At 49.9% G+C, this 71,591-nt stretch overlaps 2 protein-coding genes across 2 annotated transcripts in view; one reads left to right on the forward strand and one right to left on the reverse strand.

Annotated features, from left to right (window-relative positions):
- Nucleotides 1-13,687: 13,687 nt before the first annotated feature.
- Irx4 (iroquois homeobox 4) lies at nucleotides 13,688-22,031 on the forward strand. The gene is made up of 6 exons (XM_051182716.1): nucleotides 13,688-13,797; nucleotides 17,923-18,055; nucleotides 18,524-18,775; nucleotides 19,532-19,644; nucleotides 20,387-20,712; nucleotides 21,113-22,031. The coding sequence occupies exons 2-6, from the start codon at nucleotides 18,011-18,013 to the stop codon at nucleotides 21,922-21,924; spliced, it is 1,548 nt and encodes a 515-aa protein (XP_051038673.1). The 5' UTR covers nucleotides 13,688-13,797; nucleotides 17,923-18,010; the 3' UTR covers nucleotides 21,925-22,031.
- A 44,585-nt stretch (nucleotides 22,032-66,616) lies between these two features.
- The window catches only part of Ndufs6 (NADH:ubiquinone oxidoreductase subunit S6), an 8,038-nt gene continuing 3,063 nt past the window's right edge, over nucleotides 66,617-71,591 (reverse strand). Inside the window, exons 3-4 of the mRNA XM_051182717.1 lie at nucleotides 67,034-67,156; nucleotides 66,617-66,802 (exon numbers count right to left, since the gene is read on the reverse strand). Coding sequence (XP_051038674.1) covers nucleotides 66,737-66,802; nucleotides 67,034-67,156 — 189 coding nt within the window. The 3' untranslated portion in view covers nucleotides 66,617-66,736. The remainder of the gene's footprint in view (nucleotides 66,803-67,033; nucleotides 67,157-71,591) is intronic.

Raw genomic sequence — 71,591 nt, forward strand, 5'->3', positions numbered from 1 at the left:
ATAGTGACAGACAGACAGACAGACAGGCAGGCAGGCAGGCAGACAGACAGACAGACAGACAGACAGACAGACAGACAGACAGACAGTGTGCCTTCTAATGAGCACTGTCCTCCACCTTTGGAAACACCTGGAACTCAGTGAAGGATTGACCTTCCTCTGCTGAACACCTCTCGGCCAGCCAGCCTCTCTCTCCTTCAACAGACCATACAGATTTTCTTCTTCCAGAGATCCCTGGGAGGTTGCCCAGAGAAGCACAGACTAACAAAGGCTGGGAACAGGAACAATGAAGGGGTCACCAGAAGACTTGAAGTCTAGAGTCACAGGTAGCTCAGAGTTGGTCAACCACAGCTGCAGGGACCCAACCTGATCTTATTCTGGCCTATAGGGCAAAGTCACTCCAGCACTCAGCAGCCCCTCTGTAGTGTTGGGGTTATACTTCAGGTTCATGTCTGCTGGGATGTTTGGGGTTGTACTTCGGGTAGCCATGGCCTTGGGCAACACTCATCTTGAGCAAGGGCTGGGCCTAGTGAATTACTCAGAACAAACAGAATGCAGAAAGATGATCAGTGTTTCTCTGGAGTCGCAGCAGAATGCTGGAAGCTTGTGCCAGGGTGCCCTAAACAGAGTTCTTCGGATTTTTAGTTCTTTAGTTCCTCCAGGCCCTGCCTTTGTGGACTGCATCCCCTTTGTGCTCTCTGTGCCTCAGACCACTTCTGCCACATACATCACCTCCCCAGCACAGCCCAGCAAGCCTCACGTCCGTGGATATAAACTATGCCACCTTCCCATGTGCTTCAAAAGTATGCCCACGGCATTGCACTGATTTGTTCCATTTTAAAGAAAACTGTGCCAGACTTGTGAAGCAGTCGTAAGAATAAAAATCTACTGGCTTTACTCCGATGGTGGCAATAGAATTCACTTTGAGAAAAAGAAATCATGTTTTCTCAGTCGGTGCCTTGAAATGATCTCCATTCCATTAGCACAGTGTCTCTTTCCATTGATTAGAAAGGTATCCAAGACAAGTCCAGAGAATCTTGTTCTCAAAAGTAGATGCTATCAGGATCCCAAGGGCCATGTCAGAAGAACACAGTAAACAGGCTACTACTCACCCAAGGTGCTGCTGAAGCCTCTGCAAGGAAAAGAATAGATTGCTCAAAAATTCAGACCACACAGACCATGTTAAAACCAAAGGAGGAACAGAGTCTCGGAAACCTCTGACCACGGAACACAGGTCCCCAAAACTACTGTAGCTAGCAAAACAGATGTTAGAAGAGAACACCAGAATCCTTTGAGCCCTACATTCCATTCTCCAGTTGTAGTTAATCTGAGAACCCTACTCGCCCTCATGTCTGCTTTCAGCAGCTTGGCCTTTCTTCTAGAAAACCATGCATTGCAGTGACAATTCCAGGAGCCCCACCGTACAGGGAAGAGGTCATCGCTCATCGCTTGCCGAACTCTGCTCTGTCTTCTCTTTTGTGAGTTGTGCAGCCCAGCCACTCAGGAGAAGACACTCGACCAAAAAGATACAATCCTGGCCTATCCCCTGAATCTCCAGGCTGCCTGGAATGTTAGCCTTTTGTCCACAGGAGGCTCGCTATGAGGGAGAGCATCTGAACAAAGCAGAGGCAATGGGGAGCACTTAGATGAATACAGTCTTTCTCTGTGCACATAGCATTCTGAGACAGCCTGGTGCTCACCAACCACACTCTGCCACTCAATGCCACGGAGATGTGGGAACCTGCAGTTTGGGACTGAGAAATGAGAGTTCAACCAAAGCCATAATCCAGAGACGGGAGCAGACTGTGAAGCTGACCAAAATAACACGCATCAGAAGATGAGACTCCTGGAGGCAGTGAGGCCAGGAAGATGTGCATTGATTTCCTGTTGGGCACAGGCTTCAGGGATCCGCAGCCAATAAAGAGATCTTGCTCCACTATGTGACAATAATCCAAGCTGTCCGGGACTCAGAATATTGAACCAAGCTGCCATGACTTACAGGTGAGCTTAGAGCCATCATCAAATTGAACACAGTCTTTTATTTCTGGGCTTCCTGCGGAAACTGCCTCCCCCGCTCTACCTGCTGTTTTCAGGGTTCAGCTGTGTGTGATTGCTTCTGCCTCCTCTCTGGGCTTCTGTCTTGTCCCAGCTACAAAATGAGAATTAGGGCAATACCAATAGGTCTGCAAACCAAATACCCTGTGCTTCTCAGCAAGTGGCCCACAGAAATCTCTTTGGCTCACCCAGTGCTCCGTTGGTACAACAACTCTCTCAAAACAGTAGCAAAGAGAAAACACCAAATGTTTCCAAACGCCGTGGGGGTGTCACTCCAAATTACGAAGATCTAGGACCTCAAATAAAAGTCACTCCTCTGCCAACTGAATCGGGTTTGAAGGGCTTCCATCTTAACAAAATGGCAACCCCATTTGCCTACAAAAGCAGAGTGAGCTTGAATGAGCAAGAGAAAGAAAGTCTTTCTCTCTCTCCCTTCTTCCCTCCCTCCCTCCCTCTGCTGTCATTACCTGGGCATCCCCCCCCCCAAAGGACAGCAGTGACAGTGAGTGTGTTGGCAAAGGGTATGGAGATAAACCTCTCAGGAGATAGTTTCAGGGAACAGCGCCTGCTTTACTGTACACGAACAGCCATTTACATAGTGCGAGCCTATCGGCTGTGATTGGTTAGCACATTACCTCGGATTGAACAGTGAGCACCCATACCACCAGGGTCTCCACGTGCTTACATGAAAGGTGACATGGAGGGTGCAGGCCAGCTACCAGCTACTCGCAGTGCTTCAGAATTCAGTGTCCTGGCTTCTGAAGCATGGCATGCCATTCTTACTTAGAAGCCATGTGCCAAATAGGCTGGCCACCAGGTCATGCCTGCATTTTCTCCTACATCTCTCAAGGACCCTAGAGCAAATGCTATGGTGAGAAATGTGAAGTAGGTGTAAGGAATAGCCTGAGGCCGGGTGGGGTGTCCACAGAGAACAGACCAGGGACACCTAGTAAATGGATATTTTCATGTAGCACAGCCAGAAGATGCAGCCCTTGTCCAGCCAGCCTCTGAGCCAGTGTCCCCAGTGTAAGGATTCAGGCATCATGCTGGCAGAATGCACTCAGGCAATACCTTGGTCATCCCAGGGTTCAGTGGTTACCTAATCTGCATGCAGGTGCAAAGGACCCCTTTTTAAAAAAGATCTCTGCCCACTTATGCTCTCTTTCCCTCTCTCTTTCCCACTATTCCCCTGGGACAGACAGGATTTCTCCTGTCTCCCTCTTCTCTTCTGTCCTCTCTCAGTCTCTGTGTCTCTGTGTCTCTTTTCTCTCCCCTCCCCATCCCCTTCCCTTTTTCATAAAACTTCTCACTTATGCTCTCTGTCTGCTTGGCATGTTTGTCCCCTGCCTCAGTCACCTTTGCCTGCCATGAAATCCGCCAAGTTTCCCCACGGGCACTATCATAACATCCTGGACCCCAAAACCTCTCAGAAACTGAGGAAACCAGCAACCCATTGTACAACTTCAGCTAGTCCACCAAGGGGAGTCACTAGTTACCGCATCTCTCACAGCTTCGTTGGATGTTAGATGCTCCCAAATGCTAAACAGCTTCTTTACCTTAAAGCAAGAGCGGACAGTGTGGCTAAGTTGAGAGGGATCTCGACTCAGTGGGAACAGCCAGCCCAGACATAAGCATTTACTTCTGTTTGCCTCCATCTGTCAGCAGGCCTGTGCGGTGTCCTGTGCAGAGGTGGGAAGTCCCTCACTAGCCAGAGCTTATCAAATCTTCAACACGTAACTTGTCAACCTGGTCAAACTCATTTGTTGGCACTAGAGCAGGACACTGATGAAAACATTGTGTCGGCACTTTGGGTAGTCAATGTCTGATGTTTGCTGAGGGAGCCACTGGCCATGCCAATCTGCCACATTGATGTCTCCTGGAATGTGGCCCCACACTCAAAAGTCAGCTAACCAGGTGGTGTCTAGGGGGGTGTGTCCCAGAAACTCACATTTGGAAGCATGTGTTCACACCATACACAGTAACAAGTGGATACTGTGTAGCAATGCTATGGAAAGTCAGGCCCAAAGGACCGAGATTAAGTGACATATCTCATCGCACTCAGTCACCTTAGCAAGGTCTCTACTCTTTCTCCAAAGCAGTGTGACCATCAACACCTTTCCATATGTGTTTCGCATACAGGGAATTCAGAGCATGGAAGAGGTGGCGTTGGAAAACCAGGGGGAGCCTCGCCTGATGCTCTCAGACCCACCAGCCCTTCATCTGCTAGCCCTGGGAGAAGGCTCACACCTGTCCAGGTACACCCACCCAGGGATGCTGTCCCTGACCAGCTGCACTAGCTACAGATAATGTTCCTGGCCAGGTATGCTTGCCCTGCATACCGCTTCTGCACATGTGCACAGCCCTGAATGCTGCCTCTGCACATGTGCACCACCCTGCACACTGCTTCTTCACCTATATACCCACTCTGCATGCTACCCCTGCCCAGGCACGCCAGCTGCAATGCTGCTTCCTTATTCCCTTACGCAGTACCCTGCCTCTGTCACCATGCAAGGCCCTGGATCTGCTGTACAGCAGGTGCCACATGTGAGGCTGCAGAGAACAGCATGTCACTCCTCTTGTATATGAGAGCAGGCACAGGGGTCAGAGTTCATCCACAGAAGCAGCTAGGCCTGCTCAGCAGATGGACTTCAGCCCTTACAAGTTGGATGTGAAATTCCATTCCCACATGTTCGTGTATTCGAACACCTCATCCCCAGCTGACGGCAGTGTTGTGGGGGGGAGGGGCTAGGCACAGATGGTAGAAAAAGAAAGACCACGAGGGGCAGGTCTTAAGAGGTATGCTGAGTTCCTAGCTCTGTATTTCCAGTTCATTGCTGAGATCTAGAAAGCATACTGCCAAAGACAGCCATTTTGGCTGTCCAGCTATTGTGGTGGACCATCTCCTCTAAGCCAAAGTGAACGTCACCTCCCTTGAGTTGTTTCTGGTGGGAATTTATGACATTAAGAGACATGTCATTGGTATGCTAGAGAAGCAGCAAAATGTGCAGTGGAGTAGAGGCAATTGTGCACAACACTAATGACCCGAGTTTGGTACCAGATCCCACAAAGTGGAAGCATTGATTCTTGAAAGCTATTTTTCTTATCTCCATGTGTGTAATGGTGTGCCCACATCTGCACAACTCACACACATACACACAAAATAAACAAGTAGATTCAATATTAATACATCACCCAAAAGGCAAGTCAGGATGTACAGTGAACTACTTTCTGTGAAGTCAGAGCCATCACTTCCTCCCAATATCTCAATGGTGAGCTTCACTTCAAAGCCACACATAGCTTCAAGCAGCTAAACAATGCAGTCCATACCTTTCTCCTTTTAAAGAAGAAAGTGGAGGCGCATGGCCATGAACACAGTGTCTGGCTTACTAGAGCTCCTCTGGATCTCTCTAATGTCATCGCTTCCTTCTGGGATCATTAATCTCCCCCATACTCCATACAGCACATCTGTTATTAAATCAGTATGCCATGTGGACAACTGAGAGGTGACAGAATTTACATGTTCCTACATGTACACCATTCACTTTATATGTTACAGCAAATTTCATTGTGAAATATTTATATTTGCAGAATATAAACAGGAATGCCAGATCTATGTGATTAAAAAAAAATGTCTTTAATGATGATCACAGGGTCAGCCATGAACAAAAAGATTCTAAGTCCTGCCTTGCACCAAGTTCCCAAAGCCTATACTTCATAGAGCAAAGGCCTGCATGTGCAAACAAAAATTATAAAAATTTAAAAAGTAACAGAGAGCAGATAACTGGAGGAGGTTATGGATTTGACCACATCAAAATAGTCTTTCCTGGGAAAGAGCACATTAACTGGTAATGCAAAACCAATTTGTCTTTCCTGATCTGAAAACATGCATACAAGCAACACAATGCAGACTGATCAACTTATAGGTAAGAATTTGTATGTATATAGACATATACATACGTACACATATACATATGTAAAGCATATAATCACAATTAATGAAAAAAGAGACCATGAATTTGCAAGCAAGCAAGGAGGAGTGTATGGAAGGATTTGAAGAGAAGAAATAGAAGGAAGAAATTATATAATTATATTCTTAAGAATAAAAGAAAAAATATTTTAAGAAAAAAAAAAACAAGGACTTGGAATGTAGCTTAGTCATAGAGAACTTGCCTAGCATGTTCAAAAGCCTGGGCTTCATCCCTAGAACCACAAAATAATACATAGAATGCCTCTGTCCAGTTGCTTCCTCTGTGGTGAAATCATAATACACAGTCACATAAACCACAACTGTACTGTAATGTATAATCAATTATACAATTCACAACTCTATTGTAGTATAATTCCATGATCTATAACCACATTTATCTGACTTGTATCAGCTGGACAAAGCAGGCTGAGCTACTGTAACTCACTACCCCTGTATCACAGAGGTGGGTGGAGGCTCAGTTCTGTGTCACCATATCAGTGAGACAGACTACAGTGTTTCCACTGTTTGCAACATTACTTGCCACAGAAATCGGAAAGGGCAGGGGTGAATTGCTCAGTGGCTCTTAAAGGCTTCTGCATGGAAGGGTCAGACATCGTGCACTTTCATTCCTCCAGCCAAGGGCATTCTGAGACAGTGAGGAACAAGGGCCTCACACAGCCTGCAGTGTGCCACAGTTCCCTGGCAGAACAACCATGGGACAGGACTAGCCAAGAAAATCATGACAGGGAAAGCCCAGGGTTGCCCAGCAGGGATGACAGTGCCAGAATCAACCCTGCTCCTATGCCTTTCCTCCTCTGCTGCCTTTGTCCTCAGCAGCAGCACATGGGATCTCTACCTCTTGGTTCTCTCCATTACTCCCTGTGAGCCACAAGTCTGGCTAAGCCTGGTCTGCTACAGTGGGGAAGACTGGGAAGCCTGCTTTGCATTCTCCTGGTCACATTTGAGCACTCCTCCACAAGGCGGTTAGGTGCTGTTTCCTCTCTCTGGGTTCTGGCAGACCACAGAATCCACCTTCTCTTCCCGTGTTCACAGTCTTCACGTCAGGAGGTGAGATGCAGGCACTCGGTGTACAACCAGTGGGTATGTAAAATCTTTTCTTTTTGTTTGTTTATTTTTGTGTTTCTCTCTGGCTTTGGAGGCTGTCCTGGAACTAGCTGTTGTAGACTGGGCTGGCATCGAACTCGCAGAGTTCTGCCTCCCTAGTGCTGGAACTAAAGGCATGCACCACCACCACCACCCGGCATGTGGGTAGGTAAATTCTTATGTCCCTTTGTAACTCAACCTACTGTTTGGATGGGGCCTCTGCGTCTGCTTCCATCAGTTACTGGATGAAGATCTTATGATGACAATTAGGATAGTCACCAATCTGATTACAGGGGAAGGCTGGGGGGCAGGGGCTTGGTCCTGCCTCAACTGGATATGCCAAGCTTTGTTGACTCCCCATGGGGGGGAGGCCTTACCCTTTCTGAGGAGTAGATGGGAGTGGGTTAAGGGGAGGGGCCGGAGGGGGAAGAGGGGAGAGAGGAGGAACTGTGGTTGGTATGTAAAATGGATGAAATAAAATATAAAAAAAAAAAATTCTTAGGTCGTATCCAGAATTACCATGTGTCCTTGTCTAAGCCACTGCTAAATGGGTCCTTTGCTCCCCTTTCCTAGAGAGCATTAGCTGTGCTCCTTTCTGTACCTATGCCACCAGATGTCTACCATACCCCCTGTGCCAGGAGCTGTGCAGCAGAGACCCCAGAAAAATCAGAAAACAACAAAGGCAGATATTGAGGAGCATCCATTCTAGCCTAGCAGGGGGAGAACAGCAAATTAAAACGGACTACTCAGAATGAATGCCAGTGCTGAGTCTTGCTTCCTATGGTGCTCTCAGAAGGCAGGGGACAACTTCATGAAGTTAGAGACCAAGAATACAATGGGATCTGCCCTAGGGGACACTGGAGGAGAGATGGGGAGTTCTAGAGGGAGAAACTCACCCTCCTGAAAGCTGTAATGAGGCAACTAGAGGCAGGGGCATTCAATCTGAAGAAATAAAGTGAGCCTAAGGGGTGGCAGTTCTAGGGCCCCTCCATTGTGAGTTGGCTTGTGTTTCTAATGTCCAACATATCCAAGTGTGACCTTATTTGGAAGCAGGATGGTGGCGGACCCAATCATGATGATGTCATGCTGGGGCAGGATGGGCTCCAACCAATGTGACTACAACCCTTAAAAAGCAGGAGTTCAGAGAGTGCGCCACAGAAAGAAAGGGCAGAAAGGCCTGCAAAGTGTACCAGGGATTCCAAAGTCCACCAGCAACTGAGAGAGAAGAGACCTGAGCCAGCTGCTCCTCCAAGAACCCTGGTGCCAACCCCTTGAGCTCATGCCTATAGCATTCAAAAGTTCAAGACACAGAGGTTCTACTGTCCGAGGCACAGCCTTTCTGCTTGTGTTTCAGCAAAGACACATGCTGCCTCATGGCCAAAGAACCTGGAGTCCAGAGCCCAGGCCAGTTCCGACCTGGTGTCAGCCACAATTTCCTCTGAGGAGACTGAATCATGGACAATGAGTGTATGTCCTCATCCTTTCCAAACAGAAAATGAAAAGGTTGCTAAATGCACAAGTAATTTTAACTGATTCATACATTGATCTGACTACTTTTAAAGTAAAACAGTATTTCTGCCGTGCTTTGAAGTTGAGCGCCACAGCTCCGTCGCCCTCCTCGGGTTATTTTATAGCCATTAAGAATGTGTGCCTTTTATCTGAGGCCTTCGATTAATTGAATTTCAAAAAAAGTACTATTAAACGTGTGTGTGTGTGTGTGTGTGTGTGTGTTCCTTGGGGACAGTCCTGTGTGATCTACTGCCACAGTCATTATTGGTGGCCATCATTACACTGGTCACTGCCTCTAAGCTAATCTAATGTTGTTTTTTTGGTTTTTGGTTTTTTTTTGGGGGGGGGTGTTTTTTGTTTGTTTATTTTGGGGTTTTTGTTTTGTTTTGTTTTTTGAGACATGGTTTATCTGTATTGCTTTAGAGCCTGTCCTGGCACTCATTCTGTAGACCAGGCTGGTCTCAAACTCACAGAGATCTGCCTGCCTCTGCCTCCCAAGTGCTGGGGTTAAAGGTGTGTGCCACCAGTACCCTACTCTAGTATTTTAAATGGCGATTTGGGATGTTCCCTGCACTGGCCTGAAGAGCACTTAAATTTTCATGGCTGCCTTTGGGTCACTTACACACTTCCCTAAATGACCACTTAAAGGAGACAGGCCAATAACAACAGGATAGCCCATTGTAAACTCAGACCAATCCATAAACGTTCCCTAACTTTATAGGTGTTTTCTGGACATTGCTGACTTGACCTCAGCTGATGGGAAGCCCTGGTGAGGAAATACAAGAGACCAGGTTCAAGTGGCAAACTAAAATGAGGCGTCTGCTGAGAGATCAGGCCGCAAGGGGAGGCCAACCTCGCATGTCCATCCACTCCTCTCATTTCCACACCGGCCTGTGAAAAATCTGTTACGGATGGTTCTTCCTGCCAGCCTGGTCCCACAGCCATGTCAGCCCCAAATGAACACACAGACACTATACTAATTATAAAGCTGTTGGCCATTGACTAGGATTTCTTATTGGCAAGCTGTGTCTTAATTATTAACCCACAACTACTAATCTATATATTTCTACATGGTCTTATCTTACCGGAGAATGTCTGACTTGCATCCTCTCTTCCCAGGGTCATGTGCTCTCTGCCTACACTTCCCACAATCCTCCTTGTCTCTTAGTCCCTCCTATCATTCTGCTTCATTGGCTGAACCATACTTTATTCTTTAACCAATAAGAGAAACATATTTACAGAATGACATCTCTCATCAAACATCACTGGGTGTGTCTTGACATCTTTCACTTACTAAAGTGTTTTCTGCCTGCAATCACATATATGGGGAGCAGCCATGCAACTTTTTATTTTTACCATTGGGTGCTTACTGCCTTAGTCACTGTCCTAATACTGTGAAAAGGCACCTTGACCATGGCAACTCATATAAAAGAGAGCATTTAATTAATAGTTTCAGAGGTTTAGTCCATTATTATCATGGTAGGAAGTGTGAGAGCACACAGGCAGACATGGTGCCTGGGAAGTAGCTGATCTTCAAGAAGCAAGAAAGGAGAGGGACCCTGGGCTCAGCGTGGGCTTCTGGAACTTCAAAGCCCACCCCCAGCGACACATTTCCACCAACAAGGCCACACCTCCTTATCCTTTCACTGATACTAACTCACTGGCACAAGATATGTTTGTACCTTTCTCCTCCCCTACCAAAGCTTTTCCATTTATGCTAGATCGAAGGTGTATGTGGTATTCACAAGTCCCTATATGTGCTGGCATCTTCCTCAAAGATTCAGGGTCAGCCTCATGTGGCTGACTTTTCCAGCTTGGGTCTTCATAAGCTGAGGCTCCACTTGGAAAACAATCTCAAGCATCTGCAAGGATGGGTGATGTCTGAGTTTATGGCCTTTTATCGTTAAATTTGCACTGGAAAATGTGCTGATGCATTTTGGTTCTGATGATCCAGAACAGAAGACAAGAAACCTAGATTTCTCCTCTCTGAGCCTTTTCCTGTGCTACAAGGACGGAGCAAAGGAAGAAATGAGATTCTGAGCTAGGAGTTGCCTTCACTAATGTCCCAGATGCAGTCACTCTCAGCACTGACCACGCTCTACAAATCCTGGCCAAGGCCACTGCTACCGTGTCTCCCCAGATGCTACCCTACTCTTCTACTACCAAGCATGCCTCTCGGCCCAAACCAAAGCTATTCCTCAGGGTCCCCAGAGAGGGCTGGGCAGAAAGACAAGACCCTGGACCCCATAGGGATGGTGGACATTGGGTAGCTTTGAGGCCAGGCCTTTGTAAGCTCCTGCTGGAGGTTTTATCCCCAGATGCCTGTGCGTGTTGTAGCAAAGTCCAGGTGAGGAGGAGGCAGCCACGTGGCCAAGCCCCAAGGGTGCAGAGACTTTCATTCCAGATCACACTCTGGCAGCTGCAGCAGGAGGAAAGACAAAAGACGGATTGAAAGAGGATCTAAGGGGCACAGCAGTACGGGCAGCATCAGCCTTGTCAGCTGCCAGAGCCGCCCACCTGCTGGCCCCCAGGACTATTCCCTAAAAGCTGAACCTTGAGCTGTAGACCCTCTTTCCAGATTGACCACCCACTCTGAAGCCAGAAAAGGGACTTTCCCTACAGGCTCCCTGGCCAAAACCTGGGGTATTTCCATCATTTCCACAGGATGCCAGTCCAGGAGGGCTCCGGAGCTTAGCAAGAGGGTTCAGAGAAGCTGCCCTGCCCAGAAAATGAAGGGCTGATATCTGTAAACCACTTCATCCCAGTAATCAGGGCAAGGTCAGGCCTGGCAGCATTCAGCCAAGTGAACTCTAAATTAGGAGATGGCACCTGCTCTTTCCTCCCATGAAAAGGCACCAGAGTCACAAGTAAACTCCTGTGGTGGCGTGTGTATCCCACGTGATCTGGGTCATGAAGATAAAAACAGCCCTGTGGAGTGCTAGTGGCCATGACTTGTGTGTCTTGGTGTTTCTAGACTGTTGCTGGTCCTTTGGGAAGCCTTGGTGAGTATGAAACAAGGCAAGTCAGCTATGGTTGTACACTCGGGATCACAAGCACCTTGCTAGTATTAGCTTTAAGTAGAGCCCAGAGTCACATGAGGAGTGCTGATGGGCCTGTCTCTGCCTACCCAGCAAAATACGAGGAGCTTCCTACACAGCCTAAGAGGAGCCCCAGAACAAGGTGGAAACCAGAAATGCCTACTCCTTCCCTAGGGGGCAGACATATCCTTCCTCTGCATTTCAGTTGGAATTAGAGAAGCTCTCCCACCTTCTGAAGAAATGCTTCCATGTGTCCCTATAGAAAGAACACCTTTTCCCCTATTTGCCTCCCAGACTTGGAGCCAAAGAGAAGGGACAAGACCCAGACCCAGAATCCAAGTCCCCGCCTCTAGCTCATTGGGCTGCACTGGTGGCCTAGCTCCCTTCAGGTTTCCAAACCAGGCAGTGATTAAAGCAATGTCACCCACAGCAGCACCTCTAGCTCCAGCTCAGTGTGGCTGGGCACTGTTGGCCTCCTCTCTCCCAGTAGAGAAGATAGATGAGTGAGATTTGCAACCACAGACCAGCTCTATGCTGCCTGGGAAGCAAGCAGTTTGGAAATTACCCCTCTAGCAGCTGCAAGGAGCTCTGAAGGGAAAAGGAGCAAAGGGGGGTAAAATCCAAGATGACTTTCGCAGAGATTATCTAAATCAGCAAATCTCAACTGTCACTGCACTGCTGCGGATGATGAAGAGAAATAAGTTGGCTCTTTGAAGTGAAAACTATGCAGAAGAAGGGGTATCCTGGAGAAGCCCTAGGGCTGTACAGGCCACAGCCCCTTCCTGCTCTAACCTGGGCAGGTGGAGCTCACCATCTGGCTTCTCTCCTGCACTGAGACCTCTTGCAGGGCAGCAAGGCCACAAAAGAGTATTCTAGGAGGCAAGGGGCAAAAGGTTCTGCTGCTGAGGGTAGGTGAGGGGGGTCTAGGATGGACCTACCTCTCCTGTCATAGGCTCCAGCTTCAGGCTGAAGAAACCAAAGGACGTCTGTCCTCTTGTTGGTTCCCAGGGTAGAAGCCCAGCTAACTGGCTCTGGACAGTCCTGAGCAAGATCCCTCCCAGAGAGGTCACAGATTTACTGAGCCCCTAAGCAGTCTCTCAACTTGAACTATATGTTTCTCTTGCTCAAGTCTGTGAGGAAGGCCCAGCCCGCTGCCCAAAAAGTCAAGAGTCGGGTTTGTTGGGACTACTGTGAACACCAAGGAGGTACCAGAACCCTACATTAATGCGGATGGCGTGAGAGGAAGGTACAGGAAAAGAAGGACTAGGAGCCTGAGAGCCTGTTCTATTCCCAAGGATACTATTGTGAAGGGCAGGGTAAATATGGTCTGGTGGGGGGTGGGGAATCTGTCCTAAAAGGAGAGGAGCTATCTCCTAGCCAGACAGTGGAAGTGGAGAAGGGGAACCATTTAGATACAAGCCCACAAGCCCAGGGAAGCTAGATCCACACAGCAAGCCAAGCTTTTGGTCAAATCAGGGCCCAGTGTCGCCTGCTGTCCTGGTAGGGTTGGGGTGTCTTCTCAGGGTCCAAGAGCCTTCGCCCCACCATCCTGAGGAGGTCAAGCCTGAACCCTCACCTTCAGGAACCCCTCATCCCAGCCCCTACACCCGCGCACCCGGTGCGCAGCCAGGGTGGAGGGGAAAGTTGGCAAGCGCTGGGCGCCCGCGGGGGGAAAGCGTTAATGGGCGGCCGGGTGGGAGCAGCTCGCTCGCTCGCCCACGTCACGCCGGTGCGGGCTCGGCTGACGACCGCGGCGCCTGGGGACGCCGGCGCGCTCCGCTCTCCAGGTGCTCCGCCTGGAAATGTCTCCATTAGTTGTCGCTTGCTCCCCGCTGGAGCGCGCGCGCTCAGCGGCCGCGCAGAGCCCTAGCGGGCGGCCAGGAGTGGCCCGGCGCCACCTCAGGTAGACAAGGTCCCCGAGCCCGCCCCCGCCCCAGGGTCCCCAGACCCCTCCCCCCCTTTCGAGGAGGCGGAGGAGGCAGAGGCTCCGCGCGGCCGCCGAGGGGCGCGGGCGGCGGCGGCGGCGGCGGCGGCAGCTGCGGCGACTCCCCGGTGCGTCCCGGGCTGCGCGCTGCTCCCGGAGGCCCTGGCGCCCGAGAGGCACAGGCCGACTCTTGCCCAGCGCAGGTAAGAAACGAGCTCTGCCGCGCAAACTTTGCGAGGATCGCTCTTGCGCCGGAGGGGACAAAGTTTGCTTCTAGCGGATAGGGTCTTCAGAAGCCGCTGCATTTGCTGCAAGTTTTGGGAAGCGGGATAGAAAAAAACCGGCATCCGAGTGCGGAATGCAGAGGTCCCCGCGGACCGTGGTGGCTTGCGTGAGATAATACAGCTTGTACTCTCGGATGCCCTGAGTGCGTTCTTTTTTCCTTCCTTGGGCAGCTCTGAATGGACGGTCGGTGGGGATGCAGTAGAAAAGCTGAGGAAAAGAGGGCCAGAAAGGACGACATTGGGGGAGCAGACGGGGAATTTCAACGCATGTCCCAGCAGCTCACCCCACAGGCTGGGTAAAGGGAACAGGGGTTGATTGTGAAGAATGAACTGAGGCAAAGAAGGGGGGGGTACCCGCACCACCTAGCATCTCTGGCACCTGAGTGTCTCTCTGAGTCTACACCAGCTCCATGTTCAAAGTGGACCCAGGCATCCCAAGTTCCAGCCTAGCCTCAGATGGGGGGGGATTCTTTCCTGGTGTCAGGCTTCTGTCTTGGCCTTGGGTTGTAGTCAACTTCTGTCGGAGCTAGAATGAGCTCCCATCGAGCTCATGGTATGACTAAGAAGTGGCCTAAGAATTACTCTGGAGAGCCAGGATTCAGTTGGTTACAAGAATCTCAAAAAGCCAGGCCTGACTCCTCAGAAGCTCTCGCCAGTCCTATGGCTATCATCAACCTCAGAAAATAAGGGTGGCCCCTGGGCTCCTAATTCTTGGGGCTAACTGCTCCCTGTTCCACCCCTTTGAGATCTGATCAGGCCTTGAGTCACTGATCTTTTGAAGCCCTCTCCAAAGGTGATCAGCTGCTGGCCCTGCAAGGAGCCAAGTGGCTCTGGCCATCCTGCTGAATGGTGTATTTATATCTAGGGGCCCTCTGAATTTCAGGGCACAGCAAGGACTGTCTATCTATGCAAGCTCTATTTAGCTGATGGTGCCTGAGATTCTGGGACTACTGTTTGCTCTTGGTGAGCTCTGTGCCTCTTCTGGAGGTTTCTTCTTTGAGGAAAGCAAAGGAAGCAAGGATGCCCTATAGAATATCTCATTTGGGTAGGGGAGCTTCAGCCAGGTAGCAGATTGTCAGCATGCCTGGTGTGAGTGCTGGCCAGAGACAGGACTGGACAGTAGGGCCTGGGTAAGGACAGATCAGGCCAGTAAGGTCCTGACTGGCCCTTGCATGGAGCAGGCAGGGTAGGGAGCATGAGTCTGCATCCTCAGGGATGGTGGAGTTAAATGTGCCTGATTTCTAGACCCAGGGAAATGGTGACTAGAAAGAATAACAGCCCCTGGGGCCTGGAAGCTCATACTGGAAGGCAAATCATAATGTTGCATTGAGGACCCAAAGAAAGCCCTTGAAACCCCTTCCCCCGAGACCAGAGACCCTGGGGGACTCTGGCTGAGTACCCTACCTGAGTACAGAGTCTACTGAGTACATAAATGGAAGTCCTGGGGGCAACATTCCAACCCCAGTCCTGCCAGGTGTCTGGGAAAGAAAACCAGGGGGTGCTCATTGCGGTATGGGTACACTGCTTGCTGCTGCTAGCTGAAGCCCCAGAGTGTCACATAGAGGCAGCAGCCTGGTTTTCATTCTCCTTCCCAACCGGAGGGCTGGTGCTTCCTATAGTCCCCAAGGCCTGGGCTTCAGGAATGAGGTGACAAAAAGACTGGTCACCGAGGAACACTAGTCTATGCTAGATTCCTGCCCCTGAGCCTCCACCATCCTGCACAGAGCCCCTCCCTTGCCAGCACCTCATCATCGAAAGAGTTGTTTGTAAACAATAAATAATGAAAGTAGCCGACGTCTCCCCAAAGCCTCAGTAGAGCCTGAAAACTGGAAGAGGTGAGGAGAAGGGAGTTGGGGGAGGGGAAGAAACAGGAAGAATGAGAAGCTGAGATTCATTTCTACTCGAGAAGCCCCGGTGGCTAGTTTCTTATTATTTACAGGAAGGTGGTATTAGCAATTCAGGTGAGAAAGAAATAAACACAGCTTGCCATGAAATCAATACAGAATTCAAAAACAATTATTAATGTCATTCGACTCGTGTTCTTTATATATGTATATCTCTCGCGGCTACCAACGCTAAACTGTCTGAATAATTTGCATGGGGCGACTATTCATTATTTCCGATGGTTTCTCCCTTTGCAAGCAGTTCGGACGTGGCCTGCTGCGGTCCAGCGCGATCGGAGAACTCGTATTTTCATCTGTAAATTAAAGCAATTACGCAGCAGATATTATATGATGTGTACTGCGGTCTCCAGATAGTCATCCATCACCTTCAACCAAGCTGTCAGGGCCGGCAGATTTCGTTTCTGGGAGGCAGCCTTGCAGCTGGGGAGAGGGCGCGAACGTCATCATTAATTAGAGGGTGGCCCTGGGGCGATTCACAGGTCTGAACCCAGGAATCTTTCCGAGCAAGTCTGCACAGCTCCGTGATGAGCGGCTCTGCTGCCGGCGGAGCACGAGAGGCTGGCCAGGTGGGCCAAGAGAAGTAGGGGCGAGCCTGGCCCCGGAAAGATCAGTATGAAAGGCGGCCTGAGAATTCCGGTGGCCTGACACCCCAAACTCCCTACACGTCCTGCTCATCTCCGCTTTGAACTCAGGACAATACTGCAGGGGCCAGATTAGTTCAGGAAGTCTTGAGAGTACGCGGGGCTTCTCTCGGAGAGTTCCTTACTGTCCAGGCAGGAAGCTGTGTGAAGCGAACCGGAGGGTGCCAGGACTAGGTGCCCAACGCCCCCTTCCCTCTACCCAGCTGCTCGCTAGGATCGATGTGCCTACGGGAAGAGCCCGGGGACCAAGTTGGGAAATGTGCTCTTCCCAGTGAGCAGCGGCGTCTGGCAGTCTCTGTCTTAGCCTTGGGATGAGGAAGGAGGCCACGAAGGGCTACCAGAAGAGGGAGGGGAGAGGAAATGAAGCGAAACCAGGCTGAGCAGAGGGCTGACCTGGAGGGGAGGAGGGGGAGGGGCCGTCTCCAGGGACAGCCAGCTGCCCAGAATGACACAATCAACCTGTGCTAAACCCGGAAAGCCTCGCAGTACCTGGCCCCATCGATCCTGGAAGTGCTGGACTCTGGGGAGGCCCTGGGACACACACACACACACACACACACACACACACACACACACACACACACACACACACACACACACACACCTGAGTTAAGGTCCACATCAAAATATGGGCTCTTCTGGAGGCAGCTGGTTCTGAAACACTACATGGGGGGCAGAGTTGGAAATGGAACTGGTGGAAGGCATTGCTGAGATTCTCCTAAACCTGAAGGCGAAGAAGTGTGCGGAGCGCCCAGGCACGCGGTCTTCATCTCAGTGCGAGGGCCCTGAGGGGGTCTGCAGGGCCTGAGTCTTTCCACCCTGCGCACTGTGCAGCATGGGCAACGGACGGTTGTAGCCTGCGCCCGGCTAATTTAACTGTTGATTACATCTTCACTGAAGACTCACTCGTGTGTCCCTTCATAGGTCTCATTTGTAATTGAGACTAATGATTACAGTGGGGTGTGAAGGAGCAGCTGCTCGTTAATTAATTTCTAATTAAAAGTGCCTTCCGTCCTCCGTGACTAAGGAGAAACACCGTTCGTCCGGGGCGATATTGACTCTTTGGATGGAGTTCATTTGTTAAAGCTCGAAGGCCCTCCGCCTTGCTGGCGCAGACGTAGACTATCCCCGCCCCACCCGGCCAGCAGGCAGAGGACCCGAAGGTCTGCGGCCAGGCCAAGCTGCGGCGTCGCTGACGTCATCGCTTCTGTCGCTTAAAGCCCGGTGCTACTGACTTGACAGTCCGCGATACTCAGTTTTATAATTTCCCTTCCTTCCTTCCTCTCTTCCTTTCTTCCTTCCTTCCTTCTTTCCTTCCGTTTCGCAAAATATGTATTTCTGTTCTTGCGGCGAGGCCAGTCGGTCCCAGAGCCCTCTGGAGGGTTCAGACTTCGAAGCTAAAAGGATCGCTGCAACCAAAGCCACTCAGTTTCTTACCTGGTTAGGAAAGTTTGCGCAGCGAGTGGGTGAACTGACCACCTCTCCCTTCGCCTTCCCAGAGCCTAGGAGCCTGAAGCCCCCGGAGCAGTGGCCACAGCGCGCCCAGGACCCCAACGGCCCCTCCAACCTTCCTAGGCCGAGCCCGCCATGTCCTACCCGCAGTTTGGATACCCTTATTCCTCTGCTCCCCAGGTAAAGGGACTCCTGCAAGGGTCTGACAGCAGGAGTGGGAGAGGGAAGTGCCACCATCGGTTGTCATTTCCCAGATAGCAGGGTCCTTGCCTGGCGGCCCCTTATAAGAGCTAAACACGGTCCGGTCCGGGTGCTTAGGGGTGCCAGAAAAAAAAATCCGGTGGGTGGGCCTAAATTCCCTCTTGTTTAACCCATCAGTCTGTGCTCTGGGGGACCCTGGGAAGCATGTAGGCCAGGCAGACATTTTTAGTGAGAAGGCATACAAGGGCCTTGGAACCCCGCAGAAGATTTGAACAGCTGACTGGGCCCCACGTGGCCATAGAAGGCAAGGCCTAAACTGGCTGAAGGAAGATTTCAAGTCTGGCAGAGACAACAGGAGGCCCCTAGCGACTCCTGAGGTCCTTGAGGGTCCAGCACCCTAGCCTCTGTCCGGGTGCCCATGCTTCTTTGTGGTCCCTCTGTCCCCAGTTCCTGATGACCACCAACTCCCTGAACACGTGCTGCGAATCGGGCGGCCGCACACTGGCTGACTCCGGGCCTGCAGGCTCGGCCCAGGCGCCGGTCTATTGCCCGGTCTACGAGAGCCGGCTGCTAGCCACCGCGCGCCACGAACTCAATTCTGCCGCGGCACTTGGCGTCTACGGGAGCCCTTATGGCAGCTCGCAGGGCTATGGAAACTACGTGACCTATGGCTCAGAGGCGTCTGCTTTCTACTCGCTGGTAAAGGGACAAACCCCCTCCCACCACCCCGCGCCCCACCCGAACCCTCGAACCCTCGGTTTGCCAAGTCTACTTCCACCCGGGGTGCCAGTGCCCGGATCCCCTAAGGTTGTGTGTGGTGAGAGGAGAAGGGCTTTAGCTGTGCCTACTGGCCCGAAGCCTCAGACTCAGGGGGACCCGCCAGAGAGGCCCGGTGTCTAAGATGTTGCTGCTGTTTAGTTTGCCATTGACTTCTGATTAGGTTCCTAACTCCCCAGAGGGATTCCTCACAGTTTCAGACGACCTCTCCCTTCTCATCCACAGTACACCCTTCTCCTTCCTCCCTCTCCCCTACTGCCTCGGGACCTCACGCCCTAGCTCCTCCCCGCTCCGCCCCTTCCCTCCCGCTCAAGGCCTCCTCTCCACGGGGTTCTTTATCCTTGGGCCTAGTGGCCCCTCTGAAGTCCTTACTAGTCCACCCTCTTTCTCCTCTTCAGGCTTCTTCGGGATCTGTCTCCTCCTCTCTCCCCTTTTCACTCATCTTCACCCTCTGATCTATCCCTGTTTCCCTACCTAAAGCCAGCCCAGCACATCCCCCCCTCCCTCCCCAAGTCTATTGGGGGAACTGAGTATTGAATAAGACCAGTAGGAGGTGGGTTGGAGTCTGTGGGCCTTGGGCAAGTTTGGGGGGACTCGGGAATCCTAGCTTAGCTAAGCTAAGAAGGCTTAATGGAGGGTCCTCAGAAGCTGTGGCCTCAGATGCCTGGGTTTTTACAGAACAGTTTCGAGTCCAAGGATGGCACAGGATCTTCACACGCCGGCCTAGCACCTACAGCAGCTGCAGCCTACTACCCTTATGAGCCAGCTCTGGGCCAGTATCCTTATGACAGGTGAGAGCTCAAACCTCCCTCCCCCACTGCCAGGACGGCTACCATTCCACCTTCATCACCACCACCAGAGGGCAATTCCCTCAAGCAGGTGGTCTGCCCTACCCTGCCACACCCATACCCCCCACACACACACACACAGACACACACACACACACCCTGACATACTGCTGGGAATGTGGAAATTCTCCCATTGCTGTGATTTTTCAAGCAAAGTGGTTCTAGAAAGCTTAGTCCACTAGGCCTGAGACAGCCCAAGAAGTTCAGCACAGATAGGTTTCTGAGCCATGGCCACCAGCTTTACAGTGGGAATCAAAAGACAAGACCCTTGACCCTTGGTGCCCATGGTAGGGACAGACCACCAGCCCATCTTCACCATTACTAGTTCAACCAAAAGCCCTGGACCTGGTTTCCAGGTTGCTCCTCCCCTCTGTCTCTGGGCACAGGTTCCTGGGTGCTGGTTCACAGATCCGTAATACCTTTTTATAGTTTTTGGATCATGGTGGTAAGAGGGAAGCCCCACGGAGGAAATCAAAGAAATGTGTCTACAGAGTGACAGAGGCCATGACCTACTCCCTGTCATTTTAATGACATTATCTTCGCCCCTGGCCCACAAAAGGCAAAGCATTGCCCATAAATGCAACCCACCCCAGGGAGGCACAGCCTGTCCCTACACCCTGCACCTGCTTGCTCTGCGTGATCTCCCGGGCCCCGACTGGCACCCCATTGCAGAGCCTGTCTCCAGGTATGGGACCGTGGACAGCGGCACGCGGCGCAAGAACGCCACCCGGGAGACCACCAGTACACTGAAGGCTTGGCTGCAGGAGCACCGGAAGAACCCGTACCCCACCAAGGGAGAGAAGATCATGCTGGCCATCATCACCAAGATGACCCTCACACAGGTCTCCACCTGGTTCGCCAATGCGCGCAGGCGTCTCAAAAAAGAAAATAAAATGACCTGGCCACCTCGAAATAAGTGCGCAGATGAGAAGCGGCCCTATGGTGAGGGTGAAGAGGAGGAGGCTGTCGAGGAATCACGGGAGGAACCTCTCAAGAGTGCTAAGAGCGAAGGTGGGTTAGAGATTCTGTAATGTTTAGGGTGGGTAGTCTCTAGAAGCTCTAGGGTAGCAAATGGAAAGCCTTGGGGCCTGGGCAGCAATTGAATGAACCAGTTTCCAGTCAGACCTTGTGCCTGGGGAGTTAGAGACTGAGGTGCTACCATGCAAGCATGCTTAAAGTCAAGTTAAAAAAAGCATTTCATACACCACTAAGTCCAGATCTGCCCAGCTGGGGTTACTAGTTCAAGACTTGGGGTCTCTATGTGATAGAAAGAAGAAAACAGAGAAGGGTCTGGTCTATTAACTAGTTTAGAATGAGGTCCCATTAACTCTGGTCTTAGGATAAATGGAAGTTAGGATGCTAGTTATGCCATCCTGTGTCCCTCCACTGGCCACGTGTTGTTGCCTGACAGGTCCTGTTGGCAAAGACGACAAGGAGCTAGAACTCAGTGACCTGGAAGATTTCGACCCTCTAGATGCAGAGACCTCAGAGTGTGATCTGAAGACTCCCTTCCAGCCCCTGGACAGCGGACCAGAGAGGATTCCTGCTTCATCTGATGGCCCTGGCCCAGGCAAGGAGGCCTCTGCTACACTCCGGATGCCTCCAGGCACCGCTAGTGGAGCTGCCATGGATGAGGACCTGGAGAGGGGCCGGAGCTGCCTCAGGAGCACAGTGGTTGCGCCAGATTCTGGCGCCGAGGGCGGCCCACAGGCCTGCGAAGCCAAACTCAGCTTTGCCCCTGCAGGGGCGCCGCCAAGCCTGGAGACCAAGCCGCGCATCTGGTCCTTGGCGCACACAGCCACAGCTACTGCAGTCACAGCTCTGAGCCAGACTGAGTTTCCCTCCTGCATGCTGAAACGCCAAGGTCCGGTGGGGGCATCCTCGGTGCCACCACCGGCCTCCTCACCTGCAGTCCCAGCCCCTTCAGTAGCCCTGGAAAGGCACCAGGACTCCCCAGTAACTAGTCTCAGAAACTGGGTGGACGGGGTATTTCACGATCCCATCCTTAGGCACAGCACTTTGAACCAGGCCTGGGCCACTGCTAAGGGTGCCCTTCTGGATCCTGGCTCTTTAGGACGCTCTCTGGGGGCGGGCACCAACGTACTGACTACGCCCCTGGCCTGCTCCTTCCCGCCCACGGTGCCCCAAGACGCCCCGCCTGCGGGAGCTGCCCGGGAGCTGCTGGCTACGCCCAAGCCTGGTGGCAAACCTTTCTGCACTTAACACCCACCTGCACAGTGGAGAAGGGAACTGGCGCTCAGGCTGCAGGCGCTAACTCTGAACTGTTTTTAATGGGTTTCCAAAGGAAGGGGGGTATTTCCAAGCCAATGATGCCATCTGAGGCAGAGGATCTGAACTCAGGCAAAGGGGCGTGGAAGAACCCCCTCGCATTCAACCACCAGGTTTCACCTTATCTTGTGTTACCTGCGCCATCCCTGAACTCCAGGAAGACAAGAGAGCACTCTCAAGGCAGAGGGGAGGCCCCCTGAAGAATAAAGTTTACGTCCAAAGTTTACACGGAGAAGGCATTTGGGTTCTGAGGCTTGTTTTGTGTCGCTGTCTGCTTCTGGGTTTGAGGCATGCCCGTGTTGCATACGAAGACTCCTCAGCCTGCTCATCTTCAGACTTCTTCATGCTCAGCACAGAAAGTTCACCAACAACACTTCCACCGTGTTTACACTGTTGCACACTCTTGACTCAACAAAATTATGTTTTCTAAGATGTATACTCACACCAGTAATTGCCTGTTTCAGAGAGAGGCTAATACAACAAAACTAATAAATCCCCATGATGATGTTTGTGTTGCAGGGGGAACACATTTCACAGCTGGGGTCTACAGGTGTGACCAGAAGGGTGATTCTGCCCCCGTCCAGCTGGGGGAGGGGGAGGGAGGATGGGTGGGCTGACCCAGACTCCACCTCCAATGAAGTAGTTGCCAATCCAAGTCTAAGCAAACCATTTTTGTGATGTTAAAGGCACAGGAGAGGAGTACTCTTTGAACTCATAATTGGATGTGAGACCCCAAACTTTAAACTTCCCCCACTGGCATACACCAGAATTTTAAGCAAATAAGGGTTTCTATGACTGGACTAAAGTAATATTTAGGCTTTCTAAATCCCCTGGAATTTTGCTGTGGTGATGGGGACATTGCCCCAAGGGCATCATTCTCTAAGTCAAGAGGCTCTTTAACAGTTGCTGACCGAACCTCCATCCAGAGATGCAGCCTGAGCCCTCACTTGCTTCAAATTTAGCTTCCACATCACCCAAGTTCTGAAAACTCCAGAGGGGAAACCTTAGTATCAGAACTCAGGAGCAGAACTAAAGGGAATCTTTGTATCAGAAGTCAGGAGAGACATGGGGGGGGGTGACACAAGGGATTGGGTTGAGGGCAGACTTGACTCTTCACACCCTGCTCAGCAAGTCACTAGTGGAAGCTACTGTGGTCTCAGGTCCTCCTCCATGACTCTTCTTTACAACGTTTCCTGCATGTCCAGGAAGCACCTGCCCAACACCTATCCCTGGCTCTTTGCTGAACTGCAAGCTTCTGCTCAGGCCTAATGGACTTCATAAAAGTTCCCAGTGTTCCTAGGGAGATGGGAGCAGCAGGCAGACAACTGGTCAAGCAGGGAATCCGGGACAAGCTACTATGAGATTAAGGGGCACTGGGACTAGAATAAATTCTAATAGCCACACAGATCTGAGCTGTGTATGCTAGATGCACCACTTTTCATCTCAGAGAATGGCCTTTGAGAAACACCAGACCTTTAATAGATGCCAGGGCTTTCTTCTGCAATTCTAGAGACTATACTGGAGCCTAGTCACACTAATGAGCCTATAGGGCCAGCTTTGGGGACAGTTTACAGAACCCAAGGAAAAAACTTACCCTTGCTGGGACCAGACCCCCTAGGACTGACAGGGTCCCCTGAGTTATGGTCCTCACCTTGATCGTGGTTGCCAGACCTGGGCCCTTGCACACTGAATGGCCAAGTGCCCCACAAGCCGCAGGCCTGCCCTGGCCAGCACTCAGTAATTGGATTGTCCCGGCCTGCGCTGTCACCGCATTGACTTTCGCTCTCCTGGATGATATTATCGGGACGCGGAAGCTTGCCGCTGATGTGCCTGTCAAAAGGCTGCGGTGGGAGCCCCCGGCCTAGCAAGCGAGCATCAGCCAAGATAATTTGAAGTGAAATTTTCATTTTGACAGTAAACCCCTCAATTTCTAAAGGCTCCGCGCTTTGAGAGAACGCTGGCAGGGGAGGCTTTGCGAAAAGCCCACGTCTCAGACTGAAAAGGGCAAAAGAACTCGAATTAGTTGTAATAGATAAAAGGGCAAAAATAAAGAGTCAAGGGTACTTGACAGTAATAGCGAAAGTGGAGTCTCAGGGGAGACGCGTTGCTGCCCAAGCTGGGGCGCGAGGAATTTTAATGCGCCCGCCAAGCGCGCCCCCACACAACCCTAGACAAAGCCAAGCATTTTCAGCAAAAATTAGGCTTCACAGATTCAGGCGAGGAGTAGGTGAGATGAAGACAGGGAGTCAGAAATTCAGGCTTGGACCTAAGCCCTTGTCCCCGAGGAGGACAGATTTGCCTTGGGCGCACATACCCTAGGCTCTGATCAGTGCTCACTTCCACACACCGGCCTCGGGGCCCCAGATTCCTCCTCAGTGGCTGACAGGGAAGATTTCTGCACTCGCCCAAGCTTGTTGAGCTGGGAACCTCCGGGCATGGTCTCTGGCACCTGCACCAGCTCTGGGAGTCCAAATAGCAAGTTTCTAGAGGCCCAGACCTTTGTGACCCTAGCCACTAGAGGAGCTTGTTTGAATAAACTGTACTACACTGTGGATAAAGATATCAGAGGAAAGGGGGCTCAGCCACAATCCAGGACGCGCAATAAGACATCTCTGACTTAGGGGAGCAATCTGAAGAATATACTCTTAGGCTCACCGAATCTTGGGGTCGCCTGTCAGGAACCAGCATGATGCCCAAGGCCAAGCGAGGAGCCTGTGTAGGACGAGGGCGCTGGGAAGGGGAAAGGTCTGGGTCCCCCAGCGGGGCGCGGCGGGGGAGGGTTTCTAGCCGCGACTTCCCCTGCTGGGAGGCTGTCAGCCTGCCCTGGGCGCCCGCGCGAGGCGGCAGCGCTGGGACGCGCTCAGTCGCTCAGGCGTGGCGAGCGCAAACACACCGAGAGGAGAGGCTAAATTAACGGCGCTCTTTACATAGAGCCAAATAAAACTGTAATCAGCGGCGCGTTACTTTTCATTAAGCGAGTCTGACAGCAGCATATTCAGACTCGACAAGGGAACAGGCGCGGGAAATATACGGCTCCCGGCCGGCCCAGTCTAAGATAATTCCTTAAGCTCCATTAACAACACGTAGCCGCAGGAAACTGGCTCCGGAAACCGTCTCCAAATCTAAAAGCTTTATCGACCCCCTCAAACGCGGCTGACGGCTCCATTTTTTTTTTCTTTTTCTCTTCCTTTCCAAAAAGAAAAAAAGAAAAAAAGAAAAAAAAAAAAAAAAAGAAAAGAAAAGAAAAGGAGAGACATACTGCAAGGTAATAGAGTTTGACACGACACCTTCTTAACTAGAGAGAGGCAGAGAAACCGGCCCTTAAATGATATTTAAAAGGCAACCAATTAAGATTTAAAGTGGTCGTCTCCTGAGATTATGCATGCGATTTATGCCACCTACTTCTCCCTGGGCATGCCTGCCTGAAAGCTGTGGCAGAGCAGACAGCAAGGTAGTCTCCCAGCCCCCTCACCACTTCTCCCCACCATGGGGGAGGGGAAGCCTATCTTCCTCCTCTGAGCAAGGCTCCTCAGGTCCACCAGATAGGGAAACTGTCTCCTAGGTTAGGTCTGCAAACAGCTAATGAAGAGAGGCTAAATTGCCTCTGCCCTCCTCCCAAACATCTAGCTGGCAGAGCAAACTGGGTGTCCTCGGCAGCCCAGGATGGTCTCTACCTTACAGGCATGAGAACAGAGATGGTGAACAATATCAGAGAGAAGCTGCAAGCTGTCCCAAAACCTCAGCCTTCCACTTGGAGTGGCTGAGGCAGACCCTTTCCAGACCTAAGTGGCCATCTTCTCTTCCCTTTAGAAAGTTCCAATAGGATGAGTGGCTTCTCTGTATCCCCAGAAGCCACAAGCCCTCACTTTGAAGCCTGCTGCCTCCCTCCATCCATGCTCATCCGGTACCATTGTTTCCATTGGTACTACTGCCAAGTGACAGGACTTCGGTCACCACAGAAGTCAGCAAGGATGGAGGACTGAGAAGAGGCACTGTGACCTTTACATGACTCTAGTCCAAACCCCAGCTGGAAGGGACACTGAACCATGAACCAGGAGGTAGTGTGTGGGAAAGGAGGAGGGAGGGTGAAAGAGAATTGGAAGGAGGGGGAGCAGAGGCTAATGGGGTGAAGGGAGGCAGAGGGGAGGGGGGGTCCAGTGAAAGTGAGATTCCTCCTAGGTGTCTCTCATCAACTTTCGAAGAGGTGCATTGTGAACAAAATGCTTTTTCTTTTAGCAAAAGGATCTCTAGTCTTGGGGTGCAGGTCAACAGTCAGACTCTTACCCCAGGAGTCCTGGTGCTCTAGCTATCCCTAGTTGTCTACTGGGAAGGACAGTTCCTCCTGGTCATCCCCTGAGCTGTTGTCCTAGGCAGCCAGAGTCTCACCAGGGACTTAAGAAGTGACTCTGGCACCTTGGTGAAGTGTCTGCTCAGAAGATCAAAAGCCAAGCATGGATCAGGACATCTGTCCCCTCCTATACCTTTCTAACCAGAAGGAAATTCTTCCAGAAGAGGAAGGTCCCAGAACAGAGGACTGAGACAGAGTTCCCCAAAGCACTTCTCTGGTTCTTTTGATACCAGTGCCATGGCCTTGGTGGGGTGGGGATGTCTCTGTGGCTCCACCCATTGTCCTAGACTCAGATGAAGGGAGAAACCCTGTGTTGTCAATCCCACAGAGAGATGTCAGCAGGCACTCTGGTTCCAGCTAAACTGGTTCATCTTTGGTTCTCAAAGGATCGCATTATTTTGAAACTTGTACATAACCACATGGAAACCGCAGATGTAAAGCAGAGGGAGGTGTGTGTACAATACTGTGAGGCATCCTCTCATTTCCCACCAGACAACGGTCTTCATTTGTGGACGTGGTCCTGGCTTATTGATGCTCATGCTAGGGACTGAATGATGCTAAGTCACCCCTTATCCAGGACCCATATGTCCTTGCAGGATTCCAGAAGATTCCCTAGTATGTACCTCTACAGTGAGCATACCAGGACCTCTGTTTCTACTTCTGTCTTGCCTTGCTCACTCCCTCAGAAGGGATACCTCCACTGTGATGAGCAGAAACACACCTGTACGTGGCCCAAGCCTTGGGTTTTGGTGGGTAGCTAGGATTTTTGAGAGACAAAGCTAAGGACAGAAAAATATCCCCAAGGAAGGCTGGCTCAGGCCAGTGAAAGACAGTTCCCACTTAACAGAAGCACAGGACCAGAAGTGTGGGCTAAGTGGGAGCAAGGTGACTCATTTGTGAACAAAAGTATGGAGAATCATTGTCAAGTAATAAGGGGTAGAACCCAAAGCTTAGCAGGACTCTGGGATGAGCTAGGTTAGAGGAGGCTTAAGTTGCCAGGCTGTGTTGTGCAGATGTCAGGTAGCTGGGAGTAGGGAGGGCACAGGAGCTATTGCTTGGAATCATTTGACACAGGATGCCCAGAGGTTGAAGGAAAGGGTACCACGGGCTACCTGAATGAAAGCATCCAGAGCTAAGAAAAAGACTTCAGGGAGAGGCATTTTCATGCATGATTTAACACCTCAGTCACCTAACCAGATGTGGCAGGAGAAATCAGAGCTAAGCTTTTGTGTCAGGAAACCTTCTAGCTAAGTTAATAAATTGGCAGCTTGTGGGATAACGGGAAATGGGGAGCCATAGAGTACACATCCTCACAGAACCCAGCCTGGGTTCTGAAAAGTCCCAGATCATAGGTCAGGGTGCAGTTGAATGATATGGCCCTGTGCCTGCAGCAGCACTTGCCTCTCCAAGGGCATCTGCCTAGTGGTTTCAGGTGGGTTCTTAGAATTGCCCTGGGCTGCCAGTACTCTGTGAAGCCAGGACCACTGGATCAGAAAGCACTCCATGATTGCTCAGGGTCCTGGGGTAGAGCTACTGCCTCCCATCCCACCTCCCATGGCATAGGCAAGCCACTGAGAAGAAAGCAACTTAGCCTCTAGGCTGCCACTAGCCTGGGGCCTCGGTCAGGCTGAGGGAAGCTCCTGAAAAGCAGCCTTCTATTGCTTGTGCACACACACACACATGCTCCTCCAGGTACACTCTCACACATATGTGTGTACACTGTCCTTCCCATCACGTTCTTTGTCTCCATCCCTCCCACAAGTACATACTCCAGCAGGTGCACACTTGGCACACAGGTGCTTGCACATATAAGACTGTAGATTGTCTGAAGCTTCATAGGGCTGTAGATGTCCCTCGCTGGTCACATTTCAGAGCAGAAGGCAGGGTTTGCTGTCATTTTTTTTCAGGCCTGTATCTTTCTTTGTCCCTAGAAACTGCTACCTCACCCTCAGGAGGGCTGTGGGGCTATCACTGCCATCTCATGTAGAATAGTCCTAGCAGTACAGTGAGGATCAGCTCTGACCGGCCCGTGGCTTCAGCCTCATCACCCCCTAGGACTAAGTGCAGCCCCCAAGGGACAGAACTTGGTCAAATTCCACAAGGCAGAATCTGTCTCCAGCCATGACCCCCGGGGCTGCTCCCCTCTTCTGATGTCCCACTGAGGCCACAGCAGGCCCATCAGCAGGGCACACTGCCTGTCCCAACCAGAGAGTGGTGGTTCACATTCACAGTCGGACTGCAAAGGAGACCTTAATTAGTGAATTAAATAATAGAGTCTCTTTTCATGGAACATTAGCCCAAGTTCAAGATAATCATCCTGAACACGGGCCCCAGCTCTGCATCAGCACATGCCTTGGGCAAGAGTGTGATTTATGTCACAGGAGTGGGAAAGTACAGCACACCGTGAGGTGTCCTAGGACCCTTGGTACACTCAGCACAGGTGTCTGCATACTTGGCATCTGTAAGTCTCTGGTCATCAGTTTAAGGCAGGGATGCTAGGTTCACCTAGCTACCTTGCATCTGTGGGTCTTATTCCATTCATCTTGAATCATAAGTCAGTGTCCCCAGACCTTTCTGGGCCTCATGAATGTAGCACAGGAGAGAAGAGGCTGCCTTGCCTAGGGCATGAGAACCTCAGAGTTCAGGGGTCACATCTGGCCTCCTGGTTGACACCTGCATCATGACAGTTGGCTGTATGTATAGTGAGGCACAGAAGCCATTGTAGCTCCCTATGATGTGGGATAGCACCTGTAGGTATTCCAGGGGTGGGTACCTAACACCTCTAACACCTAGGAGAGGCAGAAAGAAGCATATCCCTGGCGGGAATGAGGACCAGAGCCTGTAGCAGTTGGTCTCCAGCACCCCAGGCAGTGAGAAGGTTTAAGCCTCCCACAGTGGGTCCTTTTACTACAGGTAAGGATCACAGGACTTGGACAGAGTATGTTGCCCTACCACACACACACACACACACACACACACACACACACACACACACACACACGGAGGGGGTAGACACTGGGCCTGCCTTCTTTCACCTCTGACCTTTACTCAGGATGACTAGAGTCTGCTTACAGCACAGCTGGGTTCCTAGTGGCTGATGAGGCTGAGCTTGTTGCTTTTATCTGATGTCAGCTGTGGGCTGTGGCTGGTAAGAGTTATCAGAGCCCTTGCAATTCTGTACCTGTTTGTGGGGTACCACAAACACCACCACAGACGGCAGAACCCTAGGCTGGATGATCTGGGGACCTTGATCATATTTACTACCTGTGTTTGGGAATCCTTGGAAGGAGGCTGCCTGATTCATGTAATCCCTAACAACTCCTCAGTAGGCATAAATCCACTAACCCCACTTTCCTAGCCACACTGATCATAGTGTGGTTTCAACACACACACACACACACACACACACACACACCTGTTTTGAGAAGCACAAAAGTCTTCAGAATGTGCAGGCAAATAGACATGCAAACATTTTTGTTTTCACTCAACCTTGCTTGCTGATGAACTTTTCTCAGGGGACAGTCTGTCCTAGCTAGGGTTGCTATTGATGTAATGAAACACCATGGACAAAGCAACTTGGGGAAGAAAGGGTTTATTTGGCTTACATGACATTGTTCATCACTGAAGGAAGTCAGAACAGGAACTCAAACAGGGCAAGGACCTGGAGGCAGGAGCTGATACAAAGGCCATGGAGCCGTAGTGCTTACTGGCTTGCTCCCTCTGGCTTGTTCAGCCTGCTTTCTCACAGAACTCAGAACCACCAGCCCAGGAATGGCACCACCCACTATGAGCACATCAATCACTAATTAAGAAAATCCCCTACAGGCTTACCTACAACCCAATCTTATGGAGGCATTTTCTCAGATGACTATAGCCTCTGTCAAGTTGATATTAAACGAGCCAGCACACAGTCCTTGTGTTAAAAATAGGTTTTGGTTTATCAACCTCCCTCAGAGAAGTTTCCAGATAGTAGAGGCATCTGTAGGTTCTCACTGAAGGGTTGTCCTTCACTTGACAGGTGCTGGCCCCCACACCAATACCTTCCCTTCTAGACCCAAGCCAGCTGTTGGGTAGATCTTACTGTGGAACAAAATTGGAAAATTATAGGGCTGCATTTCTGGGAGGGACTCATGGTACACAAAGTAATCAATCAACAGGCACTTATTAATTAAAGAACCTTGTCCTTTAAGCAGAAGCCAGGGACATACAAAAAGGGGCACTAGTATTCCAGGGTTTCTGTTTGTTGACTTGTTGGTTGCAATTCCAAAATTGGCTATATTTCACACATTTGTGGCTTCTCACTCTCCCTACCAAAGTAAGAAATGTCATTCACAGATCAGTCTGGGTCCTAAGGTAAGACCCACCCAGATGATTCTGGGAATAATATGTCCCTCTTTCCCCAACTGGGTGAGGAGAAAGGCCCGGCTTCCCATTACACCCTGAGCCTTTTCCTGACCCTCTCTGGTTTCCAAAGCTCCCACCTCTCATCAATATACTCCAAATGTTTACAGTATCAAACACTACCTATACTACCCTCCCTGGCATCTGGGCATCGAGGGCCTCCCAACCCCCCATGCACAGCTGAATAAGAGAAGAACTCCGGGTAAAGAACTAATGGGACTATAAGTCCTGTGTCAGAGCAGTGTGTGCTCACAAAGAGCTTCCATACTCTTGAGGGTCAGCTTGGTAAATCATTCTTGGAAAACTAGAATAATGACCCCGGCACCATTCAGGGCTGGACCAAGTGCTGGATATCTACATCTGAGGTCACCTCCAGGGCCACTTTCTCTGTGGGTGTACCGTCTCCTGAGTGACAGGAAGGTGAGGATGGAGGGGCAGGCTTCAAGGCCAAAGAAAGACAGGGCAGACAGGCTGCAAATTTCACGATGGGTGTGCATATACAAGCCTGCCACAGCTCCTCCTCTCCTTCCTCCTATTTCTCCTCCAGGCCAGGCCCCTTGGTTGTTCCCACAGTTGTAGAAACACACGCAGACCCTCTACAAAGCCCTAGTACCATGAGGTTAATGACAGAAGCTAGTATTAGGTGATCCACCAGCACTATGAACCAAATGTTGACCATCAAAGCAGAACCCACCTGAGCCTCCTGAATTCAGGTAAGACATGGCACTGGGCATAGCCACAAAGCAATTGCTCCAAATCACCCATGGCCTGTTTACGCCTTCGAGGCTGCTTTGCACAGCGGAACAGGGAAGCCAGCATGCCAGGGCCTGGACATCATGACTCCAGGCTCCAAATTTCTGTGATCTGCACTGGTCTGGCCACTGGAGAGATCCTTATCATCTACAACCACATGGCTGTGATTTCTGGAGACCAGAATCCAAGCTGAGTCTGTGGCAGGCTACATCTCAGCACACCAGATATCCAAGTAGCAGCCACGGAGTTGGAAGAAGCAGGTACAACACTGGGAGGGGAGAATGGCAGAAACCTTACAGTGAGAGCCTTGGGGTTCCCAGCACTTCCTGGCATTTATTACTGCCCTTTCCCTGATACCCTGGTTGCCTAGAAGAATGGGTTCCGATATGCTACGGACTCCTAGGAGACCAAAGTTTTCAAACCAGGGGAGAGGAGCAAACTGGCCCAGGGAGATCCACATTGGAGGGCACCTGAGATGCTACTACACTGCTGGAGTCTCTTTTCTCACAGAGTCCATGATGTGATCACTGGCTTGTCTTAGGAATATAGAAAATTGGATCCCTAGGACACACAGAGGAGGGGAGGGCACAAGATGCCTGGGATTCAGGATTCTCTGGACCTCTTTTTTTTTTTTTTTTTTTTTTTTTTTTTTTAAGAAAACATGTTGTGTTCTGTGTCTAATGAAAACTTATGGTGACCCAGAACTTATTTGGACACAGGATCAAGAGGTAATTCAGAAAGTGAGGTCATAGGCTGGGTTCTTATAAGAAAAGAAAATGTGAACAAGACATACACAGAGGGACAATACTATGAGAACATACAAAAAAAGACAGAATCTGCAAGCCCAGGAGAGGAGGCCTCAGGGAATCCTGTAGTATTTCCTGGCCAGCCTCCAGTAAGAGGCTAGAGCAACCACAGTCTAAGACCCAGGCTGTGGTGCTCTGTGGGACAACTAGGGCAAATGAAGATAGGAAGCATGACAGAACCCTGGCCTGGGTAAGAATCCTGTTACCCAACCTAGACAGTCCTTGACATAAGTGTCTCTCAAATTTACAAACCACAAACCATCACCAGATGTCACCACACACACAAACACACACACACACACACACACACACACACACACACACACACGTACACACAAGAACACAGTTGATAGTTACCCACTGTACTGATACATAAACACAAATGTGTTCATAAATACCACATACAAAATTAACACATAAACATGCATACATGTAAAAATGCATACACATATAAGCACAAACACCAATGCATATGTACATATGCATGCTAACCACATGCCCCAGGGACCAGAATGTACCAGAACTCAGTAAGCCTCCCCCCCCCCAGCCCAGAAAATGAGATTAGGGATCTCCTGAGTCCATTTTCTCTACACTGTGGCACTTTGGGGAAGAATTTGGGTAATATGATATTTCTGTACAAGGGAAGGTTAATTGCTGTTTCAAGTGTCAGAGAAAATGCTCAGCTGTTCATATAACCCAGTACAGCACCTGTCACTACAGCCAGGAATATAGGAAGTTCCTGGTCTGTTAGGGACAGAACTTAACAGCAGATACAGAGATCACAAGAAGTCACTAGTTTAATCAGAGAGTGAAGTAAACTTCAGAGAAGATTGGCTGCGGGAAGAACCACAAATCTCTCCCCAAAGACACTGGGCTACCAGCCTGCCTGCCTGCCTGCCTCCCTCAGTTCCTCCTCACCTGCCTCTCTCCCTCCTGGCCTCCCTCTTTTCCTCCCTCCTTCTCATCCCTTCCTTTGTTTTTCCCTTCCCTCCCTCCCTCCCTGCCTGCCTCCCTCTCCCCCTGCCTCCTTCCCTGCCTGCCTGCCTCCCTCCCTCCTGGCCTCCCTCCCTCTCCCCCGCCTCCCTCCCTCCTGGTCTCCCTCTCTGCCTGCCTGCCTCCCTCCCTCCTGGCCTCCCTCCTTCCCTGCCTGCCTCCCTCCCTCCCTCCCTCCCTCCTGGCCTCCCTCCTTCCCTGCTTCCCTCCCTCCCTCCCTCCTGGCCTCCCTCCTTCCCTGCCTGCCTCCCTCCCTCCTGGCCTCCCTCCTTCCCTGCCTCCCTCCCTCCCATCCCTGCCATTTGCTTTCCTTCCCTCCCCCATCTTTCTTTTTATCTTTCTTGAGACAAGGTTTTGAACACATAAGGATCTTTCTGCTTCTGCCTTCCAAGTGCTGGAACTGTAGGTATGAGCCACCACATCCGTCTCTTGTACAAAGTTTTATGACTATTTTGGAAGTGGGCTAAATATTTATGGGATAAAGTGACTCATTTCCCCTCCCAAATCACAGTAGATTGGATCTCTCTTTTAGAGCATTTCTTCCCATAAGCCTCTTGAAAATACCACGCCGGAAGGGGACATGGATAAAAACCACAGTTCAAATATTATGGTAATGAAGCCAGGGTCTTTTAGTTACTGGCATGTGTGACAACTGGGTGAGTGTCCTGGTGCCTTTGTGTCTTTGTATAGCAGAAAGAACAAACTGAAGTTTCAAGGTTTATCTGCAAGGAAGCACCCTGACAGGAGACAGCCACTAAGATGCAGCTGAGGTGTCCCTGATTCCCCTGTGTCTAACTCATCACCTAGCCAAGCCACGGAGCCGGTGGCCGTCATATGGAAGCGGCATGGACAGGTGTGGACAGCGTGGATAGTTGGAGTGTGGAGGTCATGTGTAGTAGACACGTTAAGAGGTGATTAGCCACATGGTAGGAAACCTAAGTGGTAAACCTGAACTCAGCTCCTAGTATCTGGAGTCAGAATGTGTCGCATGAACACTTAGGTCCTGCTTGCTACCTCCATTGGGGGTCTGCCAACCATTCTGGATGCTGAGTCCCACGAACAGCCCCTCAGATGGAAGCTCCTGTGTTCCACGGTTGCCATCTCCTGTGCCTGCTGTTGTACAACTCTTATACATGCCCTACTCAGCCCTACAGAACACTTCCACTGTCCTGGTAAATGGGAATGTTAGTGCCTCCATGGGAGGGCCTCAGTCCAGGGTCTTTACCTATAGTGCTCTGTCCAGGTGTCCATGACCATGGCTGGCGTCAGCCATCACCTGGTGCTGCCCTCTTATGTCCCTGCCCATCTATCTGCCTCTGTCCTGTCCCAGCCCCATGCCATAATTACGCTTCATGAGCACTGCCTGTCCAAGATGAAACTCTCATCCACACTTCCAGCTGCCACTCTGAGCTTCCTAGGGTTCTTTTCCTGGATCTGCTCTGCAGGGTAGCTAAGAGAAAATTTACATGAGTAGTTGTAATTGCAGTCCCATCATCAAGGGTCTCTGTCTCCATGTTCCCCACACTGCATCCTCCCTCCCCAATGGTGTTACCTGGGATCTTTAGGACCTGTGTGGCTCTGTCAGCAGCAGTGGTAGGAGGGTTAAGATAGCATCTTTGCTGGCATGGGCACTCCTCAGGTATGTGTCTCTGTGCCCTAAAAGCCAGAGGAGTCACTCTGCCTTGAGTACTGGGCTGTTTGTAGAACACGATGAGTCTCACATACTGCAGTATTGATATGAGCAAACCCACCATCCCCATGAGATCAGAGCACACACAATTCCCACAGCATCTGTGAATGATTTTGGAGACTGTTGCACACTGTCTACACTGCACTTGGAACTGCCACTTCCAAGTCTGACCCCACTTAGGTATCTTGCACCACAGACATCCACTGCCACATGCCAGCAACAGCCTCACACATCTCGAGTCAGCGTGTCCCGATTACATCAAGAGGCTCTGTTGGCAGTGGTCTGCACAGTATAGGTGTTGGTAAGTACCTGTGCTGCTCAGAACATGGCACAATTATTCAAGGGTCGTGGTTGTACCTTGGTGGCTTCATCTCAGGGCAGCATTAGTCCCATAGAGAGAGCAGTTCTGCTCCAACCAGCTCATCAAGACTTCAGAGTAGGGGGGTGATGGTTGTTATTTTTTATCCTCTGGATAGAAAGAACAAATTCCCCATGTTCTCTGAACACACCAGTGACACCCACCTCTCTCTTCCAAGGCTTTCTTTTCTCCAGGTTTTCCCTGGGGTCAAGTCACTTTTCCCAGTGTGTATTCACAAGGCTCCTATAGAACGGTAGAACGGTGTATGGCATTGTTCTGAGCCTCTGTTGTCCCATCCTATCAGGCATGGCACTAAGGAGAAAACACTGTGCTAGCTGGACCAGGAGTATGGCCTCAACCTGGGAGCAAAAGTCAGGGAACCCATACCTGTCATCCATCTGTCTGATACACCATGGAAACCTGTGTCTATTCTGGATGTCTTCCTGCTGGGAGCCTCATCTCCAGGGTTGTGTGACCACCTCCCTGGCTGTCAATCCCCAAATGCACTTGGGCATGCCCTTGGTGAGGGTCATTACCTGTTCTTGCACGAAGGAGGGACCTGGGCTGAGCTGCTGCATGGGGTTGCTCCACCAACTTCCAAAGGAGATCTATCTGCATGAAAGGCAGGAGCAATAGTCCCTTTGGTCAAAGGAGTCACATATAGGGAGTGGGTTGATCAGTGTGCGGGGTGATGGCATGAATGCTTGGGAGAAACTTGAGCCTGTGCGTGGACAACATACCACTCCCTGATAAAAAAGAGCCTGGTGGAGCCCCACCACAGCAGTTAGAGGGCCCTGGTCAAGCATGAGATGAGTTTTTTCAGGTTAACAGGACATTCAGGTGTGATTGGTTTCTGCCCTTGCTTGAGCAGTGTTGCTACCCAGGCAGCGATTTCACTGTTAATTTCCTCTTGATACCCCCCCACACACACACACACCTTTCCCCCATATATCTCAGCTTTCCTGGTCTGGACACTTCATCTCACAACAGGGCAGCTGCTTCTCAATTGCTTCTGCTACCCGATGGTTCATTGTCTGGCCCTCCTTTGGCATTTTACCGGCCCCTCCCACGAACCTGCTGACTTTGCTGATATTTCTCAGGTCAGAGGAAGTTTGTGGGCCAAACCATACTTCTAATTCAAACTTTATTATGTAATTATAGTGTGAAACATATTATTTTTCTCTTTATTTTTCCTCTCTCGGTTAACGGTATTTTATTGCATAAATAAATTATACCTCCTGTAATTCATGCCTCGCAGCCTACACACCAATTAAACGGAAGCTGACATAGTCCAAACACAGTCACATGTAACTGTTTACTTTCTGTGAGCTAATAGCACCACTTAGCTGGTTGTAAGCCCTGGAGGAGGAGTGCATCTCACTCTGAGATGATCCAAGGCTCTCTGCAGGATATTTGAGATGTGTGTCCTCATGCCCCTAGACCCACTCAGGATGGCAACCGCCCAGGACCCAGGAACACTGTCTCTCTGAAGAGGCCGTAGCTTTTCTGTCCCACTCCAGGGAGATTCCTTCTGTCATAGAGCCCCAAGTGAATGGTCACTTTGCCTCTGTCTCTGGCTACCTAGCTATTCTAGTTTGCTTTCTACTATAATAAAACACTAACCAAAACAAACTTGATGAGGAAATGGTTTAGTTGGCTCATAGTTATAGTCCATCATCGAGGGAAGTCAAGGCAGGAACTTGTAGTAATGGTGTGTCAGAAACTGACCATGGAGGAAGGGATTCACTGGTTTGTCCCCATGCTTGCTCAGACTGTTTTCTTTCTTCTCTCTCTCTCTCTCTCTCTCTCTCTCTCTCTCTCTCTCTCTCTCTCTCTCTCTCTCTCGTGTGTGTGTGTGTGTGTGTGTGTGTGTGTGTGTGTGTGTGTGTATAATTATTCAGGACCACTTTCTCAGGGGTGTATACAGCACACTCTGATAAAAGATGTCACTATCTTCTTGTCTTCTTCCTAAATTGTGAACGCTCCTAGAGGTAGAGAGGGATGTAGATGTTTAACCCCTCAGAGGCAACACCCTTTTGAGGTCATTGCATGGTCCACTCCTGTGAGCTGGGAGATCAAGGAGTCTGGGAGAGCCCTGCTTGTGGGGGAGGGTCCAGCAAGTAACCTGTGACCTTCCTGTGGCAGAGCCTCCCAAACCCCACCAATTAACAAGCAGCAGAGAAGTCACACAGGGCAGGGAAGTCCCAGAACATGGATTTATATCCACTTCAAGGATGGTGAAATGAGCTTGCAAACTCTGCTCTGTCCACAGGCCATAATCAATTGCACTCTATTGCAGACAACTGTTGTCTGTGGTGAGAATTATACACGCAGATGCCTGCTTTCCCCAAGTCGATTACTCTCTCAGTGGTTATAAAATAGCTGTTCACTCCACAGTCAGAGTGGCCTAGAGACTCCGTCCTTCCATTAGAAGGATATTCAGCTAAGCTTTTGCTCATACAAAGCTTCAAACACTAAGAACCAGAAAATTTGCTTAGGATTCTAGGAGAACAGTAGGAAAGGGCCACCAACAAATATCTTCAGGTGTCACTCAAGGCCAATCACATCTTGGAAAATGGCCAGAATACCACCAGATACCACTACCCACTGCCACAAGCATGCTACCTGCTTCATCTAGCAGCAGACATGTCCCTGTGCTCTCCAAACATGCCTTTCCATTGACAGATCCCTGGTCATTCCCATCCCAGTGCAACAAAAATTCATCTGGCAAGGTTTCTCTGAGCAGCCCTATGTTGTGTTTGGCTCTGTATCTCTCCTGACAGAATGCCTCTCAAGCAGCCTTCATATCCCTTGGAGAAGCTGCCCAACACAGAGGAAACTCCACCACTGGCCAGACTCAGTCCCTCCTTCCAGCTATATTGAAGTTGGTCATGGAGGTTTACTCATTGGGAAGACAGAAGATGCATGAGCACCTCCCTAACTCCCACCATGAGTTCCGAAGACCAATTACAGATAATGATTCATCTCAGACCCTTTGGCAAAAATTAAATCCATACCACATTGGCTCCTCTTACCTCATCCGCTCTGATTACTGTAAATTATTGGCACCACTTGCCTTTTTTTTTCTTTTAAGCCAACCTGAGTGGTGAATAAGTGCACTTTCTGTGTCCATGTAATATAATTTATTAAGGAGAAAGAAAGTCTTGGAGGGGATGCTGCCAAACCTCACCAGGACTGACGCCGTGTGCGCATACCCTGTGCAGTAGTACCAGTAGCGGCTATGTACACATTCATTATTCCTTCTGCCAAGAGCATGGTGCACACAGTTCCAGCGTATGGACAGGGCTCCACTCACCTTCTGCTACACACTGACTTTTCACAGCCCGGAGGGGTCACTTCAGTTCATTTCTTTTTTTTTTTTATTTAATTTTATATAACAAAGTCCAATTAAATGAAAACAAACATTTATACACAATATTTGGGAATTTGGGCGTCGTTCTTTCCAAACTACTTCCTGCTGGTACTTCAGTTCATTTCTATGAGGATTCGGCCCCATGCACCATCACCAGCAACCACCTACTTCGTGCTTACACAGAGGAAGCTTTGTGCCCTAAGTCATGTTACCTGCAGGAGGATATGAGTCCTGCCACCCAGACTCTGAACTGTGAGCAAGGGTGACATGAGCCTCAAGAGCCCAGCAGCTCTGAGAGCTGTGAGCTTTCTCCATGTGTGTGGCTGAAAAAAGCTCAACACAAGGGGACGTAACTACTCATTTATAGAGGCTGGGACAGCAGCACAAGCAACAGAAGCTGGCCATGGGTCTGTCATAGGAGAACAGAGCCCTGCTATGTGACATTATGGGCTTTGAGATATTTGCTGTGTAGCAAACTGACAGACACAGCTCTGTAGCTTGGGCAAGGCAGGGCTGAGGAACCCATTTGAGTCCCCCAGAATGGCGGTAAAAGCTCAGGCTGGAAATACACCATGTTGATGTGAGCTTTGGATACTACATCCAGCCACAGGCCCCCTCTCTAGAGCTCTGTGTTTCTACTGCTTTCCACCACAGGCTCTTGCCATTATCTGTCCAGTAGGTTGTATTCCCAAATTGTCAGACTGCAGTCAGCACCAAGACACCCCCACTCTCCAGGGCCCTTCCCACACCCCCCTAATGGAGAGGACTAATAACCATGCCTCTACTAGAGAAGGACACGTCAACTTCCAACAGCCCTGCCTCTGCCAGACATACCCCAGCCCCTCAGAGAGCTGTAATAGCAGCCCCACACCACTGTTCAGGCCTCTCTAAAGCTGGACTATGTGTTCCAACCTTCAGCCCCAACCCGGTGACTATGGCTTTCTGTGTGGTTCCTGTGTCATGACATGTGGGCTTCAGTGGGCACTCTAGCCTGTTCTGCCACTACTGTGGACTCTTCTCCAGGAGGGCAGGAACAGGGCCCTGCCCCTTGTCAGTCCTTCTAGGGGACCATTGAAGATACAGAGTCTCTGGATTGAGCCATCAAGAGTGACATCTCACTTTCCAGCCAATCCCAGGTGGGAGGATAAAAACCCCACGACAGCCATATCCACGAGAGTGACTAGGTGCACCCAAGAACAACAGAGCAGTCACTCTGTTGCCATCATATACAGCCCACCCACTTGGACCAGGAGGCTGCCTGGTCTTCTGGGGAAAGGAAACGGAGAATTCAGATTATAGAAGGTATCCATGGGCCAAGTCTGAACTCAGATTATAGAAGGTATTCATGGGCCAAGTATGAACCTATCATGCCAGCTCAGAGTGGACAGAACAAGGGCAGGGACCCACGGAAGGGGGCTCAGAGCAGAGCTCTGAATTCAGAAGGGACAAAGGCTCTCTCTGTCCTTGAGGGCCACAGACTCCCTTCTGAGTGCAGGAGATGGGTGGGACCACGGGGAAATTAACACATTCTCATCTGTGCTCTGGCCAGTGCTCTGCTTCCAAAATTAACCCCTTCTCAGGCTCCCTGGGGCAGCAGGCATGCTTATCTCAGGAGGCTCCTGGAGCTGCAGATAAAGTGGGGGTGCAAATACAGGCTTCGGCAGCAAGGTGGTTAGGCCTGAATCCCCAAAGTGGTTCTAGCTGGAGACAGCCCCGCAAAGTGCCTGGACCCCTGGCTGGAAGTCACTCCATGGAGGCAGGAGCATATTTTATCCCAGGAAAATCTCCTAGCTCAAGTAGCCTGGGGAGGGCACCTGGACAGGTACAGGATGGAACAAATGTCACCAAGGAGCAGCCCTCAGGCAGGGGGACCAAGACTGAAAGATATGGAGAAGCCGGAAACCTCACCACTCAGTGAAAGGGGAAAGTTTTTAAAGTCTGTCCGGTACGGAGGGTGCAGGGGAGGAGGGGGCCACGGTGAACAAGGGCTAAGGGGGACACACAGGACATTGCAGCCTGTATGGATGAAACACTGGGCACATTGACTGTGCCTTTGATCCAATGTGTAGCCTTTCCGATGCTGAGTGGCTCTAAGAACAAAGGCAGACGCTGGCTAATGACACTGCATCCATACTGGAGCACTGGTTCAGTGTCTGCTCCACTGCAGGCGGGTGGGCAACAGAGGCAGCACGGAGGGGAAGTATGAAGCGCTCCTTACTCTCCTTTCGCTACCGCATTTTGTGATAATGTCTCCCTGTGCGGCTCAGGCTAAACTCGTAACCCTCCATGAGTGCTGGGATTACAGACCTGTGCTGCCCTCTGTACCTCCTCAAATCTTCCTGAAACAATAAACCTCTGTAAAAATACAGTTGTCTAAGGTAAAAGAAGAAAGCGGGAGAGGGGTAACGAAGTCACGCGAGAGAGCCGTCATTTCACCGTCCTAGCTGCCTCGGAATCAAGATTGGCTGTGCTCTAGAATCTTTACAGATCTTCAAATCATGGTAAAAATATTCCTACTCGTGAACATGCAACGAGCTGAAGGAGATAGGCCATATGCGTCCCAGATCTACTACTCTCCTGGGGAATCTCTGTGAGAAGCACAAGCCGCAGCCACATCTCCAGCACCCAGCACACGAAACAGTGATTGCAGCGGGGTAACACTTCTGACATTCTGGTGGTGTGTTTCACCCAGGCTACAGGAGTCCACACCTAAGCCTGCACACAGCACTCCTGGGCCTGCACTGGACCTGGAGGTAACAAGATTTCACTAGACACTATACTTCTGAGGATATACAGCAGGGCCTCAACGGGGGCCTGGGTCACCAGGAGGGATGTGGTGCCCCTCAACCACTAGGCCAGGACCTCTGGAATGTACCAGATGGCTGTGGTAGATGCCTTTCCTGCAAGTCAGGTGGCTGCTCTGGCTGGCTGACAAGTGTCATCTGGCAACCTCTGGCTCACACCCTGCAGCAGGGGCGGGGGCAGTAGAAGCTTTCCAATAGCACAGTAACAGGAAAGGCGGACAAAGGTGCCTGCCCTGACACTCCTGGCTTCTTAGCTGTCATTGCCCACCCGATTGTCCAGGGAAGAAATGCAGGTGCCCAGAGGGAGGAATGGGGCCTCTCTGGGCACCTTAGCACTCTCTCTAGAAGTGTCATGGCCCAAACAGGTCTGGAAAGGAACCAGTTGAAGACAAGATCCACAGAAAATATGGGTTATGTGTGTGTGTGTGTGTGAATGTGTGCAGGTGAGTGCCATACACATGCCTGTGTGAGTTCAGAGCATCTAATCTCTACCCAGTCCCTCCCTTCACAAACTCAATGTTAAAATGTCCTAGGTGTCACCAGTGACGTGGCTGAGACTGTGAAGCTTTCTATGTGGCAGAATAAGTCTCCCTAGCAGCGTTTCAGGGCTATGTGCACCCAAGTGCCCCTTGCTTGCCCTCTCAGCAGCAGAGCAGCACAGTGCCCTTCCAGCCACTTGTGCAGACACTGTCATACGGGGCAGTGTCCGGCCTGCATAAGATCTGTAAGCAGGTCATATGCCAGGCATGTATCTTCAGGGAGCACACCTGCATTTCCACACTGGATAGGACTGGCAAAGGAAAACGAGTATCATAAAGGAATTAGAGGGGAGAGGTGGTGAGGGAAGGGGAGGGTAAGAGAGTAGAGGAGAAGTGGGAGAATGAAGGGCAGAAGCTAGTGAGGAGGGGCCCTGGATCCTGGACACTGGCCTCCCTTCCCCTGAGGTGAGCTGTACCACGGGTACTCACTGGCACAGGCCTTTGCCACCACCCACTGCTGCAAAGGCCTGAAAGCAGGCAGGAGGCTGGAGGGATACAAGGCTGCAGATTGCCCGAGAAAGCTTATCCTGTGAACATGTGGCTCTGGGGAGCCAAGGTGGCTACAGGGAAGATGTAGAATGCCACTCAGGCATCTATGTCCTCAGGTTCCAGTGGTCTCTGGGAGCTGGGGGAAGTGTCTCAGGGATGGACGGTCCCCAGCCTAGAAACCAAATCTTCTTAGGAGCAAAAGGCAACTGGTTTATTCTGGAGAAAACAGAACACAGAGAAGCAATGAGCGGAAGCAATGGGCTGTTCACTCTGACTAAAGCTCCCAACCCTGCCCAGCTGACAGAATCTCTGAGGTGGGAGCCCAGAGTCTTCAGGGCTCTAGACAAAGGCTCCATGAAGTAGAGGCTATTCATCTGTGTGTCCACCATTAGTGTTCCCATGCAGTGGCTGTTCTCAATCCTCTCTGACCTTTTAATCCAAGGCCTCAAGTACAACCTCCATTGAGCCAAGAGTCAGACATCTGGCCAGCTGGTAAGTCCAAAGTGTGATTCACATGTAAATACATGCAGAAAAATACACACGGACAAGCACATACATGCTAATATGGGTGCACGTGTGTACATCTGCCCATTAATAGAAGCACACATATATGCTCATATGTGTATACAGATATACACCCACATATACAATGATAAGAACGTACATGTCCACAGGAAATGTTCACAGGAAAACCCCTGTACACACATGAGACCATGTACAGGTTCATATGTGTATACATGTGCACAGCTGCACATACATAGAAATAAGCACACATATATCCTCGCTTGTGAACACATATGCATACTTGCACATACATGTTCACATAAGTATATAAGCACAGATGTATATGTGTTCACATTTGCGCATATACACAAGTCTGTGTACATTTCTATATGTGTACACATGTGCACACTCATGTTTACCTGTACTATATGTCTATACCTATCATATATACTGATAAGCACATATGCATGCTCATTTATGCACATATGTGCACACGTGCTCATAATCCCTTGTGTGCTTATGTGCACACGTACATTTATGCTCATATGTACACACTCACCTGTGAACACACTCAAGTATTCACACTTTCATATTCACACACACAGGTATAGGAATTCATATTAGTACACACATGCATTCATATGTACATGAACATACGTTGCCATACTCTTCATACTCATATCATGCACACTCAACCATTCTCACCACATAGTTCAGCTGACAATGACAATGTTAGTGACACATGTGTTAAAGCTTTCCTACACTCAGGTGACTTAAAAGAGCAGAGAATGGTGGCTGTCAAATGGTACAGAAAACTCAGATGTCCAAACCCATTTGTAAGACACATTGAATGCCCGTGACTAGTCAGAACCAGACCTGCTTGTCAAAGACCAGATCCATCTTCTCTCAAGCACCATCTGCTTAATGTACAACACATGAGACCATTGCCACGGCCTTTCCCCCATGGCCCTCCATGTCAGCCCTTCCATGCTGCTCAAAGCCTTCTTCATCTTTGACTTGAGCCCACAGTCCAGGAGGCTCTAAGGGGCCATCCCAAGGCACCCCAGGCCAGGCATCGCCTCCACTGATTCTGCCAAACTCTTTCCAGCGCCCCTGAAGACAGGTCTGTCACAGTGAGACAATGCCTTGTGGGAGGCCATGTATCTGCTGTCTTTCTTTGAGTAGATAGCAGTAAACACCCAAAGTAGACTTTACTCTGCCACACAGATGAAGGTGACCTCAGAGCTGAGTCAAGGAGAGAAGCTACTGGAGCAGGAACGGGCATGAGATATTAGTATCAGGAGGCAGGAAGGAGTAAGAGGAGGTGAGAAGGAGTTGGCCATGGCACTGGCTAATAAACATGGGTTGCAGGGAACAGGGTAGGAGAGGGAGAACTTTGTAAAAGGGTAGATGTCATGAGGGTCCAGATCCGTCTTCTTGAGATTCCTGATGTTCTGAATACTAACTGACAGGGAGACCCAGGTCAAAGATCCTTTGTGCCCTCCTCCTCCAGACACCCGGTCCCCAGGCCAGGTCACATAACCCATCATAAATGCTGTGTTAGAAAGGAGGAAATTTGATTGCACTTTTGACTACAAATGATGAAGACGTTTCTTGATCCACTGGAATTTAGTTGTTGTTTTTGTTTTTGAGTTAAGATTGTTGGATGAAATTTGAAGATTTGTGTTGATTGGAAGTCTTTGTCTCCTTCCGTTGCATACCAGTATATGTTGTGGGCTATTTTACACTGTGTGAAGATGTGTTGCAATGATTGGTATTTTAAAAAGATGAACAGAGAATAACAAGGCAGGAAGTATAGGCGGGACCTCTGGGCAGAGAGAGAACTATAGGAAAAAGAATGACAGAGTTGCCAGCCAGACAGGGAGAGGAAACAGGAGATGGAAGACTGAAGAGAGGTAACACCTAGTGGCAGAATATGGATTAATATAAATGGGTTAATTTAAATTATAAGAGCTAGTTGAGACAAGCCTAAGCTAAAGGCCAAGCTTCCATAATTAATAGTAAGTCCCTGTGTCATTATTTGCAGGCTAGTAATCCTGACAAGAAAGTAATGTAAGAAATGTATGTTCTTTATTATTTTGATAGGTTTTAAAAGTAGGCTAGGATTTATATTCTAAGAAAAGCGTCTTTAGATTGAAAATGTAGTTCACTGATACAGAAACTTGGCTGCTGTGCACAAGGCCTTAGGTTCTATTCCTGCACCAAAAGTACATCTTTAAAAGATTATCCAAGCCAGACATGGCAACACCTACCTCTGACTGATGCACTGTGGAAATTCTAGGAGATCACTGCAAGTTTAAGGCCAGATTGGTCTACATACAGAGTTCTAGGCCAGCCAGAACTATTAAGACTATATCAAAAACAAAAAAATGTTATAAATATTGTAATTCACACCCTTATAAACTGAACACTGCTTCCCACTTTGGTGACATGTATGTAGACAGATACATGTTTTGGTGGCACACATGTGGACATGAACAATGACACACAGCTTGTGTGTCAGACACACTGCCAGACATTTCTGAGGTGACATGAGACCCCATAAGTCTACCAGCAACATGAATTCATCTCATCAGGAAGCAAGTAGTAATCAAGACTAAACTGAGTGCATTCCAGGGAGCCCTCCACCTGCCTTTGGTGCTATGCAGATGGCTGTCTTTCCCATGCACTACTCCCAGGATGCTTTCTTTGCTGATGTGAGCACCAGCGTGCAGACATTCTCAAGCTTCATGTAGGACCGGATGCTGGACCGTTTCTGGTTTTCAGCCAACCACAAGGACTTATAAAGCAATGATTTCTGGAGAAAGCTATTTTTCTGATTCTTCTCCATCAATCAAATGCCTCTGGGACTTGGTGTGAATAGATTACCTTAAAGTCTTTTTAGGTGTCCATTTCTTTGTCTATTTATTAAATTTCAAAACTTTCTGTTTTTAAAACATAATCCACTCCTTCCCTCCCCATGTTTCTGGCACTTCTGGAAGTCAGGGGAACACAGACTGAATCAAGCCCAAAGCCAGCCTGTTTTGCCACAAGCAACCTGCAGCACACAATGCCCTGTCTGTGCTGAATTAAGCAACTCACGTTCTTCTTTTCTGCACAGGTGAGAGACTGCCATTCCCAGACTCGCCAGATGTCTTTGTTGGCCACATTCAGTCACCCTTGCTTCCTCCTGAAGGCCAACTGGCTGTGCTGCCCACAGGTCTGCTTGGCTCTCTGTGTCAATCAGGAGGTGGGGGCAGGTCCAGGGTATCAAATGCCTAGTCACCAAAATTTCAGAATATGCCCAGAGCCTGGTGTGTCTGGGTGTCTGCACCAATGCGCTGACAGGCCACACTAGGGCCCCAGGCCAGGCTGTCTTTGCATGGCCTTGCCTCTGACCGCTCAGGATGTCTGATGGCAGCTCCCAGCCAAATGACCTCTCTATCTCCAAGGGTGACAACACTCCCCTCTCAGCCTCTCCAAAGGTCAAGCCTGATAACCAGGGACCCCAGGAGGCTTATCTGCATCCTTCCTCCCCCCACTGTCCCTGAAAAGGGACAGATGTAGAGGGGCCTCTGAAGAGCGTAGATAGCCAGGTGAAGACAGGTTCAGAGGGCCCTGCAACAGGACTCAGTCCGCAAGTCCACAGAGCCCTCACTTCCAGAGTGGCAAGGCCCTGCGCCCTGTGCAAACAGAGCCATGTGTTTCATGGCTATACACCGGCATCAGCTCCAGCCAAGCAACTGACAAAGCTCAGGCCAGGGTTCTTCCTGGAAATGACAGGAAAACTCTCCACAGTGAAGAGGGACACTGAAGGTGACCTTTCAGAGCCTGTAGCTTTCTTCCTGTCTGGCCCCCAGGGACATGTGACCCCCACAATGTAGTCTATAGAGGGTCATCAGGTATACATGAAACATGGACACCCATCGAGTTACCTGGCCTGTTGAAGGAGTAACTATGTGGCACTGTCTGTCCAAGTTTGGAGATAGCTTAGTGGCAGCAACAGATGCCACCTAGGCCTTGTGTGCGTCAAGTGTGGTGGTGGACGAATCCCTTGGCAGCCCTCCTGACTTTAGACTTTTTGTGTGACCTTGTCTGCAGTGAAATAGGCAGTCTGGATGTGACCGCAGGGAAGCAGTGTATCCAAGCTGACTCAGTCAAGTCTTTCCTCTCCATTGCTCCCGACTTTGCGTTTTGTACAGAGGGAATTATCACTCCCCCCCCCACTGAGACAACCCTTCATCCCCTTAGGCACTCAACCCCTTTCCTGGGGTTGCAGCATCAGAGCCCCTCAGGTGGCCTCTAGCCTCTTCCCTACTCCCAGAAGCCCTCAGTTCTGCTTCAGACACATCACCTTGTCTCTGTCTTTCTACAGTGTGCTTCCCAAGAAGCTGGGTCCAAATTACCTTCTTGCTAAGACCTTAGTCACATGGGACCAGGGCCTCTAACTTAACCTCATTTTAGCCTAACTATATATCCAAAAACTCTGTTCCCAAGTAATGTCCCACACAGCTTCCAGTGGAGATACACCCAGGGAGAGAGATTCTACTCAATCCAGTTAGGGCTCCAACAAACTTGTCTTGGCTCTCTGAGACCCTTAAACTCTGCCATCGTTGGGTCCTGGAGTATTGGTCTCTGCACCCCATTTTCAGCATCACTTTCTCCTCCTTTGGAGACTTTGGCAGGCTTGGAGTACACGTTACCACCTGGGTATGTGGAGTTGGGTCTTCGTTGGAGAGATACTAGACACAAACTATCACATCAGTGTCTCCTGGGATGGAGGTCTGACCCCAGGAATTCTGTAGGTCCCATGCCTCACTAGAGGCCCATCTAAGGCATGCAAGCACCCCTTCCCCGCAGGATGGGTAGCTGCTTTCTGAAGCCGTGTGGTCCCTCATCTGCAATGTGCCAGTTGAGCGTGTTGGCCTCCTCTGGTCTGAGGAGGCTATCAGCTTCCTCATGGAAGAAGAGTAACCTCTAATGTCCTTCAATCCCAGTGTCTTGGGCACATGGGGGCAGTGTTCAGGTGAACCCTGTAGCACACCCTGTATGTGCCCTAAGCAGGGGCTTGCCTGCAAATTTGCAGGAAGACAGGGTTATGACAGCCACTGCACAAGTTCTCTGTGACCCAGTTTGGGTGGCAGAGAAAATATGATATAAGGACAGTGGTTCAACAAGGAAATCAAGGCACATGTCTTGTTTCCACATTAGAGATCTCGAGGAAGAGCACATGTTAATTACATGAGGGACTAAACAGGACAAACCTTTTGAGCAGTAGACATAACATTTAAGAATAAAATCGACATGGCGGGTAAAGGTCGCAGAAGATCAAGTAAGGCGCTAATAGTTGTGCTTTTTCCATTTTCTTATCGATCAATATTACATTTTTCCAAGCTAAAAACGCAGCGGCAGAGTTATTGCTGACCTTTTCCTCACCCTTCCATTGTGTATAAAATCACAGCAAAATAACAAACGACTTTATAAGTAACAGAATTTTTCCAAAACAAACCCCCAGGTGAGCCAAAATCTTCCTCACAATTCATTTCTTCAGAAACTAAGAGGAAAGGGCCACTCATAATTAGCACTGGAGAAGCCTTTGCTCTTAAAATATGTGCTGCCCATTTCAAGTGGCTTCTTGATGGTTGGGGGCAGGGGGCTGCACTTCTAAAAGGCGGACTGGGTAAAGTTGGGAGTGCCTGCCTGCACACACATGCTCAAGGCCTGTATTAGACCTGGGCGTCAGCAAGCCAGGTCATAGGGTATCTTCTTTTATTGTCAGGGAGCAGATCTCCCTTCCTGAGAAATTCCTTAGGTAATTACCTAGAAACTGTCTTCCGATCTGAGGAAGAGAGGGAAGGGAAAAGTAAGTCCTCAGAGTTACCCTCAGGCCAGATCAGACACACAATCATGTGTGGCAAAGGGCATGTGACTTGTGTCTGGCATGTGCATGGTTAGCCCACTCATTGGGACTAAGCATGGGGGCATCATTACACTGGAAGTGGAGAAGAAGCTCCCAGAAGGAGCCTGTTATTATAGGTATGAGCAGGTACCTTCAGTGCCTTCAGATGCTGGGTGCAGAACTTTGTCAGCCCTAGGCCACTATGAAGGCGAATGTCCACAGATCTACCTGGGCTCTGCACCCAGGCTTTGCCCCTAGTACCCTGAGGCCTCTGGCAGAGTGGAAATGAACCAGCATTGATTTGAACAATGACTCTTGATTCACAGGAAATCAGAAATAATTGTGTGTGTGTGCGCGCACGCGCGTGCGTGCATGTGTGCGTGTGCATGCATGTGTGAGAGTGTGTGCATGTGTGAGTGTGTGTGAGTGTGTGCATGCGTGTGCACATGTGTATGTGCATACGTGTGTGTGTGTGTGTGTGTGTGTGTGTGTGTGTGTTTAAAGTGGACTTTCTTCAACTGACAGAGTGACAACTGACAGAACCTAGAGTTCAGCAGCATCACAGCAAGCTTGCTGGTACTGAGTCACTAGTTCCTCCAGGCTTCTGGAAATTGTGTGATACTGTGCCAACATGGCTTTTACTGTGGTTACTGCATATTACACATTAGTAACTAGCACTACTCTCTCATAAGTATCAATTGAGCTTGACTACCACATGTTAAAATCCTAGTCTGATTAACGCCAAGTCCATCTCCCACTGAGGTAAGACCACAATCCTTCTAAAGAAACCTGTTTTTGTTTTTGTTTTTTTAAATTCTGCTTCTTCAGTTATAGCTAGAATGAATAGGGTTCATAGCAATATTTTAATTTTAAAAAATGTGTGTGTAGGCACCGCTTTCAAAGTAGACATAGCTGTTAATGGAAACTTCCCATCCCAGCCTTTGAGTTGGGCTAAAAGGGAAGGGTTTCCTAATTCAATTGGTTGTACTGGTTGCTGCCAGTCCATTCTGTGTTGACTCATCCTGCACCACATACATGACTGGATCATAGGCTTGCAAGTTCACTTTGTGAATGTGTGAACCCTTCCTGCCCAGGTCTGAGAGCTGCAGGGAACTGAAATAGGTATTGAGAGGTCAGGCTACAGTCATAGTCAGTTCAGGCCAGAACCCCAGAGTCTGTGTAGAAGGGGGGCAGGTGCTGGCACTGGGAGACAAAAGCACACTGGTGTCCTTAGATCTCGGTGTCCTTAGATCTCGGAGTCCTGAGCCAAAATAGCAGCCTCCTTCTGCCTGTAGATCTGTGTGGGAAACGAGGATAGTCCTGAGAGGGAGGAGAAAGGGGGTAGAGGAGAGGCAGAGAAAGAGAGAGAGAGAGAGAGAGAGAGAGAGAGAGAGAGAACACTCCATACACCTGGGCCTGCTGGGTCCAGGGTAGCTTTAGGAGGAATCATCAAAGGAACACCTGTCCCTTATGTTCCAAGGTCTGAGCCCACAGGTCTCTATGAACCCCCGGAGGTAGGGTTGCAATGCAAGCTCAGTGCCAGGGTCTGAGCCTAAGCACTGTGGGCATCAGCTGGCGCTGGTCTATAGGAGGGTGAGACAGATGGACACCGCCCATCCAGGGCACAGTGAGGAAGAAATACTGTGAAGACAATGCTAAGGGAAGCAGGGAAAGCCCAGCAGCCAGGAGAGGTAGGAATGAGGGACACGGTGGGCTTTAGATTGGCCACATCAGGGCAAGTCACCACACCATATTAGAATTGACGTTCCTGGAGGGGCTGTGATCAGGGCTGCTGCTCCTGGTTTAGGAAAAAGCACACTGCCCCAGGGACTGGCTTCTGAGAAGGGCTACTTTTCACTCCACGTCCATTGTGGCACTGATGGCTGTGCATACAGTCTAACTCTGTGCTGTCTGATGAGGATATGGGCAGGGCCAGGGAGAATCATCCACCCAAGCACCATGATCTTTACAAGGACCCCTCACCACATCCTCTAGGCTTAGGGTGAGCCGGTGGTGTTACTCCTTGCTGTCCTGTTATATATATGCAATGTGCTGAGTGGGGCCATCTCCTGGAGTCACGAAAAACCTTCTCATGGGTCCTCATTGATGGCAGTAGCAGTGAGGACCCACAGAGCAGCTGCTGGGCCCTGGTAGTCTTCTGTGTAGCATCCACCCTTTCTTGCCTGATGGAATCAATGGGAGGTGCTAGGAAGTTCCCCTTGGCCCTGGAGACCCTTGCTAAAACAAATAGGCAAAAACAACACTTCAAAGTACCCCGGAGCAAGGACAGGGAGCCCCACAAATGAGCCAGCTCTCAGCAACCAGAGGGCCTATCTAGAGGACAACATGGTAGGGAGAGAAACACCCTATCAGAGGACTCATTCACAGCCCCAAGAGGCAGAGGGAGTGGGGAGAGGCCTGGCTCTGGGACATGAATGGCCACGGTGTGAGGACAGCCTGGGAACAGTGTTGACAGACTGTCCCTGTAAGCCTGACCAGTGTATGGTGAACTCAAGGGGCCCAACTATGGCAGCTGGAGCAGAGGGCCCAAAGATCTCTGATCAGCAGGCTCACTCAGCCGGGAGCACCATCACTGGAGGCCTTTAGATTGTCATCTGTCACCTATTGCCCCCCGGGAAGGAATGTAAAGCCTAGATAGGGAGCATGGGACTGCAGAGGAGGGGTGGCTCAGAGTCCTCAAAAGTGAGCCTTGCATGCCTTTGCTAGAAGTGGGCTAGGCCTGGCCCCTCAGCAGCTGTGTTAACACCGCTATCAAAGGGAACAGGCAAATCAGTACTAAGGGCTCAAAGCCCGAGGCTCAATGAAACCAACCCTGGGCTCAGGCGCCATCTGTCCTGGAATGTCCCCTTACTGGCTATTACCTCTACCAACAAACTCTCTCTGCAGTTTATCTTCCTTGAAGGTGGAAGAGGGTTTCACCCACAGGTGGAAGGAAATGACCTTACCGACAAAAGGAGGAAACTTCAAACTGCATTTCTTGTGCTTCGGTTGATAAAAAGGTGGCTAGATACCAAAATTACCGGAGAAGGGCTCCAGGGAACAATCAGTGGTCTCTCTGGCACAGCATTTCGTTTTCACATTAAAAATGTAATTAAAAAAAAACAAAAAATGTAATTTAATTCAATTAATAAGCATTTTGGTCACCACATCCCCAAAAATCTCCATTTCAGTATATATGTCTTTTAAAAAAAAGGATAAAATTAATTGTTCTGTTTATAAATTAAATGAGCTTTGTAAATAATTACACTTACCAGAAGAATATAGCTTAAAATAAAGGTCTGCAATAACATGATTTGAGGAGGGGGGAGGTGGGGACTCCTGTCTCTTTTTTAGACACTTGCTGGGGACATTTTCCTGTGTTGCCAACAGAGAAGACAGCAGCTTCAGGTAACTTTGTGGCCAAAGTCCGACAGAGGCCCTTAAAGCACAAAGAAAGCACCCAAGTATCCAAGCATCCAGAGCATGGAGCTTCATAGCAGCAGCAATGGGCCCTCTGTTCCCAGCCGGTAACATCACAGCTGCTCCCACTGCTAGGCACTAATTGCACATGGTTTCTCCCTAGCCTCCCATCCCCATTAGAGGGTTTGAGAAACTGCCTGTGGCTTGCTTTCCCAGAGACAGGAACTGGGGCAGAGGGATTGACTAAAACAGTACAAATAAAAACCTACATTCCTGCACTGCTGCATTTTATTTGGGGGTGGGACACTTTACCTTCATCTATCGGAATGGTGAGGCTGCTGGGTGCAGCTTTTAATTCCGATCTTCCAATCCTGACCCCGGGCATGGACTGTTGTAGACTGTTAGCTCAGCTGCAGCTTCCCCTGCACACTGACTCATCAGTGGTCCCCATACATAGCTCCAGATGATGCAGCCGTGGGACAGCACCCTTTGTCTGGGAAGGCAGAGGGGCCAAATATGTGGCCAGCTTTATCCCCTCTGTCAATCATGGGAAGAGCAAGGATCATAGGAACCTGCCTGCCAATCCCTACAGCTGTTTCTGACCAGGTAAACTGACACTCTGTGGGGCTTATGCTACTCTTCAGATTTTTCTTTGGGGGGGGGGTAACCCACCCACCCAGGGCAAGGCTGTGTTCCTTTTAATAACAAAGACGAGGGCTACAAATGCTCACTTGAAGGGTGTTTTCCTCTAATGATGACATCATCATACCCCCCCCCCCCCGCTCACCCTCATTTTAATGATACTGTGAAATTTCATTTTTAATTACCTGAGCAGAAAGGTTCCGACTCCATCCAAATGCTCTCGGCCACAGAAGCATCCGTGCTCCCAACCAATTACCCACATTTCCATCTTACTTATTGCAAATGTGACCTTTCGTTAGAATTTGATTGTGAGCCTCCTGCTGTGAGCGGTAGCCAGGTCTTGGAGGCCTGTTCTCTCTGCCTCCTGACTGCTGTTACTGCTAATCCCCTTTGATGGCTCGAGGACAGGCTAGTGGGAGCCTAGGCTGCCTAGTCTTCTAGACAACCCTACACCCATGACAAAGAACCAACAAATGAGTCTCCAGACTGTGGATGGAGTGAATTTTCTCCTGTCTGTGATTCTAGAATTTGTCAGCCTCTCTGGACACACTGAGGTGGGGTGGCCAGCCCATCACTGCCACCCACATTTGACACAGGACTTTGGGGGAGGTTGGGTGACTGGGAAGCTTGGGGAAAGCCGGGTTGTGGCTGTGGCTCAGGGTCCTTTTACAAGGAACACTTCAGCACATTAGACCTGAGTCCGAGGGGCACAAGCCACAAACAGACCCCGTGTGGTGTGGGGGACAGGCATTTCCAAAAGAGGAGAGGCCTTTCCCAGGGGCTGAGGCCCAAAGGGAGGCCAAGTCTTCTTCTAACACCAGCCAAGGGAGACTTGGAGAGCAGGGAGCCAGCCTGCAATGGTAAGGCTGACCAGGGCGGGAGCAGGCAGGGGTTCCGAGGCCTGAGGTACAGCTGGACCCCACACCGCTGTTCTCTACCAGCTCAGAGATGAGAACCAAACTCCTCACTATGCTGGAGGACAGGAAGTGCTGCGGTCTCGGCCTCCAGCCTGGGAGACATCAGGAGCTCCTGCTAATGCCCATGGACAAGAGGTGGGCCTCACAAGTTTGTCTCCCAGAGAGTGGCCACAGTAAATTAAGTCCCTAATTGGCCCCATGGCACATGAGGTTCAAGGGCAGAGGTGGAGAAGTTGCCTGATACAGAGTGTTGTCCATCAGTGAATGATCCTAGGGTCTCTGGTCAGGGCGGGGATACAGGTAACCCACAAGCTGTAGGCCGACAAGGTGACAGCCACAATCACAGACTTCTCAATGCCCTGCACTGTCAGGGAATCCAAGAGCTGGTCACAAAGGCAGCAAGTCCACCTTGGGGTCTATGAGTCCCTCTGCACTGTCCCACGTGTGTCATCGGGTGTCCTGGGCCTGAGAACCTTCGGAGTTCTCAGAGTGTGTCAGATGGTGGAGGCAAATGGGAGGACGAGAAGCATCCTAGAAGTGGGGACAGGACAGACGTGCGGTGGGTGATGAGGGTGGTGGTCAGCAGTGGTGGGGAGATGGGAGGAGACACAGAGCCAGGAGCCAGCACTGGGCCACATGACAAGAGGGGAACACTGAGGGCAGGCCCCCCAGAACTTTCCCAGAGTCAGCAGCTCCTGCCCTGGGCTGCCATCCTCTGCGGCATAGCTACGGGCCCAGGAAGGCAGGCGGGAGGCACAGTAGCACCAGGGGAGACACGTGGTGTAGGTTCTCTGGCCCTGGAGTAACCCTTACAGTGAGTCTCAGGTAGGTTGGCTGTCACTGAAATGGCGTCACTTGTGCCAGCTGCCAGGCCTTTCCTTTGGAAAAGTCCACAGGGTAGTAAACAGGCACATGCAAAGCAAACTCAGACCTTTCTCAGTGAAGGTTAATACCGACACTGTAACTCAGTCTGCACATGTGTACAAAGGAAGAGGCCTGCATTCCAGGAAAATAACTTAAGTATCCAAAATGCAGTGGTACCGAGGAGGGAGGTTCCTCCCCAAGCCCACCACTACACACACACACGCGCACGCGCACACACACATACACTACATACACCACACCACACCACACACCACACCACACACACACGCGCAACACACACACACACACTACATACACCACACCACACCACACACCACAACACACACACACAACACACACATACACTACATACACCACACCACACCACACCACACACCACACCACAACACACACACACTACATACACCACACCACACCACAACACACACACACAACACACACACACACACTACATACACCACACCACACCACAACACACACACACAACACACACACACACACTACATACACCACACCACACCACACACCACAACACACACACACAACACACACACACACACTACATACACCACACCACACACCACACCACAACACACACACACAACACACACACACACTACATACACCACACCACACCACACACAACACACACACACAACACACACACACTACATACACCACACCACATACACAACTACACACACACCACACACACATCATACATACATACACACACATACCCCCATATACACACACTACATACATCTCACCACACACACACACCACACACTCACAGAGTCAGGGAGAGTTGGCGGCAACTGACAGGCCCGTCACACACCACACTGCAACAAACCTGCCTGGGACAGGTTTCTGCATAGAACTTCCAAAGCTCAAAAACACAAGAGAGAAGCAGCTGGGCCAGCACCCACATGGGAAAGCCCAGCTGGGAAGCAGACCCTGGGAATGACACACACAGCTTCTGTGAACGGGCTTACTGTTTCTCTTCTCCATCTGCCTACTCAATTTTCTGTCAACTAATGCACTCAAAGTCACACATGGCCCCCAGCATGGAGGTGTGAGGACACAGGGAGGAGGAGGCACCACCATGGCAATTTCTGCTGGCCCAGGCTTCTCTGACCCCTGTAATGAAAGCCAGGTAAACTCCATGGCGGATCTGGCCAAGGGTGCAGGTCCCACCAGCCCCCCCCCATGGTCCTCTCCCCTGAGGATGCTTCATGGATTTTATTGGAGCCCCTCTATGAGCTGATGTTGACATTGCTAAGGACCTAGGGATAACAGACTATCCACACAGGGCTTGTGGCTCTAGAAGGTCTTAGACAATGCTAGGAGCCAAGGAACACCAGTCTAGGAAGCAAAATGCGAATAGGAATGGGGAATTTTGACCATGGGCAGTGAAGGCCTTTCTGATTAAGTGCTCAGAAACTTAGGCTGAAGGAAGAAAAATCATGGGTGAAGTTGGAGACCAGGGTCTTCCCAGACTAGGCATAGGAATCCTCAGAATAAGCCTAACCTAGGAGGAGAGCCAACATGTCCCCATCCTTCTCAGAATCCACAATTCCCAAGGAGGCAACAATCTGGAAGAGCCACATTCTCCTGGGGCACACCCCACAGGAAACTTACAGACCTCCCAGGGGCCATACCAACAAGAAAGACACACCCCAAAGCAAGGGTCACAACTTACAGGGAGCACACTCCCAAGAGTCCAACACAATCAAGGAAAGCAACAACCCCAAGAGAGCGACACACGCAGGCAGTAGGCCCTAGGCTAGATGCAAATGGAAGCAGCCTGTATGGGAATGTGTGGGTAGAGAACGAGATGGGCCAGTCTAGAGCCTCCAGGTGGGAGGCTCAGGAGAGATAGTGAGCGATGATGTGGACAGGCGGCCAATGTGACCAGGAATTGGAGAGCAGATGCTGGGTGCTGGGTGCTGGGTGGTGAGCAGTGGTAGGCTGTGACTAGTGGTAGGTAGTACTGGGTGGTGATGGATGGTGACGATGGTGGTACAATGCAGGCAGTGGAGGATGGGCAGGCAGCTGGGGGACAGCAGTGTGGCAGTGCAATGGCAGGTGGTGCTGGGCAAGCAGTGTTGTGGACAAAAGCAGTGACGTGGAGGTAGGCAATGGTGGGTGGTGGCAGGTAGTAAAAGGCAGTGGAAGGCAATCTTGGGCAAATTTGTGGCGGAGAGTGGTGATAGGCAATGGAGGGCAACAGCAGGTGGTAGTGAAAGGTGGAGGGTGGTGGTATGGTGACAGGCAAGGGTTGTGACAGCTCAGTGACTGTTGAACAGTGGCAGAAAGTGGTCAGCGATGCTGGACACTGCTGGATGGAAGCAGTTGGGCATGAAGCCTGTGTGAAGCTCACCTGGGTATAACCTCAGTACCTCTTTCTTCTGCGGTCCTGGTAGAGTCTAGCCTCACCACCTGTGGGCAAGAGCCTAATCAAGGGAAGAGAGGGTTCCAGATCCTAGCTCCTAGATAGGGCCCTCAGTCCTGAACTGCCAAGTGTAGGTGTCCCTGTACCCCCCCAAAGCGAGACATTAAATAACCAATAAAAAGAGTAAGCATAGGCTCTCCACAGGGATCAGCAATTCTACTGCTACCTAAAGGAATTGAAGACAGGGAGGAGACACTGTGCAAAGTCCCATCAGCATCCTTCATAGACATACAACGTGCAGGTAACCAGGGATCCACCGGAGGACGATGGAAAAGTAAACTGCAGCCGTGCTGTAGAGTATTATTTAGCCTAGGAAAAGAAGGGGTGTTCTGACTCTTGTCCCAACACAGTGGTCCTGGGAGACTAAGTCCCATAAGATTGGCTAGTTGTAAAAGGCAAACACTGCGAATGGACCCTGTGAAGTCCCTGGAGTCAGGAAACTCGTGGAGACAGAAGGAGGTACCAGGGGCTGGAAGAGGAAGGGAGATTCATATTTCTCAGTGACAGAGAATGTTCTGGAGATCAGCAGTGGTAGTGGTTGTACACTGTGTCCATAGTGCCATAAAATTTAACAGGTAAAAAGGGTTATTCTACAGTTGAAGTCTAGCCCAGTAGTAGCATGTTTGTCTGGCGCGCCCAAGGCACTAGGTTCAATACCCAGAACTCTAGAATAAATGTCTAAATGGTTAAACTCCATGTTTATATTTTATCATAGTTTCAAAAAATGATATAACGACCCAAACTATTGATTTATATGATTTAAATGTTTTCTTTGTGGATTTTATGACATGAATTATTTTTCAATGAAGTTGTTTCATTGACAGCTACAAGCCAGGAATGAGCAGAATCTGGAAAGAAGCCCTTCCCACCTCCGAAGGGCTAACATTCCCACTCCACAGTTCTCACACAGCCTGCCTTTGCTTCTACTTCAAGACCTTGTGTATGAACACAACCACAGACTCTTTGGGAAGAGCCAAGCTTCACCTCCCACAGAGTCCATCCTAGAAAAGGCAGGGCAGATTCCCAGCGCCATTCTTGAGACTACTCTCATGGCCCCCTTTAAGTCCCAAAGTCCCCTCCTAATTCCACACAAGTCAGGATTCCAACATGAAACTGGGTACGGGAACACATGAACCACGGAAGCTTTGCTTGTTGTGGCATTATTGCTGGGTTGATGAGGGCATCCAGTGGAGGGCAGCTTCAACACCCTGTCAGCCATGAACCAGGCATCCTGATAGCCTGAAAAGCAGAGCCCACGTTCAACACCAGCATTTATATACAGAGAACAGACTGGAAGACCACATGCTGTGTGGTAAGAGAAGAGATGCCCAGTGTGGTCAGCTGTCTTTGAAGGCTACACCCAAAGTGTGCCCTCATCTTGGCGACTGACCATAGGTGGGTGCTCTCCACAGTACGCTCTGAATTCTGAATGTGCCAGAAAGCCTCACGAGCAAGGCAAGTAAGAAGGCTGGGAGTCCCCGTCCTCAAGCTGATCTGGCCGGACGTGCCTGTCTCACTTTGCTTCTTTCCTGGCTTCAACACAGTAATCCCAAGAGCAGAGCATCGGCACGGAGATTAAGTTGTTAAGAAGCATGGGGACACCTCATTCATATTTCACAAGACTTAGTGCATTTAGAGCACGATTGACTGGAATTTAATTGGGTTAGACATTATCAGTTTAAACTTTAAATAACTGCACAAAAATGAAATTTAAAATCCCCCGTGTCTACTGGATTAACACTGTAATACTAGATTGGCCCCTGAGGAGAGGGGAGGGGAGTGTGACCACAGGGCTACTGTGCCAGAACTCTCAGCCTCCATTCCGTGAGCTGTCTTCCGCCTAAGCGGTCAGCTGGGCTTGCTGGCAGTCACAGAGACCTGAAGACTCACCTGATCTCCTCCTTGGTACGCTAACAGGCCACCATCATGGCAATCTGGATGATGAGGAGCTTGGAGCTGGGAAGACACAGATGGCAGGGGTCTCAGCATCTGCCTCCTCTGCAGGGAAGGCTGCTGCCCATACACCAAACTGGACATGCCCTCAGTTGTGCAGGGACAGGGCACTGCTCAGAGTTGAAAATCCACTCCCTGGCACATTCTATTTGTGAAGGGTCTTCTTTTCCCTTAGGCTTGTCTTGTTAGAGGAAGGGCTTCCTGAGAGGCTACACCTGCTTTGGGAGCAGAGCCTTGCTTCCCTTGGCTTTCAGATAGCTCCCCAGATATCTGCTACTGCTCCCAAGAACAGATTTCAAAAGCAGTGTCATTTGCAGAATCTGGGCTCTGCACAGTGTCGGGTGTGGCCATCTCCAAGGACTTGGACCCAACACCTCAGGCCCTGGGGTCCCTGTTACTAAGACCGGGAGGATAGCTGTGCGCTACTGCCCTCTGGTGGGCAGGCAGAGGGCCAGCTAGGCCTGAGTCCTGGCCTCACCCCAGAGCCATCCTTGACCTACTCAAGGAAATGGGCCAGCCACTCCCTCCAGGGACCAGTGGGGGAGGATTAAGGCCTTTTCCTGTGAACTTGGGTGTACAGGCATTGGGGCCACCCACAGCCATTCTGCAGGAAACATTAGTTCACATTTCTGTCTTTTCACCATACCCCACGACTGATGATATTTTCCAGAATGTTCTGCCTGGTGGTAGGAGGGTCTCGGGACCATAGCAGGAGAGCTCAGCAACATCCAAAGCATCCTGCTCAGCACCCACCTCACATCCTGGGAGAGTCTTCCCCTGTGATCTCAGATACTGCCCCTTGTCCAGAGCTGGGGCCTCCTATCTAGGAGCTGGAAGCTGCTGCCCTGTCGATAGAACTTGTCATTTGCCACCTGAGGACCTACCTATCCGTATCCTCTGAAGAGCCCTGGGAAACCCCAGTGTTTAAGCTTCCTGGAGTTTATCTCCCTAATATTCCATTTCCAATACCACCACTTCCCATAAGGCAGAATATGCTCAACTATGAGACAGTGTGTGGGGTGTGAATATATACCACCCACAGCTGGCAGCCCAGCTAGGGGGTTGCCAGGAGTGTTCACCCAGATGTCTTCCAAGCTGGGGTGAACATGGTCCCCCACACAAAGCACCAGTAATTCCGACTTAGCAACCAACAGGTCAAGAAGAAAGAGGAGAAGCTACAGCAAAGTCAAATCTGACCAGTTCAGCCTGACCCCAGAAAATCCCAGGGCCACTGGGAGTCGCATGGGACTTCAGACTCATCCAGCTCCAGTGTTAACATGAGATCAGTCCCCTGAGTCCCAGCCTCCTCTTTCCCCTCCATCTTCCTTTCCTAATGTTTCAGTTCTATCTTTGAATAACTTCTAGGATTTTCACACCCCTATCCAGGCAGGCTGGGAAGCCGCATAGTTAGGAGCCCTGCACAGGGTGTGAGCTGGGGCAGGGGCTGTCCTGCCGTCAGGCATGGTCAGGTGGGGTTCTTAGCCAAGCACTGACTGCACTGTAAGACCCCAGGGTACCATCACTGCTCAGGGAAGGATAGCCTTCACCCCATCTATTCATCCCAGGGAGAGGGGAAGGGAGAGGGGGAGGGAGAGGGAGAGGGGGAGGGAGAGGGAGAGGGAGGGAGAGGGAGGAGAGGGAGAGGGAGCTTGTGTGGAATTGCCTTTTAATGCTTACAATGTGGGAGGGCAATACCTCTCTTTCAGATGCCCTAAGTAACAAATGAAAAGCCTAGTGCCAGGTACAGGTCACCTCTTTTCAAGTTGTTGTCCATGGGGTCCTAACAATTCTCAAAGATGTCGGATTATTACCACTGCTCTTAACTATCCTACAGAACCTGGTGGTAAGACCCTGTTGCTGAAGACAGCAAACACCTGAGCCAACAGTGTGAGGAAATCAAGGTATTGCTCACCTGGAAGCTTCATTCCCACTCGATAGCTTTCATAGTGCTAGAAGGGGTTATTTGTGCTGCCAGGGGAGAAAAGTAACCAAGAATTACATCCACATGCGCATCCTGAGACTGGGCAGGTTATGCCCCCGGTACAATAGCAGCAGTGTTATTGGAGTAATCAACTACTTTCCGGTTGGATTTAAGGTTCACTACACAGTAAGGAACTCATGCCTGGTTCCATGAGCTGGGTCAAGAATCTGAAGTTGGCTAGGTCATAGACCCAAGCCAGGAGGATGCAAAGCTGCCCAGCACTGGGGCCATTTTGCTGTTCGATTCTAACCAACAATGAACTATATTATTTATATGCCTTTGTATTATCTCATTGAGTTAGCAGAGGAACCTAAACAGGATTGTTTTATACAATCCGCCCATTGCCAGCAGCATGCCACATATAACCTTTTATATAAGCCTTCATATTTAGCCATCATAACTCGAGATAAATTCCAAATTAAAGCCCTCTGCCACACCCAGGCATGTAACACAAGAGTGCAGCCCAATGCCAGCTCGCTACAGAGATGGGCAGCCGTCTCTTCTCACACCCACTGTCCTGTTTGTCTCTGTGCCTCCACTACTCCCCTCATGTCAACCTGCGTCATGCAAGACCAGGAACTGTTTCTGCCATGTGAACATCCAACATTTCTTCCAGCTTACATGTGACTTTTCTGTCTTGAAGTAAACTTCTGATGTGTCACCTCATGCTTGAGCCACCCGGCCCCACAATTATGTGAGGACATTTTCCTCTGTCTGGTGACCTTGAAGTCTGATTTGTCAGATATGAGCATAGCTGCTGGCAAATTCTTTCAGATTCCATTTGCTTGAAATCAATTCATTCTTTGCACACATGTTCACTCCAGTACCCTGCCCGTGTTGGCTGACTTGGTGTGTACTCACAGCAAGCCCTCCTCACTGACCAAACTTTAGGATTATGTGGGTTGCCTGGGCTTCTCATTCAATCAGTTCACAAACCTCAGTCTGCATGTGTAACCATGACAGTCTCAGAGCAGCATATACCATGGCCGTGGCAGGGAATATTTAAAGGCCATTAACTAGTAGGAATGCTGGGTCTCGGCCACTAGTGGCCTTGATACTCTCAGACCTACTCCCTGGGGATCCCATATATGGCATCTCCCCATCACTGAGTGTGGGAGCACTGAAGCTAAGTATTCCCCGTGCTCAAACACCTCAGTGTAGAAGTCTTCCATATACTCAGTATGATGTAGTGTCCACATGGACCCAGGATGGCTGTGCCCAGTTTCTTGTTTCCTGGGGGCAGTTCAGTCCCTAACAGTAGTCCTCATGTCAAGATGGCTCCTGGCATGATACAATTAATTACTTCACTAGAGCTGGCTTTCTGTGTAGGAAGTCACCCGTGGACCAAGCCCCAATTTAGGTCTACAGTTGGTGTGCACTGTGGACTCCTCTTTCAAGTAGGGCTGCAGGTCTCCAGTCATGTCATTGGCGGACCTTGGCGGACCTTCCCGTTTACCTTGTGCTTTCAGAGTCTAGCTCTGTCTCCTTGCAGGAGCCCAGCCATTGCAACTTGTTTTCTATTTTCCTCTGCATTGCCAATCTGACCTCCTGGGTAAGAGTTCCTGTTATTCCTACAAGTGGGCTTTCATGAAAAGCCTCTCACTGAGTAAATTCAACTGAGTGAAGACATGGCCTACAGGATGGGAGGGAGTCTTTGCCAGCTGGGCATCTGACAGAGGAAAAAAAAAAAAAACACACAAAGAATTTAAAAAACCAAACACATACACATGTACAAAACCATCACAATTGAAAACAAAACAAAAAAACTACAGAACTAAACAGAAAGTTCTCAGAAGACAAACGTCTAGGAAACACCTAAAATAGGGTTTAACATCCTTAGCCATCGGGGGATGGCTAAGGATTAGGGGTCAGGGAATTAAAACTACTTTAAGATTCCATCTTGTCCCAGCTGTAACACCAGAAACAACAAATACTGGTGCAGATATGAGGAAAGGGGAACTGGTACACTATGGGTGGGAATGCAAACTAGTGCAGTCACTTTGGAAATCAGCCTAGAGGTTTCTGTGAGTAAAACTACCCTATGACCCAGCTGTACCCCTCCTGGGCATTCACCCACAGGACCGTAAGACCTACAACAGGGACACCTACTGTACATCCACACTCACTACTCCCTATTGACAATAGCTAGGAAATGGTAGTGGCTTAGATGCCCTTTAACTGGTACATGGATCATGAAAATGTGGTATATATACACAATGAGATACTGCTCAGTTACAAAGAAAAATTAAATGTGCAGGGAAATTAATGGAACTGAAGAAAAATTATTCTGAGTGAGGTAACCCAGGCCCCAAAGGACAAATGCCAATTTTTTTTGCATATGAAAATCCTAGATTCAACTCTTTAGTCCAGTATGTCTAACATGAGATACCTGTGGAAGCCAGAAAACAGGGAAGTGTGTGTGTGTGTGTGTGTGTGTGTGTGTGTGTGTGTGTTTGGGGGGGGTGGGGAAATGGTAAAACGTGTTAGAAGTGAAAAGTGTAATACTGTGGGTGGAAAGATTTAAGCAGGGAAACAGGTAGGGAGAAACGGGTGCAAGGTAGGGGTAATATAAAGAAACCTATTGGAAGGAAATGCATGCCTGATTGTGCAATAGCAAATTGACTGTGGTAGGGGTAACCAACTGTCCTGGATTCAACTCCCGCTCCACAGAGGGTATACCTACACCTGGTATCGTAGGCCTGGCTAGCAACCCAGATCTGGGGAAATCATGGACCCACTGGGAGCATATTCTGACCTAACACCAAGTGCTCCCAGCCCTAAAGAAGCCTCTCCTTACAGGAAACAGTGGTAAAGGCAAACACACCGGGCTGCCCAAATTTTGAAGTACAAGCAATGGAGGCTCAGCAAACGTTAAGGAACAAGGGCCGAGAAGCATGTGAGAGCCAGCAGACATGACGGGGGGCTATGAAATGCTATTCTCTAGCATATATACAACTACTGTGCAGTCATTAACTCACAGCAACTGTAGTTACCTGTATGGGGCCCACACATGGTCAGACAAGAAGGGGGAGGGGCTTCAGGGGCCCCACCCTTTACCTCCGACAGCAATGCATTCTGGGACAGGGGCCCCCACCCTTTTCAGCGGTGTGCTCACTGCAGAGCCCACCAGGGCTCCAGCTGATTGCTGTAAGCCCATGGTCGCACAGATGAGCCTGGTTAATCTCAGTGGACCACAAAACAAAGCAGACTCGAACAAGAAATGCGTGTGAGGAGTGAGGGATGGGGTTGAAACGGTCAGTGTGCAAGTTGCGCATACTGCAAAATAGTAATGAACAAACTTTTTAAAACTTGGGGCTACAGAGATGGCTCAGTGGTTAAGGACCCACTCTGCTTTTTTAGAGGACCCAAGTTCACATCAGGCAGCTCACAACTGCTGGTATTCCAGCTCCAAGAGATCTGATGCCTTCTGATGGTTTCTTTTTTACTTGACAAACTATTTAGACTTTTCCCTTGCTTTCTTTCCTGGGAGCAGAGCCTCTCCCTCCTACCCCCACCTCCCACCAAATTTACTTGCAGAGACACAAGAAGGCATTTGTAATCCACCATTTTTACCTTCCAACCAAGCCTTTTAAAAATCAGAACTAGTTTAGCTGTGTCCTTTCTTGTGCCCGAGTGTCCTGTCTTGTGACATGTCCTCCTTTAAGCACCCCACATCCTCGAGTTCTCCAGCCCCTCTTAGAGTCCCCAGATCTTCATATATTAGAGGGACCCACATCACCCTGGTGTGGTGATATCTTGCTTATACAAATAAAGCCTGTCTGAAGGTCAGAGAATGGAGCATGCCACTAGCTAACCATAGAGGTCTGGAGGTCTGAACAGACAGGAAGTGGGGTAGCTGGGCAGAAAGGGAATATAAGCAGGGAGAAACAGAAACTGATTCTCTTGTCTGAGGGGACTCAAAGGAGGTAAGGTGTGGCGGTGGCATCCTCCTTCTCTGATTTCTCAGCATTTTCCTCTATATCTGACTCTGACCCTGAGTTTTTACTACCTAGACCAATTAAGAACTTCATGTACACCCTAGATAGAACCTGGAATGTAAGTTAAGCATTGTGAGCAGAGTTAAAACTGTGCTTTGTCGTAATTGTCCCCAGGATTTATTTTTGTTTGCTTTTTTGTTTTCCTTCAAATTAGATGTTGGGGCTGGAGAGCTTTGATTTCCCAATTGGCAGCTACCAGGCCCTTCCCTGGTGATCCAGCTACTTGAGCATAGAACCACCGGCCCACTAGCCAGCTGGCTGGCCCTCATACTGGTGACCTGCTGCTTTGAGTACACTAGAGCCTTGAGGGAACTACATGACAGCTATGACTGTTTGCTGGCAAAGCCCAACTCCAGGACTTTAAGGCTTTTTGCCTCTATTTTGCCTCAGATATTTATTTATTTATTAAAATAATTCCCCCAGATGATTCTGCACCTATTTCCAATCAGGCTAGAAGACTGACTGATACAAAACCTTTGCCTTTGGCTTCTAAACCCTGGAACTGTAAGCCTCTAGGTTGGCCATTCAGCTTGTGGGCCTTGGGCACCCCAGAAGTCCAGGACTGTAAAGCTTCTCCTGGACCACATGATCGCTGAACAGGTAGAGCAAAAGAACTTTGATCATCGGAAACATTTCTCTGGGGGCCCCCAAAGTCCTCACCTCTTCCCTTGGGATCCCCAACTCCTCCTCCCTTGGGAGCTTCCACATCCTTGTGGTCTCCTTTCCAGCCGCTGTTATTAGTGGTATACTGCTGCATTGTAACAGTTAAATATGAAACACACCCATCACTGGCCAGGAATGGTAAATGCCTTCTTCCAAAGGGGTCTGAGGATGCTCTGTTGGTGTTAGGATGAGGGGGAGGACCATGCATTGCAGGTGAGCGTACAGTGCTGTGCCACACAGACTGAGGCCACTCAGACTCTGTCACAGGGCATGTGTATACAAGGGGGAGGCGATTCTCTCCTCTCACTGCCAAATCGTGGTAAATAAGAATCTGGGAAATAATAGGCTGATGGATGTTTACTTGGGGAGAAATCACTTACACCAGAAACAGATGACCGCCGCAGGTTCCTGTCCCAAGGATGCCTCCGGATGCTGTCAGCCTCTGACCAGGAAGAAAGAGAGCCAGCTGGGGTCCAGGACCCCAGACCTAGTTTCCCCCAAGTCACACCCACATCTGTCCTCATACCACAATAGTCGTGGTCAGTGCAACAGATGCGGGCGGGTGGATTTCTCACTACACACTGCTCCTTTGCATGGCGTCTTCCTGGCCGTCCCACAGATAAGAGTTGAGGGAGCGCCTGGAACCCACATGTAGCAGCCAGCACTAGAGGGGCAGCTGCTCTTGCTCATGTCAGCTACACTGAGCATTCACTTCCAGAAATCCACACCGTGAAAGGAACAGACACCTCACTGTTCATGATGGTAACATCTTTTATTCATAAGAAGGGACACAGTTCACAGAGCAGTGACCTCACACCAAAAAACCTAACGTGGAGATGTCCCACAGGTGTCAGAGGACCAGGACGCAGCCCACACTAGTGATGGTGCTGCTTGAATTGCAGGCCACAGTAGCCACATGTCCCTGTTTTTGTTTCTTTGTCCTGAAAAAAATTCAAAAGGAAATATCTCAGTTCCCAATGAGATAGCACACTGAAAATCAGGTTGAACTTGAAATACAGTGTCAACCATAAATGCCCGTGAAAACATGAGGTGAGGATTGGCCTTTGCGATGTGGGTCCACCCCATGCATCGTAGGGATACCCAGAGAGCCAGGGCAGGGAGCTGGGAGGGGAGGGGAGCACCAAGAAATAGCAAGCTGCTTAGCTCCATACCAAATTTATGTACACCTTGGGGTGGCCCAGGGCACCACCTCCTCCATCGCAGGATATGACCCGGTGGTCCACCTCATGCACAGGCTGCTCTGCTATCAAATCAATGGCAAAGCTTTCATTCACCTAAAGTGAGGTGAGGGAAGAAACAGGCAAACAAAATCTTCATCATTTCATCCAAGTTTTATGTACAGCATCCATCCAAACCCATGAAATCAATACAGCATTGCTCAAAATGAACACCAAGGAACACAGTTAAGTCTATTAAGCACAGGTAGGCATATACCACGTACCCCTGCAATGGAATATAATCCCAAACTTTCAGGCTTGAACAGGGCAAATTCTCCCTTTGTCCCTTCCTTGGATTCAGTGACTGCTGCGACTTGGGCTCATTTTGTCACCTGCTCTGTTTCATATCCTTTCACCCCATATGCATCCACACTTCTCCCAAACCCAACAGACAGTATAGGTGGCCACATGGCCACGTGCATTTCCCAAGAATGTGATCTCAGGTAACAATAATGTATCATCTGTCCCCCACATGGAATAAGGTATAACAAACAGCCTAACAGTCTTGTCCAGAACACAAAAGCCCCATCCCTTACCACTGTTAACCAGTGGCCAGCTTCACTGTTTCCCCAGGCCCAGAACTGTACGAGGCTATGGTGGCTCTTTGCTGTGGACCATGTCTCTGGGAGTCTCCACACCCCTTTTCTCCATGAAACTAGAGTTCAAGTTTGATTTTCAGTCACTCACTGCTGGGGTCATGTGCCCTTCTGGAGCTCCATGTCTATAAATACCAGATGCCCCTCTAACATTGTTTGTGTTCTTAAGGCATATATCTCAAAGTTTTCCCTCATGCTCTCTATTCACAAACAAAGCATGTAGTACTGGATCACTGGAGACCTAAGGGCCCTAGAGAATCCACCCACGAACCATTAGGGCCTGGTGTTATGTGAACACTTCCCTTCTTTACTGACAGCGATTTGACTCAATCTGACTTTTCTGGGGTCAATTTATGTGCGGAGGTAAGTGGCACAGTCACTTAATGATGTTTACCACGTCCTTCCCTCTGGTCTCTTGTATTTGTGCTGCATTTTCTCTGTTAGGTGGATTACAGAGTAGTGATTGACAGGACTAGTGTCTCTCTTACCAGGTTTCCTCACAGCTGGGATTTAACTCTGTGCAACTTTTACTTCACTAGTGAATACTTGTCAGGTTGAACACCAGGGTAGAACCAAGCAGCCACTTCCTAATCACGCTATGCACCTCCAGCACAAGCTTACTTCTGGCCTCTTGAAAAATGCCCTTTAACTAGTGTGTTCCCCTGCAGGTTCACAGCATGCATTTCCTGGAGATGGTTCCTGTGTGCTGGGCACAAACACACAGAAACCATGCCTATCCACCATGAAGTCTGTCACTGGGCAGAAGCATTACCCACCTGCTCAATACTGAGATAAATGTGCTAGAGCTGCCTCTCATGACTTATGGAACCCAGCTGAGTTGTACATTTTAAAGCATAACACAGCTAGCACATCGATTAAAAGATTTACTCTAAGTTTCTAGGTATGACTCTGTTGTCATGAGCATATGTTCTGAAGGTCGGTGTGTTGTAACACTTATGTAACATATTCCATACTTATTCCCAGATAAGTATGGGATAGCGGAACTACATCTGACAGACCAGAGCAAAGGCCATACCGTGTGCCTCAAAATTACCTCAGCTCACCACTGTGGGCAGTGAATACCTAGCAAATGGAAAGAGAGAACCATTACGCTATTCCTTACATTTCACAGTTTTCTTATTTTTCAAAATGACTCAAACATCCTTGCATGGAACCCACAGGGGGGCAAAGCCCAGGGACTGGACAGGGCTATGGCCACTGCAGACTACCTCACAGCCCACTTCTGGATGGAAGTAGGGTGGCAATACTCCAAAACTGCACCCTGGGGCCCCAACTTCTATACATGCACAGCAAGGGAACTGAACAATATATGAATGCTACAAACAGTTCTGACTATGTACACACGACCTCCATGCACACCAGGCCTGAGGGCAGACCCTGCATCCCTTCTATGAGAAGATCTTATCCTCCCTTCTCCAGCAGCTTTGTGAAGCAATTTTGGCTGTGAGCAGGGAAGGTCTGTGCCACTGCTCAACTACTAGCATTTGCGGCCCAGCCTCAGCAGAGTGGCCTTAAGATGCATAAAAAAGCCACTTATTTCTGGAACCAGAGACTCAGTCCCTGCACTCCCTGGGGTACGCAGGGAGCAGTAATACCAATACCACCCTCACCAGTGCAGTCAGATCACAGCCCACAGGCTGGGGGCGGGGGGGGGAGTGTGAAGCCTGATGTGAAGTCTCCAGATCTGGCTCAAGGAGGAGTGCAGGGGAGACACCACTGCCATAAAGACAGGGTGCTGGCCCCTCTCACCCGAGTGAGACCATACTCACAGAAACGTGAGTCTCTGAGAAGGGTTAGGTATCCTTGGGGCACATTATCAATTACAGATTACCACTTGGTACAGACTCTATTCTGAGGTTCAGCTCTGTAAACATGGAAGACACTGGAAATGAAAGCAGCAAAAAGGGCATTAGGCATATTCTCCAGCCACGATTCCAGATGCTCCCCATATATGGTCACCCATAAACACAACTCTGTGAATGCAGTAATGAACACAGTCCTCCATAACACAGCCCCGTTAATAGTCCTCTACTGACCAGAGCCCTCTGTGATCATAGTCCCCTGTGACAGTTAGGCAGCTCCTTGACACCAGCTTCTAGAACCACTAGGAAAAGCTGTTTGTCCTGTGCACTCTGTGAGTAAAGGCAGCAACCATACAAATGAAGCCCGTGGTGCAAATCCTATGAGTCTGCAGAGGCGACAGCATGTCACAAAGGCTGTACTAACAAACTCAAATTCATCAAGGCAGCTGCAGAGCTTGGCCGTCTGTCTCCTTGTGGGAAGGACAGCTGACACCTACCTCCATGCTGGTGACTGACAAGTGCCTGCCCTCCTGTCATTTAATCCAGGGCACCCTGACCTCCCATGATTAACATCTGCTTCTTGGAACTTGGTTCTACGCAGGAATGCAAAGAGCCTGGGCAGTAAACACCCCAACCACACACCAAATCTACAGTGTTCAACCTGGATCTGCCCTGCCTCTTCCACCCCAGAGGACAAGGGGGAGGGGAGAAAGCCGACGGGAAGAACTGTCAAGGACTTGTCACAGTACCTAAACTGTCCAACACTGGGAAGTGTGTCCCTTACACAGGGGTGAAGTAAAACTTAAAAGCTACCCTTTCATCTTCTTCTCAATGGCCAGCTGCTTAGCCAAAGGACACTCGGGTTTAAGTTCATTTGTCTATGACCGGGTTTCCTACTGAAAATACATTCCTTTATTTCAAACTAAGGCAGGGTTATTAAAGATAAAACAGGATGTTATGCAATACATCAAGATAGATGCACAACTGAACAGTGACCCAGGTGACTACCCAATGCTGTGAGAGGTAGACTCACTCCATGGACAAAGGGCTATCAGTGTAAAATAAACTCAAAGCTTGGTTCAATTGTCACTCAGATATGTACACATATGTGCGTAGCCTGTAAAACATAGGCATAACTGGAGTAGTGCCCACAGCAGCCTCCAAGCTGTGTATATAACATTCAGGCTTGTCCTGGGCTGTTGAAATTTGCTCTTGCCTTGGAGAGAAGTTGCTGCCCCAGGTGGGAATTATGAATCTCTAACAAATACTGTTCTCTGAGATCCTGATTTATAAGCTGTATTTATGATAGGCTGCATCCTTCTAAATCCCGATACTTTACAGTTATAGTTCTGAGGAGAGTAAGTCCCTTCTGGAGGTTTGCTTCTCAACCTTGACAACAGAAAGTCTGCTGTGAACAGCAGACCTGATCTGGTGTCCTATACTCTGCCCAACTGTTTGGTTTCAAACTGCAGTGTCACCACCTTCCAAGGGGCTGAGGGCGGCACAGCTCAGTGAAGCGAAGGCTCCCTGGCACTTTCTGTGCTGTCCTTGTCTGTGACCACTGGGTGGCCACCAGTCCCAGAGGTGAAGGCCTGAGCTCAGCAGGGAGAAGCATGCTAGCCTGGCAGCCCGGAACATGTCACCAAAAGTCCTCAACTGTGGACATGGCTGCTGTTACCATACCCCACCACAGGACTATCCATCCTCAGGGGTCCCAAGGGACCATCTGCTCTATGTCATCGGGCCTGACGTCCGGCCTTTCCTGCAGGGTAAGGATTGGTGGCACAGATAGATGCAGCAGCCTCTCAGGAAGAAGATGCACCACAGACCACAGGCATCGAACCCCTAGGATCATGGCCAGCTAGGATCCTTCCGAATGCTTCCCAGCCTTCTTGCAGATCTGGCCTAACTGGCCAGCATCCTGTCACCCACTGTCCTCACATCAAATCCAGACACAGCTCATTTCCTAACCCATGACTAAAGAAACTCAGACTAGAGACTGAGGAAAACAAGGCAAACAATGTTCAAGGGGGAGAAGCCACACACTTGTGCAAATCCAGAACATGCAGCATT

This window comes from Phodopus roborovskii, unplaced genomic scaffold (assembly GCF_943737965.1).
Source record: "Phodopus roborovskii unplaced genomic scaffold, PHOROB, whole genome shotgun sequence".
NCBI lineage: Eukaryota > Metazoa > Chordata > Mammalia > Rodentia > Cricetidae > Phodopus > Phodopus roborovskii.

Coding starts and splice junctions, on each gene's coding strand:
- Irx4 (XM_051182716.1), top strand. CDS start 18,011: ATGTCCTACCCGCAGTTTGGATACCCTTATTCCTCTGCTCCCCAG. Junction 18,056..18,523: donor CTTATTCCTCTGCTCCCCAG/GTAAAGGGACTC, acceptor CTCTGTCCCCAG/TTCCTGATGACCACCAACTC. Junction 18,776..19,531: donor CGTCTGCTTTCTACTCGCTG/GTAAAGGGACAA, acceptor GGGTTTTTACAG/AACAGTTTCGAGTCCAAGGA.